This window comes from Patella vulgata, chromosome 2, assembly GCF_932274485.2.
Source record: "Patella vulgata chromosome 2, xgPatVulg1.2, whole genome shotgun sequence".
NCBI classification, from domain to species: domain Eukaryota; kingdom Metazoa; phylum Mollusca; class Gastropoda; family Patellidae; genus Patella; species Patella vulgata.
The window spans coordinates 81,332,621-81,404,709 of NC_065880.2; the positions used below are offsets into that span (position 1 = coordinate 81,332,621).

Here is a 72,089-nt window from a genome sequence, read left to right on the forward strand (position 1 = left end):
GAGTAAATTCTTAACTTAAGTCTGAGAATCCTTTGGGAACCCGGGGTCTGGAGTTCCAGACATAGGAAAAAAAAACGCAATTCTCATATTATATTACAGGAGGTTTATAAATAACTCATAGGAAAAAAACCCTCAATTCTCATATTATATTACCGGAGGTTTATAAATAACTTATGGGCGTGGCAGTGTGGGATGGGGGATGGGGCTGTCTTTTAATAAATATAAAAACATGGAGTTTTGCATGAATTATTATGTTTATTTATGCTGATAATATTCGGTTGGTTTTTATATTATCCTGATGAATATTACCACCTGTCACCCAATATTCGTCACACAGGATGACCATCTAGGAGCTGAAACAAGATCATCATAAAGTTAGGTCGTGATTACGGTATATACCAGGTCTAGACTTAAAATGGCGTCTGAATCAAGTTAGATTTATATTTTCTATACTTGCAATGACTAAACTTCTACTTGCAATGTGGTACTTGAGGTGGCAAACAACAAATATTATACAACGGATATTTTCAAGTCCAAATCTGGTATTTACGGTAAATACGACATATTTATTCATATTATAAAGCCAGCACCCCTCTCATGTCAGTTAAAGACTAAAGATATGTTGGTACTCGAGATGGCAAACAGAACAAATATGATATAACGGATATTTACGGTAAATACGACCTGTATATTTATTCATATTATAAAGCCAATGCCCCTCTCATGCTAGCCATAGTTATCGAATAGGAGAGCGAAATTAAATGGGGTATAATGTCGAACTGCTCTGCACCAATAGAACTAATGAAAACGGGCTTACCGCCATGCTAGGCGCCACGAGGGAAACTTTGTTTCTGAAATCCGCGCCATAAGGCTTATCGTTATTTCTATTTCCTTCAGGGAATGCTTTAAGGCGCTGGCACTGGTTTACACTTAATCTATGGGATGACGTATTATGGACACTGGGAAATAAATCACTGCCAACATTGGCCTTGGGTCCACACAAAAACAAAATGTAGGTTTTCCTCTGTTATCTTCAATGACAATTTGATAACTATGGAGGGGATTATTGAGGATTTAATAGTTAATCAACAATCTAACCTATTGCAGCATTTAGTACAGACATCACAGACGGTGGATTCTTTCAATCGTCTTGGTTCGTAAGATACAGTAGTAGATTTAGCTGGAATAAACAGACATCGGGATATAGTAAAAAAAACAGTTAATGATTGGTACAGCGTGGTTTGGGGCGGAACGATTCACACCAGTCCACATTTTTAGAAGTCCACATTTCTGGTAATCGGGAGGTGTTCTGGCGCAGGTTCGTTATTTAGTCGATGTTCCGATTACAGCTTGTACGTGATAATGAGTAGGCTCCCCTGCCTAACCCCGAGGAATGAAGGACAGATTGTCCGGTTGGGTGACGTATAACGGTTCTAGGTTTATTAGGGTTGGTGCTAAATGATAAGGCCTGCTCACATTTTCGTCATAGGTCACGAGATGTAAACAGAGCTAGTGCTAATCCCAACACTAATCGTAACACTAGACCTAGCCCCAATGCTTACCCTAACTCTAACCTACAACCTCGCCAACAATGACGTGCCCTAACCTTGTTTACATCTCAGCGACCTTGACAGGGGTGCGTCGTAGAGGGATCGCAGGCTAATTAGTCTGCTCGAGAAAATCAGTAGGCCGATAAGTCATGTTTGCTACCAGAGAACCACAACCATTATTAAATCCAAGAAATGTTTAACTAACAAAATACACAACTACTGTAAGTGGTTTACAACGTTCCATAAAGATATCTTGAACGATTTTTAAGATAAGCTACAGAAACAAAGACAAAAGAGCGGACGGGGCACACTTCTAAATTGTGACCTGTATATTCCAGTTCAATTACTTAATATCACTGAGACATTTTAATTACATGTACGTTGTCGTAAATATTTACAGCTACTTCATAAACACTTACAGGAACGTCACAAACAATTACTTAGCTCTGAGCAACGAGTGACGGGAAGTGTTCTCAGGGGTGCTGTAAAATTGACGGGGGGGGGGGACTTTTTGCAGGGGGCCTGCTTACATGCAAGGTACATTTTTTATGAATGCACAATTACTGAGCTTGATACAAAGCAAGTGTACCTTGTGTTAATATGTTCAATTACTAAATGCCAATCAAATTACTTACATGGTTTATAATAATCTGTAAATTTGATAAAACACTTTTGGGTACTGGACACCATACTTCTTCTAGATGCTTGTAAATTAAAACATGTTGACGTTTTCCCTATCTGTAAATAAAAAAACTCTGGTGTATACAACCAAATATAGACTTTCGCTACACACAATATAACACAGTGTAACCAAATATAGACTTTCACAACACACAACACACAACATAACATAGTGTAACCAGATATAGACTTTCACTACACACAATATAACATAGTGTAACCAAATATAGACTTTTACTACACACAATAAAATACAGTGTAACCAGATATAGACTCTCACAATACACAATATATCATAGTGTAACTAGATATAGACTTTTACTATACACAATATAACATAGTGTAACCAGATATAGACTTTCACAATACACAATATAACACAGTGTAACCAGATATAGACTTTCATAACATAGTGTAACCAAATATAGACTTTCACTACACACAATATAACACAATGTAACCAGATATAGACTTTCACTACACACAATATATCATAGTGTAACCAAATATAGACTCTCACAATACACAATATATCATAGTGTAACTAGATATAGACTTTTACTAGACACAATATAACATAGTGTAACCAGATATAGACTTTCACTACACACAATATAACACAATGTAACCAGATATAGACTTTCCTACACACAATATATCATAGTGTAACCAAATATAGACTCTCACAATACACATTATATCATAGTGTAACTAGATATAGACTTTTACTATACACAATATAACATAGTGTAACCAGATATAGACTTTCACTACACACAATATAACACAATGTAACTAGATATAGACTTTCACTACACACAATATAACATAGTGTAACTAGATATAGACTTTCACTACACACAATATAACATAGTGTAACTAGATATAGACTTTCACTACACACAATATAACACAATGTAACCAGATATAGACTTCCACTACACACAATATAACATAGTGAAACCAAATATAGACTTTCACAATACATAATATAACATAGTGAAACCAAATATAGACTTTTACTATACACAATATCACACAATGTTACCAGATATAGACTTTTGCTATACACAATAAAATACAATGTTACCAAATATAGAAAAGCATATTGATCCAGCGAATGAGAATTCTTGTCGTCTGAAGTTACCGCTACTTCTATTCTTGTCGAAATATTTTTTCTCTTAAGATAGATAAAGTTTCATTTCTATCCATCTAGGCCAAACTGAGGCCTAACCTACATTAAAACAATTTTTGTTAAAGTGACATTTTGACAAATGTTATTTAGTAAATCTCTGAGATCGTGGTGTAAGTTGTTATTGAACCTCACCTATGAATCACCACCAAGAAATTAATAAAATTATCCCTGAACGTCTGATGACAGTTAGAAGTTAGAAAACGCATATCCAATAATAATTGGGTATTTGTAATTCCGTACCTGATCAAAGTAGACATTGACATTATCTCCGATCCCTTCTACTCTTCTTACACCTGCCACATTGATACTGGATAAATCGGGACTAAAGCCAGCTGGAATCTGTATAGTCGCCGTTGTCATGCCAGTTGGTTCGTCATCTAAAACCCTGGAAGTTAATGTTATTTAATATGAAATATAAGAAAACTAGAGGAAGTCCTAAAATACAAATCATTCGATACTGGGATATAATTGTCAACGTGGGTATAAACAACTAGTTGTGTTAACTGGCCTTTATTTCTATTTGTTTATCATCTAACGTATAAACATTAATATATCGTTTTGAATGAAATAGTTGTATTTACAAAATGTGAACAATATAACAATAGCGCCATTAAATTATGGTAATTATGAAGTCATAAAGGAATATCTTACTAGCCACACATGGATGATAAGAGGGAAATGAAATGAAATGGGGGTATAACGTCCTACTGTTCTGCTCTGACTGGGCTAATGAAGACGGGCATCCGCCATGCAGTGTGCTATGAGGGAAATTTTGCCCGGGCAGCGGCACTCTGGCCTACTCTTATATCGAATTCAAACTGCCAAGGGATCTTTTACGTGCACGCCAATGTGTACACGGTACCTTGGTTTTTCGTGTTGCGAATTGTGCGTTTGAAGCTACTTTTACTTGCACAGAGCCGCTTGGACGGTATCAATTGTAGCGGTGATACAAATATTACAGCTAATTAAAGATATGAAGAAGTAAATAACAAGTGAATGATGCGATGGGGTAAACAGGTAAACAGGGAAAAGGTTGGTAGCTGGAGTTGACAGAAATGCGGGAGTTGACAGAAATGAATAACCAGAAGAAGTATAAAGGGAACTGGTTACAATTAACACACATGAATGATAAGAGGGGAGTGTAAAGGAACATCTTACTTAGAAATGAATGTAAGTATAATGGAAGATTTTGTTGGCTGCGAATAAACAGAAAATAATAATAATATGAGGGAGTATAAAGGAAGAGCTTACTTGCAGCACGTCATGAGTGTAAACCCATTGATATTATCATCTAATAAAACTGTACTGACATCAAAATTTTCATTAACATCCTGTACTGTTACATAATATTCTACATTTATCTGTTAAAATAAAATGATTCATGAAACAGATTTATCCATGTAACGTGACATGTTAGATTGGTTTTTCACAAATATTCAAAGTTGGAATTTTCCAAATACGTTAGAATTTCACAAATACGTTAGAATTTCACAAATACGTTAGAATTTCACAAATTTTGAATAATTAGCCAGAAGATACCGGGTTTGATCCCGGTGTTGGCCAGGAATATTCCAGCCCGGTTTCCTTTGTTTGTGGTGCAGAAAATTCGTGTAGTCGGTGGGATGGAAAGAAAAATCGACGAATACAATGGACAACGTGTTAAAGATTGTTTCAATATAAGAGTAGGCGTCTTTATTAAATCCCATATCATTAGTTTGATTGACTTGGGTTATGAATATCTATGAGGAATAACTTACATCTAGATATCCTACACCAGATCCAGACGCTACAACGTTTAAATAATCATCCGCCCATTTGACCTGCAAAATATAAATATATACACGTGATAATCTTATACCGTGACCCATCATAAGATTGTGAAAACAAATATTCTTGTGTCGTGGTTGGTTTTACGGCTAGTGTATGTTTTACGAAGCGTCCATATTGAATTTAAGAATAGTCAATGGGGCCGTATGACGTCATCGCAGCCATCTTTAAATGGTGACATCACGTCTAAAATAGACAAACGATGTACGTGGAGTTTAATGTTGGCTGTACTCGATATAGGAGAGCCATAGGTTTTTGTAGAAGCACTTCACCCAACATCAAGACAGAAAGCAAGAGAGTGAGAGAGTGAGAGAGAGAGAGAGAGAGAGAGAGAGTCATTTCGTGACTTAGACATGGTTCAATTTTATTTCAATAATTCGCTTGGGCGTAGGGGTCTTTATCAGTAGGAGGAAACCGGAAGACCCGGAGAAAACTCACGAGGTTGGACAGACACCCCTACTCCTTGTCACGTTTAACCGAGGAATCGAAACGGAAAGCAAGGATTCTCACATGAATGGCACCAATTCCTGATTAACAAATGAATATTTTACCTGTGTGCTTTGAATAACTAGGGCGTTATTGTTGTTGATATTGAGCTGTACCTGGTCTGTGCCCTGATTGTTAGTAACGGTGATATCCAGGTTAAGATCTGCAGGTCGAGATATGGTGGCATATCGACTCAGAGCTTCAAGAGCTACAACAGTATCCTAGAAATATACCAACACCGTGTCTAAAACTTAAACATACATTATGCAAGAGGTAAATCTGCCTATTGCAAGTCTTTCGTCGTTAGGCCTGAAATGTTTTCTAAATTATTAATTAGACATTAATTAACTTATCCAGGCCATAATCAACTCTCGGTGGCATTGGATTTCTCCGATATTAAATAGATGAGAATAGTTCAGCCATACATTGATTTAAGCTAAAAATGGAGGAGCGAGACTTAGCTTCGAACAACCAGTACGGTGGCTGAAATTATTGCAGGCGTCTTGCCAAACCGTCAAATGCTAATATCATCGCTCGCAATAGAGTAATTTGAATGAAATTTTCAAATTATTCATTTTACATTATCTATTTTCGAACTATTATAACAAGAATGGCTAGCTCTTTAAATTAAATGTATCTTTAAATTAAATGTTCCTTTATTGGCCGATATTGTTTTATTATTAAACCACCAGATAAGTCCAATTTATTTCCCGAATGTCTGACATTTAAAATCATGAAACTAGACACGGCGGCCATTTTGAATACCAGTCGCTTTCAGGCTAAATCTATTTGTTATGGTCAGCTCACTTTTTGTCAAGGTCGCTGAGATGTAAATAAGGTTAGGGCACGTGATTGCTGGCGAGATTGTAGGTTAGGATTAAGAATTTGGGGGAGAGGTTAAATCTCCACATAAGCACTAACATAATTTTCTAATCCGTTGAATCTACGACAAAAATCATGGCTTAGTGATTTCGAATTATAATGATTCGATGACAAACAAAACATCGATCGATCAAGTACGGCATTGTTCAGGTGAAATCAGCTGGTGGATTTGCAGAATGCATCATACCGTACCTGCGAAGACTGGAAACCACCTTGTCCATTTCTGCGTGATACGACAGCCTTCATGACCGCATATCCCGTCTCTATCTCACGTCTTTCAACATAGGTCAACAGAAGATATGACGTAGCTATGATGTCATGTGAATCTATTACGTGCTTATAGTATGGAATTGCCGATTCTTTTTCCTCGTCCACGTCCAGATATTTCATATTACCTACATAAACAAAACAAAAATTATATTAGATTATATTACCTACATAAACAAGATATTTTAAATTACCTACATAAACAAAAAATATATTAGATTATATTACCTACTTAAACAAGTTATATTATATTATATTACCTTCATAAACAAATGATATATTATATTATATTACCTACATAAACAAAGATATATTATATTATATTACCTACATAAACAAGTTATATTATATTATATTACCTTCATAAACAAATGATATATTATATTATATTACCTACATAAACAAAGATATATTATATTATATTACCTACATAAACAAAGATATATTAGATTAAATTACCTACATAAACAAAGATATATTATATTATATTACCTTCATAAACAAATGATATATTATATTATATTACCTACATAAACAAAGATATATTATATTATATTACCTACTTAAACAAGTTATATTATATTATATTACCTTCATAAACAAATGATATATTATATTATATTACCTACATAAACAAGTTATATTATATTATATTACCTTCATAAACAAAGATATATTATATTATATTACCTTCATAAACAAATGATATATTATATTATATTACCTACATAAACAAAGATATATTATATTATATTACCTACATAAACAAGTTATATTATATTATATTACCTTCATAAACAAATGATATATTATATTATATTACCTACATAAACAAAGATATATTAGATTATATTACCTACATAAACAAAAGATAAATTAAACTATCTACATAATCAGAAGATATATAAGATTATATTACCTACATAAACAAAAGATAAATTAAACTATCTACATAAACAGAAGATATATAAGATTATATTACCTACATAAACAAAAGATAAATTAAACTATCTACATAAACAGAAGATATATAATAGTGGGGCGGTGTATTACCAAACCAAAGAGATAATGAAGACGCGCATCATCATAAGCTACAGTGTGCTATGCGGGAAATTCTGCTCAGGCAGCAACGTTTCTGCCTACCCTTTCGTCGAATTCCACAGGTTCTTTTACGTGCACACTGAACGGCCAGACACTGTTCGTTGCCAGGCTTTCCACCCTGCACCATTGACAAGGAGGAAGCCACGTGGGAAAATACCGAAGAGTCTGCTCCTGCCTACATCGTTACTGAACCGCATTAATCAGTCTGTCTTACTCACTGGGCCAGTGTGGCTCTAATATTCGAATCAGATTTACTGTAATAATAGCTAGACAGATGATGGTATTAGATAGATATCAATAGTTAACTAGACAGATGATGGTACTAATCAGATATCAATAGTTTACTAGACAGATGATTGTATTAGACAGATATCATCTGTTAATTAGACAGATGATAGGTAACCAGACTGATGATAGTATTCGACAGATATCCTCTGTTAACCAGACATATGATTGTATTAGACAGATATCATCTGTTAACTAGACGGATGATTGTATTAGACAGATATGATAGTCGAGCTTGACGGATGCTGGATATAAGTTATACAAACCATCTGATTCTAACTCGTTGGCTACACGAATCAAAGCGTCATCAGCTTGTTCACTTTTAGCTTTAGTTAACGCTAGAGCTAATATCGCCATATTGTAAACATCTTTTTCCCGCCTAGCATGGTCCTCGAGATATTGTGTCGCTTTCTGCGTTGCATTACCTAGCTTGTAGACATGCCTCTGAAATAAAAAAAAGAGCCGTATGTAATTAAAAAATTTGCTTGTGTGTAAGGGTCTTTAGCAATGGGAAGAATCCAGATACCCACAATGTTGGGCTGGTTACCATACTCCTTGTCTCGAAACGACGCTATATTTGACCCAGTGACAGACCTAATGCCGGACCCTCCTTTAGATTAGAGTATAACGCATTATGTTCGAGAGTAGTAGACATTATATAGATTAGAGTATAGCGCATTATGCTCGAGAGTAGTAGACATTATATAGATTAGTTTTTAACGCATTATGTTCGAGTGTAGTAGACATTATATAGATTAGAGTATAGCGCATTATGTTCGAGAGTAGTAGACATTATATAGATTAGAGTATAGCGCATTATGCTCGAGAGTAGTAGACATTATATAGATTAGTTTTTAACGCATTATATTCGAGAGTAGTAGACATTATATAGATTAGAGTTTAGCGCATTATGTTCGAGAGTAGTAGACATTACATAGTTAAAGGTACATAATACGATTAGTCATATATAAACCATATCTTACCATATCGGTGTAGCCGGGATTATGTGTTTCTAGAAGATATGACTCAACATCTAACAGAGCTATTAATACATACGATGTTAAACTAACAGGATTGCCCTACAAACAAACAACATATCATGATACAAAAATATCATTTTCTAATTTTAATTCAACATAAATATGGGATACAAGTGTTATAAAACCAAAGAAATCAGGTCGAGGACAAGAAGCTGTGATGGTTGTCGTCTATGAAGCAGTGTATGCTGCGTTCTTCTGGTTAACACACATCCCCATCCTAGTACATCCTAGTTCGACCAGGAAACCAAAAAGATGTCAAACCAGAGAAAAAAGCAACGGTTTGAATATTCTGATTCTTTGAACATGACGTTAACTTTGTATTCTATCTCCTACGGGATCACTTAACTTAACTTCTTAATTTGTTTTAGTAAAAGGAATTGAAATATGATGTTTCACGTCCCACTTTTCTGCACAAACCGGGAAAATGAAGACGAACATACGACATTCACCAAATTTTCGTTCCATGCAAACAACTAGACACTGTTCCTTGTCAGCCCCCCACCCCTCACCACTTCAACAAATGGAAACCAGACTGGAAAATTCCAAAGAACTTTCTCGACCAACACCAGGACCATCTGGTTAGTAAGCCAGCTCAGACTCACCGGGATCATCCGGTTAGTGAGCCAACTCAGAATCACTGGGGTCAGCTGGTTGGTGAGCCAGCTTAAAATCACCGGGGTCAGCTGGTTGGTGAGCCAGCTCAGACTCACCAGGGTCAGCTGGTTGGTGAGCCAGCTCAGACTCAGCTTAATAAGAAACTAGACACTATATTCCTTGTCAACTCCCTTCTCCCGCCCAACATCACTGAACAGCAGCCATGTTTACCATTCATAACGAGACCTAACTCCGGAGGACTCGGAGAAAACCTACGAGGCTGGACAGGCGACCCTACCCTAAATAGGAGTATATAATCAGTATCCAAGTGACGGGTAGTAACAGGTGTTCTGTGATTTTAGTGGGTGAATTTACCTGTAATTTCTTGTCTATAATGGTACCTTGTTCTGTAAAAGAACCGTCTAGGTTCTGCCGATCTAGAATCCATCTAACAGAATCCGCTGTGGTCGTATCGTCTATATAAATATACTCTTTAGCTTGTTGAAAACTTCGTACAACAGACGCTGTCAACCTAAACAAAATAAATTAATTAATTCTTCTTTCAACTGAGAACAGCAGCTGTTTTTACCATTCATAACAAGACGTTACAACACTATGTCTCAAAAACAATTTAGTCAAAGACGGCAGCGTTTCCGAAAGGAACACGTGGATGTTAACCAAATTAAATAAGGATTGATTATGTCCAGATTTTATGGACACGTAATATATCTCGTGAACAGACAGTCCAAGAATTCTGAAATTAACTAAGTTTGAAAATCAATCGGGTTTATCCTGCGGAAAATTGAACGTATTTATCCTAAACATAACTCCATTGATTCACACAAAATGTCGTTAAACACTGTAGCCCGTATCGCGTTCACATGTCAATTTTTGACGCACGTACAGTCGAACGGATGGACGGATGCAATACATGGACATATAAAATGAAATGCAATAAATGAAATGAAATGAAATGGGCTTTAAAACGTCCTACTGTTCTGCTCCTGAAGGCGGACATACAGTGTGCTATGAGGGAAATTTTGCCCGGGTAGCGGCACTATGGCCTACTCTTATATCGAATTCAAACTGCCAAGGGATCTTTTAAGTGCACGCCAATGTATACACGCGACCTCGGTTTTTCGTCTAATCCGAATGACTAGACAGCTTTCCTTGTCCGGCCCTCCGTCCTGCACTACTGTCAAGGGGAAACCACGTCTGAAAATCCCCATGAACTTTCTCGGTTAATACAGAGATCGAACACGAGACCTCTAAGCTGCGATGCAGTAAATCATTAGTGTATAGTATACCAGATGCTTCCAGCACCGTCCGAATCTCCAAATGGACCATAGGATTTATCATAGCGTTGATATGAAAGCTGTTTCTGGTAACCTGAAATTAACAGACACACGTGTAGAATAAAATACAAAGATCTGAAAAATGAAATAGGGTTTAAGGTTGAGTCTAATATAATACGGTAATATTCAAGTCATATTCAAGGGAGTGGGTGGGTGTTTTTTTTCGGATTCCAACAGCTAGGGGTTGCATGACAATGTCTATACGGCCAATGAATTGTTCTGGGTTCAAATCTACGCGTGAATCTTTAAAGCCCGGATGTGGCTTGACAGTTTGCGGGACTGAGGTAGAAATTGATTCCGGTCGTTCAAGTGGTATAGAAGCCGAGATCTTTCCCATGCACGTACAAGAAGCTTGGTAGTTGACGGAAACGACACATTTTTCTCTGATAATTACCCAACCTTGTCATGCACACACTTAGAAACAACAATTGCTATGTTAGCCTCTATTAACAGGCTCAATATTTACCTAGTTCAAGAGTTTCAATTATTTTTGCCTTGATGTTATCTTCCATCTGGTTGGATGCTTTCAGGTAATCCGCAATAAAAACTACTGGAGCAAATTTCATCAGATTTTGTTCACCACAGCCAGTAGGAAGCTGGATCAGATTGTCAAAATTATCTAAACTTAATCCCATTAAATCTCCTGAAATACAATATTTATTGATATATAAAATCATGGATAATAATCTAGGAAGTTATGGCCCGATATGCGCGAATATCGACAGGAACCGAGATCTGTCGGTTATAAACATACATTTCAAGTTTCATTAAAATCGGATAAGCATTGTGACTTCTAGAGGGTCCACAACCTTGGTATTACATACTTTTACACTATTTCAGGCAGTTTCAGTCGGATTTTCACAAAATTCTAACTCAACCATCATTAAAGTATAACGGTGATATATTTCCAAACTTGAATAACAATTTCATACATTGTCAGCTTTGTAATGTCGGGTATAATGCTGCAAAGATTACCTTTTGTTGTCGATAAGGTTTTCCGTGGGACGTGTTTGCACACGGGTTAACCTGAGGCGAAAATGCTGATCATCCAACTCAGTCAAGGAATTGTTTGAATGATCATCGAACCTAGTCAAGACATTCACCCAACGAACATTTACATCGAGTTGCAAGATGCTACTAAGCCTAAGAATAATGCCCATCACTAAAAACCATCAAGTCACTCTCCTAATCAAGTTCACTCATAACATCTTAGTTCAATTTTAGATGGTCCGAGCGTTAGATTGACACGAGGTGTGACCGTACTTACTTCCCTCCAGTTTTTGTCTTTCATATGTTTTAGAAAATTTGCCTGAGGTCTTACATTCTGATCAATTGGGGATACTGTAAGTATCAAAATATCATTATTGGATATTTTTATATAAAAATAATCTGTATTTGTCTTGAAAATCTTTCTGTAATATAACAAGCTAACAGCGTGGGATACATGACTGGGGCTGGATGTATACAATCATATAAAGAAATCTACCTGTGGCAGTGATTCTGATCTTCATGGTATCAGGAACGACGTCTCGTGGTCTGTCTAATGAAAGACGTCCCTGGTAACTGCCAGAACGTGTTGATTTTATCAATAAATTGTGGTTAGTTTCTCGTCGAATTCCTTCAGGCTAAAAATAATCAATGTATTTATGTAAACTGTTTAACTCGTACAATCTCCAATTGCTAATCGATGGAAAGAAATTTCGATTTTAGTTTCATGGCGGAAAAACGATCAATGTTATGATTTTGTCTGTTTCGCTAATATCGGGTTACGGTCAATGTTGCATCAATTCCAACAAATGAAGTAGGTTGGATGGCTGAATGGTTAGCACGTGCGCGCTGTATCATAAGGTCTCTCATCGAGTCAACTGGCGTGGTTTCGATTCCCCGGTTGTACGTGTCAAGGAGTAGGGTCGCCTGTCCAAACCTCGTGGGTTTTCTCCAAATTCTCCGGTATGCTCCCACTACTAAGGACACCTAGGCGCAAGCGAATTAATGAAAAAAAATTGAACCATGTGTTAGTCCCGAAATGACCTTAATGAATTAAACCGGTCAATCAGTCACCGGGGCACCAGATCTAGATCCAAACTGGTGCTTTGTTGTGTCTGTCTATTCATCGTTTAACGTCTGCCTGCACAATAGTGATATCACAGACTATAAGTTGCTGTGTTGTCGGTTATCAGGACTAAGACTAGTAATTATTTCCCCTTATTTCACGATGGACGCATGTAGTGCGAGTTTTTAATAGATAATTTTCCCTTATTTTTTTCTCCCCTCTTCTTACATTTTTTGGTTGACATTTTGGTCTAGAATTGGACACAAGGGATCAAATTTGCAATTTCACAAGTTTTGGGTAATACTGATGATATTACAGTGGAGGGATAGGTGGTGTAAAGTGTCTCTCTGCAGAGCAATCATTGTGGCGGAAGTGAGATTTTGACCCCAGTGAACATCAAATCCCCGCAGCAAAAAATCTAAATGGTCAACCCCCTACAATATTATTAAAGTCAATGGACAAATAATTGCTAGTCTGAGATCATCATGATTTATCAAGGGAGACAATTCAGCTTACCGTAACTTTAAGTTGTCTTCTCACAGCGTCGGCGGCAATAAACGAACTTGCTGTTACCTTGATATCTATCATACCACGTGTTTTAGGTCGGATTGGGAAATAGACTGATGTTGTTGAATCCTTCTCCACCTGCGATACAGAGTGTATGAATCATATTAGTTCAAATGTTTAGCTATTCACGTTGTTAAATATTGCGATGGTCTTTGAAAGCAGATAATACTTTCAGTTATTTTAAATCAATCAACCATTTGATTAAATAAATGTGTACTACATACAAGTAATGTTGAAGATTGTTCCTCTGATGTATCCGACTCCTCGCCATTTCTAGATATTTCTATGTTCGTATAATCTGCTGACTTAGGTAGAGTTACTTTCACCTGTTAAATAAATAAACAGGTAGTGTCACTTTCACCTGTTAAAATAAGTAATATAAATACGCCATACATTACTTCCATATGGGACACCGAGAGAATGCTGTATGTGACGCCGAGAACATCCTCTCGATGTCACATGTACCTCCCCTCGGTGTCACATGTTCCCTCGTCTCAATGTCACATTTATCCTCATCCTCTAAATGGCGCACGTACTCCCCCTCCCACCGAAGTGTGTCACGTGTACCCTTTTCTCGATGTCACATGTACCCCCCCCCCCCAATGTTACATGCACCCTCCTCTCGAGGTCCCACGTAACCTCATCTCGATGCCAAATGTGTATATGGGGCACCACAGGGATGGTACATGGGGCACCTCAGGGATGTTACATGAGGCACCACAGGGATGGTACATGGGGCACCACAGGGATGGTAAATGGGGAACCACAGGGATGGTACATGGGGTACCACAGGGATGGTACATGGGGCACCTCAGGGATGTTACATGAGGCACCACAGGGATGGTAAATGGGGCACCACAGGGATGGTACATGGGGCACCACAGGGATGGTACATGGGGCACCACAGGGATGGTACATGGGGCACCACAGGGATGGTACATGGGACACTTCAGGGATGTTACATGAGGCACCACAGGGATGGTACATGGGGCACCACAGGGATGGTACATGGGATACGCTAGGAATGGCACATGGGACCCCGAGGGGATGGCACATGCACAAGAACCTTTGTATAACTTCATGCCAGGAATGACAGGATTAAGGGTTAGGGTTAGGGTTATGTTATACAGTGTAATACCTTACCGGTACATCTTGATCTAAATAGTTAAACACAATAGCTTGTATAGTTACAACTTCTCCATATTTGACTGATGGCGGAAGATTTAGGCTAACAAAAAAACTTTTCTCGACCAAAACCTGTAAAACATACAAACTTAAATATTATCATATGGTGTCTAAATAAATATGGAAGTAAATGAGAAATATAAGAGACGTTTGGCAAGCGTAAATAGAGACTTTTGGCAAACGGAATTTTTCCCATCCGTATCACGTATACGTTGCGTCAATGTAGTTTTAGAGTTTTGGCAAATTTTTGCGTCTTATACGTATGCGGAATTTAAACTAAGATTAGGGAAAAGGAATGCGAAGCCGTCTTTAGGGCAGACAGTTGTTAATTTAAGCGACAGACTTCTCAGTCCCCTCGAAATGAATATTCTTAACAAAGGCCTTAAATTCATCCCACCCCCCACAATAACATCCATAGACCCCATCACCCAGGTAACCGATCGCTTCCAAAGAACTCTTTTGTTGACTTATTTTTTTCGGAACAAACCCGGCAGAGTTAAAAAAATTATTCACAGAAAAAGTCTTATTTTCAATAAGATTCGACATTAATATTTTTTTTAATAGCCCAGCGACTGTCGGGCGACTTCACTCCCTCCGTGAAACTGTAGGCTATAATAGGCGCTTGACTAGTATACGAACGCGACGCGAAAATCTGCCAAAAATCTAAAGCTACATTGACGCAACGTATCATTTATACGATACCGGTACGTGATACGTATGGGATAATTCCGCTTGCCAAACGTCTCTAGTGAAGGGTATTTTGTGCGTATGAAGATTATTTTATTATATTTCATACGCATCTCGTATGTTTCTCTCATGCACAATTAGCTAATTAGAAAGATGAGGATTTCGAAATAAACTCAATAATAACGTTTGGATTTTTTTTTATTAAAATAGACTCGGAAGAAGATAATTTAGAGTACAGGTAAGCTTTTTAAAAAAGTTCAAAACACAGATTAGAAACCGTGTAAATGGTAACATTTAAACACCTGACCGCCATTCAATAGATTTTGAATCTTTAAAAGGAATATAAACCTAAACATTGTTCATTTCCTTTCAGTATATACAAAGATAGATGGATTGAAATTTCACATCATCCTAACCCTAACTCAACCCGATAAACAAACCAGTGTCACCTAAAATATTGAATCCAAGTCGGAAAATACAACCAGTGATATTTTGGTTTTATTTTATTACTAAGTCAATTTGAGTTACGATTGAAACCGTGAAAAAATGTTCAAAAAATGCAGATACCGATCAGCGTCTTTAAAATTACACGACCTTTCAACAAAATTGCTAATGATATTTCTTTGTCGGAGTTTGAAATAATAATTATAATTTATACCTTGCTGGTGGCATCCGCTACACCCAAACCCAGTTTATTGTGGACTCCAAAACCACTGGCTACCCACGACGTGATTGTATCAGGCGCAGTAGCTTCTATAGACACTCGTCCATCAGCTCTGTTAAATATAACAAATTAAAATTATTATAACATTGATACTGGCAATGACGAAATACAATTTTGAAGAAGTTTTTAAACGTCTCACTTATTTGGGATATTTAAAGTCCTGTGAGAGACATTTTGCCTGGACAGCCGTGCTACTTTTATTACAATTTCCAACTGTCAAGGAGTCTTTAACGTGTTAACAATGTTTTACACGGGATATGGGTTTGTCGACCCATCCAAACGACTAGACACTCTTGCCTTGCGCACCGTCCTGATCATGCCTTGCCTATATGACTGCTGGAAGGAGAACCTGAGCTTGTCTTGCTCACCGTCCTGTATAACTGCTGGAAGGAGAACCTGATCATGCCTTGCCCTCCGTCCTATATGACTGCTGGAAGGAGAACCTGATCTTGTCTTGCTCACCGTCCTGTATGACTGCTGGAAGGAGAACCTGACCCTACCTTGCCCTCCGTCCTATATGACTGCTGGAAGGAGAACCTGATCTTGCCTTGCTCACCGTCCTGTATGACTGCTGTAAGGAGAAACTGGCCTTGCCTTGCCCTCCGTCCTATATGATTGCTGGAAGGAGAACCTGATCGTGGCTTGCCCTTCGTCCTGTATAACTGTTGGCAGGAGAACATGACAAAGTAAAGCGCCCAGTCACTTGAATGGGACGATAAACCGGGTTCATGTGTACACCACAGATGGATGGATTTTGATAAGATTAGGCGGAGGAAACGCCGCTCTCAGAGCGAAATGTTCCTTATAGTACATTGCATGGCAAATATTCATTGGCCCGGTTATTTCAGAAAAGTACTACAGAGTTTTTATTGAAACAAAATTGAACCACATCGACGTACCATAAACTGTCACTTACCCGACAGTCTCATTGGTCCACAGCCATGTCTCTGGGAAAATATTTCTAACTCGTTCAGGCTCTACTAGACCTTCTGTAAATGCTGTACTTTCAAGTGAAATAGACACGGGCCCCCGCCCGGGTGGTCCGGGATAACCGGCCTCTCCACCATACGAGTCATAGGCTAAAATTAGATATAAAAACAACATTATATAGCGTGATATTTTCACAGCTTGACAAAAATGAAATGAAATGACATGAAATGGGGTTTAACGTCCTACTGTTCTGCTCCGAACTGGGCTAATGAAGACGGGCATACGCCATACAGTGTGCTATGAGGGACATTTTGCCTGGACAGCGGCACTACGGCCTACTCTTATATCGAATTCCAACCTCGGTTTTTCGTCCCATTCGAACGACTAGACAGTTGTCCTTGTCAGGCCCTCCGTCCTGCATCACTGACAAGGGGGAACAACGCCGGAAAATCTGAATGAACTTTCTCGGCCAATGCAGTGATCGAACACCCGACCTCCAGGCTAGCGAGCCAGCGTCTTACCCACTTAGCCACCGTGGCCCCATCAGCTTGACATTCTAAACAATCATATATAGTGTGATATATCAACACATTGAAATTTTAACTTCGTTTATCCGGACAGACTCGACATTCATAATATCGTGGGTATATTTGCCATGATCGTTCGTGATCTTATTACTGTTAAGCCCAATCATATATTTTGTTGTCAAGAATTCAGTAACAGAAACTGGTCGATACAGTTTAAATGCATTAAAATAGTTCTATCAGTAATAAAAACACGGGAAAAAAATTAACTTGCTAAATTAACATTCTCGATGTCTATCAACAAACCCCTGTGAAGGAGTCACTTTGGTTCATTGCGTATGGCGCAGACTCAATGACCATCATGCTAAAAGTTTGTCAGTGGCGAAGGACAGAGAAGTGTCCCCTTATCAGCGGTATAGGACAGAGTGGTGCCCCCTTGCCAGTGGTAGGGGACAGTCTGACAAATAAAAGAGCCTTTGTATACATTAGCGGGCACGTAAAAGAACCCTTGACAGTTGACATACGAGGGAGCAGTCTCGCACACCGCATGACAATTAGCTCGATTGGTGCCGACAAAATCATTACTATGGCGCAGGACGGACTGGTAGTGATAAAGGACGTCCCTTGTCATTGGCGCAGGACGGCGTGGTGTCACCTTTATAATGGAAAAGGCCAGAGTGATGTCCCTTTGTTAGTTGTGCTGGGCGGAGTGGTGTCCCCTTGGTAGTGGTGGAGAACAGACAATCAGACAAGGAAAATCGTTCCGGAGGGAGGGGGGGGGGGGTATTGAAAAGGAGAGATTCGCCCTTGGCGTGCAATTAACAGAACCCTTGACAGCTGGCATTCGATGAAGCAGTCTCGAAAACATTTCACACAAAGCACGCACGTTTTTATTAAGTCGATTGGTTGAGAAGTGAAAATACGTCATTTCATTTCATGTACATACTGTTAGATGGTTTTCATTGTGTAGAGAATGTTTGACAGCTGTTGTAGAGTGAGAAGATCGTATTTTGGGAAGGAATATGACACTGGTTGTAGAGTGAGAAGGGTGTATTATGGAAAGGAATGTGACGCTGGTTATAGAGCGGGAAGAGTGTATTATTGGAAGGAATATGACAGTGGTTGTACAGTTAGAAGAGCGTATTATGGGCAGGAATATGACAGTGGCTGTAAAGACTCACGGGGTGAATCATATTGTCGTCTTGATTCACGTTGTTGATACTCTTTTAAAAATTGAATATCTGTCATAAGTAACACACCAGCTTCCTGTAGGTAAAAATAAACATCGAACAATCTGCAGACAAACACTTCCTGTTTCGATATTTTTCAGAGGAAATTGCGCTACAATAATATTTAAGGGAGCTGAATCTCTTTAATTCACGTAAATAATAAAGTATAAAATCCATACGGATAAGCGGAAGTCAGTTATTTTCACAAAACAAACCTACACGTCACAAATCGACTGTTTCATGATTTTTGCCGATAAACGATGTCTTGCGGATATATTAAGTCCTACAGAAAATTTAAATTAATTATTAATCATCAACCTCTTGCAAGTCATTATTACGTCTATTTCAGAGTTGTTTTTTCCAAACTTTAAGACAGGGTGCATATTGTTTTAATGCGGCATTCGGATTAGAGAAATATAATTCAATATGTCATACATTACCTTGAAAAATTCTTTGGCATTTTTAGCTGATGATTGTCGACCATAATGCCAGACAGGTTCATCTATAGGGTTAGGAACATTACTAAAACTTGATAGAGCTGACTTCACCTGCAAACATCAAACATCTCATTAGCACAATCGTAAAGCTGCATTACTTTGTTTCACGGTAAACGATGTAAAGATAAAGGTATGCCGACACAAACTGATTTCAACACTGGTTTAATAACATTTTAACATTATTAAGTACTTTTCGTACGGAGCCCGATAAGGGACGCCAAAAAAAAATATATAATAATAATAACCGGCGCGCGCCGGATAAATATTATATTTCTTTTTTGCGTCCCTTATCGGGCTCCGTATTTTCGTCTGTCTTGGGACTATTCATAAATAATGTCATTGTATGTCACAAGCCGCTCGTATGACCTCTGACGCGACCTTCCACTACAACCGGTCAGATCTTTATGTAGTGTAGGCCATTGAAAGTAAAAACAAACGAAACGAAATAAAGATCTGTATTTTAATCAGATTACGTACAAGCAACCATGCAACGTGACTTAATAACAGACCTTTTGACCTACCATGGAACAGTGCATACTGTGCCTATGACACTATTACATGAAATTATTTGCATGTTCTTACTGATATTGATAAATGCCCACAGGGCACCAGGCGTTTTATATCGACTATAAATGAGCGTATTTTACAAACCTTTTGAGGAGTCAGATCATTGCCTGATTTTACCAATAAAACACTCTGATCTACTGCCAGGAGGTATACTTGAGATTTGGGTTCAGCTGATACGATGAGGCTGATGCGGTCTTGAGGTGATACTGCTTCCTTATTAAAATCTACAGATACCTACGGGTAGAAAAACGACATTGTGCTGATAACAAGGCAAATGAAATGAAAAGGGGTTTTACGTCCCACTTTTCTGCACCGACTGGGATAATAAAGATGGGCATACGCCATGACAGTGGGGTATTCACCTTCTCCGAGCTGAATTCCATCTACCAAGTTTTTTTCTGAATGTACGCCAACGTGTAGCCAGTTTTTCCAGGGCCCACGTCCTGCACCACTCTAAAATATTCCCAGGGACTTTTACGGCGAACACCAGGAGCGCACCCTTGACCCCTGGTTACCGAGGCAGCGATATCCCCACTCAGCCACCTCGGTCCCAAGAAACAGTTGAAAACTAACTTGATCTTAGAGGCTTTTCCTCGGAAAAACATCAGCCATTTTATTCTTTTATTTATCTATTTAAAATACAGATGTGACGTCATCCTTTGATGTTGGCGTACCATTATTTCTAATAATGTACGGGAAACCTGCCAATCCTACATTATCTATACTAGATGAAATATTGGACTCGCGTGACGTATCTCATTGTTTAAGTTGTTTAATGGTAGCGAGCTAAAGACATTGCGTAATATATTGTAACAACACTCCGCTAACGCCTCGTGCAGTCAATATATTACTTAATGTCTCGCTCTTCACCATTAAACCATAATTAATGTGTTAGATTATTTTAAGGCTCACGCTGTCCTCAATCATGAAGCTGTTTGGGCTATAAAAATGTACAATAATAAGGATACAGGGCGTTCACGGCAAATTAAGATTTAAATCCGAATTTTAAGCAAAATATATTTATAGAAATATTACTTACTTTATTTTTAAATAACCTGTCTGTATTGAACGTTAAGCCATCGGCAACAACTTCGCCATTTTTTCTCATGTAATAAACCAAGATATAAGCCGAGGGCGACATACTGGGTGTAACAGGTAGGTTCAAAATAGCATTCGTTGTGTTCTGCATATCGTATTGTTCTGATTTCTGAACAGAGCCCCTTGCTTTAATCTGTGACAAAAAATACATCAATATATGTGCATAGTATTTTCTAAAGAGAGAGACACACAAACTAGGTCATTTCGGGACTAACACATGGTTCACTTTTATTTCAATAATTCGCCTGCGCGTCGGGGTCTTTAGCAGTGGGAGGAAACAGGAGGACCAGGAGAAAACCTACGAGGTTGGACAGACAACCCTACGCCTTATCACATACAACTGGGGAATCTAAACCACTTCAGTTGACTCAATGACAGCCCACATGATACAACCCACACGTGCTAACCATTTGGCCATCCAACCCCACCCCCACTCCCCTAGCTATTTTCTAAAAAATATATTCTGTGTGAAAAGTTGCTATATAATACTGTAGAGGATAATAATGGTATTTTTACCAGATAATATACCAACAAAAAATTATATTCCAGATAACTTTACTAGATGATAACTAAAGAGACGCTTATGTCGCCCTTACGATTCGATGCGATTGTGGGCAACCGGGGCTGTCTACGAATTATCTTGCCGGCCGCGCACGTTCGGGTGCAACTAGGTGCAACTACACGTACTTGCATGTGGACTCTTAGAGAACTTATGTCGACTGCTATCGTGTGCGGCTGACTCCGTGACCACCAAACTGGCGACACTATCGCCTAAGGTTAGCAATAAAGTTTCAAAAACCTTACTCTGCGCGTATTTCTGTAAATAACAATTCTGTTGTCCGAACGCTTTTGAATAATGACCTCAACTATGTAGCTACATGACGTAATAGGGTCCCGGGGAAAGCTACGAAATACACCGAATACCTAAACATTCCCTCAAAACTAACTGCATTCTGGTGAAAAACCACTTATGTCGCTGCAGCATGTGCAACTATTTATTTTTCTCGGTCACATCGGATGTTAACACCACTTATGTCGCTTTTTTCATGCAGCTCTCAGTCGCATCCAGTTGCATCAAACTCAATCTTACATAGCTCAATCCAATCCAAGCCCCCACCCCCACCAAAACACGCCGGAACCCCATAGTACAACACACCATGCACAGGCTAATAAAAACTATAACATAATATACATGTTGCCATGTATATGTAGTGTATCACTAACTTACTATAATACAATGTACCAATAACTTACTATATAATATAATGAAACAATAACTTACTATATAATATAATGTGCCAATGACTTAGTATATAATATAATGGACCAATAACTTACTATATAATATAATGTACCAATGGCTTCTGTAGATCGTATTTCAAATTTCACTGTTCTATCAATCTGAAACAAAAGTCAATCACCCGATCAACAACATTTTCATTTGACAATCCACTATACCTTTCTATGGCTATCATGTATTGCAGCTTGCCCTGACATAATCTCATTTTAGTTCAATCATGTATTTCAGCTTGCACTGACATAATCTCAGTTCAATTCTATCATGTATTTCTGCTTGCCCTATCATAATCTCAGTCCAGTTCTATCATGTATTCCTGCTTGCCCTGGCATAATCTCAGTCCGGTTCTATCATGTATTCCTGTTTGCCCTGACATAATCTCAGCCAAGTTCTATCATGTATTTCTGCTTGCCCTGACATAATATCAGTTCAATTCTATCATGTATTCCTGTTTGCCCTGACATAATCTCAGCCTAGTTCTATCATGTATTTCTGCTTGCCCTGACATAATATCAGTTCAATTCTATCATGTATTCCTGTTTGCCCTGACATAATCTCAGCCTAGTTCTATCACGTATTTCTGCTTGCCCTGACATAATCTCAGCCAACTTCTATCACGTATTGCTGTTTGCCCTGACATAATCTCAGTTCAGTTCTATAAAGTATTCCTGCCTTGCAATGCCCGCAACTAAGCCGGGGGGGGGGGGGGCTGCAAAAATTTTCGCCTCCTCTGTGAAAAAATTTTCAACCATAAAAAAATAGATATACATTGTCCATCAATTTCACAGCACCCCTGAGAACACTTCCTGCCCCCTCCACCATGCCCCCTCCCGCCCCACCCCCTCGTTGCTCTGGCCTAGTTACGGCCCTGATGCTTGCCCTGACATAGTCTCAGCCTAGTTCTATCACGTATTCCTGCTTGACCTGACATAATCTCAGCCTAGTTCTATCTAAATATTCACACATAATGAAAAGTGTCGTCATGGTCGGTGCTGAAGGTCAATTACTTGCAACTCCCACCCCATTCTCACACCTATTCCCTTACCCACAACTCTGGCCAGTCTACGCAGCAAATTAGTACGTTAAAACCCATTTCATTTCATGTCCATTTGCCGATGTTTTGTTTAAAAATATAAACCTCAAAAGATTTGTTTTAAATTTCAATAATACGTACTACACCAATCTTCTGTTTTCATTCTAAATTAGAAACAAACATTGTTTAAAACTGTGCTGGTCTGTCACCCTGATGACAGCCCTATGGAAGCATTCTCCCCAGGTTGTTGTGTAATCAAGGATACTACTTGTGCCATAATTTAATCATGACACCGACGACGAAATACTGTAATGTATGATATTAGGGCGTAAACTATTAATATAATCGAAGGGGTTTTAATTACTTTTCATATGAAATGTCTTGAAAATATTCTTAGTTCTGCTACCTTTAATACCACCCCAACTTACCTTTGATACAGATCCATCGACAAATGTTGAAATCTGAAGAAAGTTTTTACTTGGGGATGAAGCCGCATAAATAAATAGGTCTACACTTATATCATTATACCACGCCTACAATACACAATATATAAACTATTATATCACGCATGTAATACATGATATATAATATGATATACAATATTTATAAACACATGTAATACATAATGTATAATATCCTGTAGTACATAATATATAAAAACCTGTAATACACAAGATATAAACACCTGTTATACATAATATATAATATCCTGTAATACATAATATATAAACACCAATAATACACAAGATATAAACACCTGTTATACATAATATATATTATCCTGTAATACATAATATATAAACACCAATAATACACAATATATAAACACCTGTAATACACAACATATAAACACCTGTTATACACAATATAACAATTAGTAAATAGAACAAATAGTAAAAATAACAATTAGTAAATAGAACAAACTATCATTTTGTAAAATGACATTGATCGTAACACAAGTTAAATAGTACGATTACACAAGGCCCCTCATTTAACAATGTAGGGTAAACGAATGCCATACTTCGTCGATCATTTTGAGACTATCTTTTTCTATGGTTACATGTAAAGGGGGGGGGGGGGGGTCAAACGCAAATCGTTGTCCTTCCTACCCTTCTTCTTCTTTCAATTCCAAATACCTCGTGAAGTTTTATGTACAGCCTGATCAAATAAACCGGTTCTATTGCTGGGGCAGCATCAACACCCAAACCTCATTAAAGGTGTTATATCACACATATTTGAAATACCTATTATCACTCGGCAAACCTCGGCAGATTCCGTTACTATACATCTATCCTCGGCTGTATGACGGTAAGTGATATGTACCTACGCATATACAATTGCGATGTGGCACCGGTTTACTTATTAGGAAAACGTACCGCTTTTAAAAAGAAGTTATCAAAGTTGTCCTTGTTTGAAGAAAATCGGATAAACTTGAAAGAAAAACAGCTTCAGACTTTGAAATATTTGTATGATAAAACATTCTTCAAAGGTGTCATTATGGGCAACGCCGTTGGTAATCCGGAAACTTGAAAGTAGTTCCAATGGCGGACTTCGTCATACAGCCGAGGCTAGATGTAGGGTACTGGAATCTGCTGAGGTTTACCGAGTGGGCCTATTATAAGAGAGCTTTAATAATAAGACTTTAAAGCTTGAAATTATGATATATACCAACACGTCGCTGTGTGTTGTCATGGATCAAAAAAATAAATCAAATTAAATAAAAAAAAATATATTACTCTCATTTTGATCTGTGTGGTATTCCTGGGAACTTCTTCAATAGCAATCTTGGCCACACCGTCATTGGATGGGATCAAAGATTGGGTTGGTAAGTTGTACGTTCCTTGAAACTGTGAACATGCATAACGATCCTGATTCGACACTGTGCGTGTAAAATCGACGCACGTGAATACTTCAATACCGCGTGTGCTATTCATGACGGGGACATCATCTTGGGTGGTTAGTTTTACCTGTCGATAAATTAGTATTTCATAAAAGCATTTTATTTAATTCTACTCTATTGGAATTCACATAGCTAACAATTATGTACTTTTAAATATCTAGTGATGGTTTCGTATACATATGTGGCTGATATCTAGTGATAGTTTCGTATACACATGTCGCCAATATCTAGTGATAGTTTCGTATATATATGTGGCTGATATCTAGTGATAGTTTCGTATGCATATGTGGCTAATATCTAGTGATAGTTTCGTAAACACATGTGACTAATGCCTGAAAGTAAGGATGAAATCCAAGTGCTAGACTTTTAAGGTTTCATATCATACTGCAATTTATGCGTGTAATATCAGTGTTATTACACCACATTTATTGTCAAAACTGACATAACTAATTCACTATCACCCAATTACGATTCTCTCAGCGGTAAATAATCAAAAGCCTCTACATGTTCAGCCCATGTCTCACTGTATTTGGTGGGACGTTTTGCTTTTCTCTATATCTTTGGTAGGGTGTTTCGTTCATGTCTCTATATGTTTCGTTGAATGTTTCGCTCATGTTCCTATGTATTTGGTTTATATGTGTGCAACATTTCGTTCATGCCTTTAAATGTTTGGTTCGACATAACACTGATGTCTCTAAATGTATGGCGGGGCGTGTGGTTCACGTCTCTAAATGTTGGATGTGACGTGTGGTTCATGTCTCTAAATGTTGGATGTGACGTGTGGTTCATGTCTCCAAATGTTTGATTGGAAGTTTCTCTCATGTCTCTAAATGTATGATTGGACGTTAAGCATGGTCTATACTTACATATGCCGTATAAGGTAGTCCCGGTTTAAAGGTATTAGCACTGGTTGATAAAAACGATAGTTTGTACGGCTTAGAATGAAACGTGATAGATTCAGTCCCGTTCAGAACCTTTCCTGTGTTTTCCTCAGTTACCCTAGCAACGATATTGACGCTGTACAAATCCGACCATTGACTGGAAATTTTCTTCAAATCCGCAGTAGAAAGCGTAAATTTGGCTTCACCATTTATCTTGAAAATAGAAAAAAAAGCAGGGATAAAAAAAAACGAGAATTCCTATATTTGACTGACCAGGACGAATTCGAAAGCAAATCTTGAGAGCAAACAAAGATAACGTTCTATTTTGCAGTGGGTATAATATCTGGGTAAACACAGGCAATAATTATTAGGGGGCACAGTGCTTTTTTTTAATATAATTTTCGTTGTATTTGACAACGTACCGGGAAAACCTGCTGCAAATATCTCTCCTCCCGACCACAAGAATTTCTAATACTGCCTTTATAAGCTCTTAGATCTACCATTCCTTCAACATCTTTACCAAATGTATATCTGAAATAAAACAAACAATCAACCCATCAACATCTTTATCAATTGTGTATTTGAAATAAAACAAACAATCATTCCTTCAACATCTTTATCTATTGTATATCTGAAATAAACCAATCAATCATCTTTATCTAGTGTATATCTGAAATAAAACAAATAATCATTCCTTCAACATCTTTATTAATTGTATACCTGAAATAAAACAATCAATCATTCCTTCAATTTATCAATTGTATATCTGAAAAAAAAAAACAATCAGTCATTCCTTCAACATCTTTATCAAATGTGTATCTGAAATAAAACAATCACTCCAATTGTGTTTAAACAGTGAAATCGTAAATCATCTGAACAAAGAAATGAAATGAAATGAAATGGGGTTTAACGTCCTACTGTTCTGCTCCTAAACGAGGCTAATGAAGACGGACTGAACAAAGAGAGTTTGCTGTTGCCGACGCAGAAATATGAAGATCACTTCCAGCTGAACCGTGGTTTTTTTTTTACTCCTTTATCAATCGGGGAGGGGGGGGGATTAGATGGCCGAATGGTTAGAGTATGTGCGCTGTCATTGAGTCAACTGGCGTGGTTTCCATTCCCCGGTTGTACGTGACAAGGAGTAAGGTCGGCTGTCCAACCTCGTGGGTCTTCTTCGTGTCCTCCGGTTTCCTCCCACTGCTAAAGACCCATACACCCCAGCGAATTATTGAAATGAAATTGAACCATTTGTTAGTCCCGAAATGACTTAGTTTGTGTTGAGTTGAAGTTACCCCCCCCCTCTCCCTCTCTCTCTCTCTCTCACTCTCTCTCGCTCTCTCTCTCAAAAACTCACCCTTTCAAATTTGTATACAAATATTAACAAAAGCCTACTAAGCCTTATATACTAGTATAGTAAGCCTACTAAGTCCATTATAGCCTACAAAGTCTGATATACTTATAGTATAGTTATCCTACTAAGCCCGGCCCTGAGTTCACAAAACATTCTCAGACTTAAGTTAAGAAATATCTTTGATCTAAAACACAAAACTTTGCACATAGTTTCTTATAAGTGTATTGAGTGAATTTAAACAAAAACATTTTTATATTGGTTCAATGAATGTGAACAGTTTTGAGTAAATTGTTAACTAAAGTGTGAGAATGTTTTGTGAACCCAGGGTCTAGTATTCTGGTAAGCCTATACTTACTTAGCTTTCACCGTGCCATGTAATTCCGTTTCTGTTCTCAAACCATATGGAGGCAATTCAACTATTACTTCAAACTTGGGCAATTCTTAAAATGAATTATACACACATCACAACGTTGTACTTAGGTGAACATGGAATTATCTTTTTTTAATTTGTTTTTCAGTTAAAAACTAAAATAAGAGTATAACCTAGCTCACAACTCGCAGTGCGTGTTTTGGGCACGCACGGGTTGTAGGGTTTGGCAGGTTGCAAACCGGCAGCAAGAAACCAGATGCAAGTTTTGTAAATAATACGGGCACATTACTTATTGAAAGCGCGGGAAAGCGTTAGTCTGACAAACGTGCTCAGTGCGTCAGTAGTGCCTATGGAGTACGTCATTCTCCAATGCAGACCCCACAGTCCGACGCCGACTCATTGGCATCAATACTCGTTCACAAGAACTTGTATTGGGCATCTACAAGGATCAATAGTATTATTGTAATTGTATTACCCTCACCCACTCGTCTCAGATATCTTAATACGGATGAGTTTTCCGTCAATTGCTCGTACACAACAGTGATAGTTACAGCGTGTGGAAAACTTGACTGCCACCTCGAGCCATACGTCGGCAGTCTCAGAAATGCAAAATAGTTCATCTCTGTATTCCTGGTATATATAGCACGGCACACCTCAGGTACAACCATGCAAATGGTATTTGATACCACACGGAATGAAAAAAAACTCAAGTGACTTGTAACATTCACTGTAGCCAGGATGGCACCGTAGAAGATCGCAGACTGGCCGCAGAGACATTTGCTCGGCACATACAAAATTGTCACCCGGTTGCTTACAAATGGTTTCCGAGCTACCAAAAACCTTCGAGCAGTACGTGTCAAAACACGTACGGCGGTTTGAGAGCTAGGCTTTAGATCCGTCGATCAAAACAAGTATTGACGTTTAACACACTTCTTTGAAATTGAGTACATTTCATATTTCTGTTCTCTCTAACCTATTAGACACAGTTTATCGTCCTCTAAACTTAGGACCCCAAGAATAACGGACCATTACCGTCTTAATATTGCCAGCCCAACACGCGAACAAAACTCGCCGTCACTGTGTCAGGAAACCCTAATGGTTGTTCTCAGTTCATGAGTCAGATAATGAGGCTACTAATAAAAGAAAATTTGCCTTGTGGTTCGCATGGGACAAACATCCGAAACAAAGTTGTGTACACGTTTAAATGTACGTAAAGGACAGATAACACTTGGAAATCGAAGAAGACTAGCCAGAAACGTCGCTGTCGCACCTTGCACGGCTCACGTAGCTATAGGAATAACAATTAACATGTTTGTCTAATAGGTTCTCACTGGCGTGCGACGCGTTACGATAGGCTTGTCTCTATTAAGTCCACAACCTGGTACGTGCAGATGCTACAACTGACTTCAATATATGATAAGACCTGATAGGATCACCACGATTACTCCACGATTAATACCACGAATTCAGTCGTAGAACGAATCGTGATAGTATGAACCTAGCATTAAAAGAACCGTAGTTGTGTGCTAGACATATACTATGCCACTCTATATCCGGTCCAAATTGTTACGTACCGTATTCCTGTACTGTGAAATGTTGGCTCGTGGTGTAAGCATCCTAAAATAAATAAATAAATTGTACTGATGACGTAATTCTTCCCATGACATGTGCACTGTTAAATCACTTCAAACAATAAAAAACTTTGAATAAAATCAAATTAGTTTGACGCAAATAGATATAACGCAGAGGGTTTCCTTGACGTGGTGTGTCCTATACCACTGGTCTTATTGACCAAACAATGTGACTGCTGTGGTATACGGACACAGATCACCAAATATTCCTACGTCGAAACAAGGGCCAGAGCTATTTTTAGTCTTCCTCTTGTTTACTTGTCTCTACTTCCAGCTTGTGTATCTCAAGTTTTTCATGAAGAACCTCATACGTGCTTTTGGGCAAGAGGTTGCCACATGTTGCCCCATCTGTGGTAGAAAGCGTTCTACCCAACGAAAATTTGGGAAAAAGTTAGAGCCGGTCTAAGAGACGAGAATAAACATTAAAGTCAGTGGGGAAATAATTAGTGATCTGTGGCCATACAAGGCTATGTGGATATTTTAACAGGTCGGTGTATACAAGCGATCATGGAATGTTTATAGTTGGTGCGAAAAAAAAGTAGATTCCCATTTCAGGAAATATAACTTACTAAATCTGGAATGGTGACTTTGATTGACCACTCCCCTGATTGAGGTTGATCACTGAGTTGAAAATCTTTCGATACAACACCAAATTGATCATGTTCATTCAGCCATTGTTTAACTCGATTACCTCGTGCATCCTGGAAAAATAAATTCATTCAGATATTTATTAGAATGAATATGGTGTATCGTGGATCTATGGGGTGTGTGTGTGTTCGGTGTGGGGAGGTACATTTCTTCATCGAAAATACAGAACAAAGAGAAAATTCTAAAAAACAACAACCCCGAAAACTGATAAAAATAAATCTTCATTGTCTTGTGAATATTGTACAGTCTAAGGATGATACCACATACCTCGTAACATTTTGTTCATGATTCTCTCGAAAACTACATCCGAATCAACCCACTTATTGTGCGTAGTTTCTCTAATTTATTCAGACCTTTTCAAATTCAACAAAGAAATGTCTGGGACTTTTTTACTTAAACATAATGATAAATAATGTCAGATTCTAAATGTAGTTAGGGGGGTGGATGGCCGAATGGTTAGCACGTGCTGCGCGCTGTATCATAAGGTCTGTCATTGAGTCAACTGGCGTGGTTTCGATTCCCCGGCTGTACGTGACAAGGCGAAGGGTCGCCTGTCCAACCTCGTGGGTTTTTTCCGGATCCTCCGTATTCCTCCCATTGTGTTAGTCACGATCTCTCTCTCTCCCTCTCTCCCTCTCTCTCTCTCTCTTTGAATTAATAAATAATGACTTACTATAACATCGATATTGAGCTTGCCTTTATAGGGCTTCAGGTCGGGGAAAATAGTCAAAACACGGAATTGCACTAAACAGAAAATAAACAAACAAAAACTACATAATATTATTAATATTATGGTTAGGTACATGTTTAGCGATAGAAGTTGAAACTTACTTCCGTACATCATGTACATCTATGTTATGAGAATTTTAAAATTCCTATTCTATATAATTATGTCCTGTGTATTACATATAATTATTACTGTATATTCCATATTATTATTACCGTGTATTTCATATTATTATATCCCATGTATTCCGTATAATTATGTCCTGCCTGTGTGATCCATATTATCGTGTCCCGTGTATTCCATATTATTGTGTCCCGTGTATTCTATATAAATATGTTTCGTGTATTCCATATTATATTTACCGTGTATTTAACATCTGTAAAATGTGTATAATACTTCAATATAATACATTCTCCCGTGTATTCCATAGAACTGTGCCCCGAGCCCCATGTATTCCATATAATTATGTCACGTATATTCCATATAGTTATGTTCCGTGTATTCTATATAATTGTGTCCTGTGTATTCCATATCACTATGTCCCGTATATTCCATATAATTATGTCCCGTGTAATTATGCCATATAATTATCTCCCGTGTATTGAAAATAATTGTGTCCCGAGTAGTCCATATTATTGTGTCCTGTGAGTTCCATATAATTGGGTCCCGTGTATTCCATATAATTATGTCCGTATATTCCATATAAATATTCCAGTTTATTTCAAGGAATTGTGTCCCGTGTACCCACCTGTTTGTCTGCCTTTATACATTGCTTTATCTGTTTGTACCAGTGTGGACACCTGTTGATTATGAACTCTGATATTCTGCTCCATCTCCAACTGGAGTCCCTTAGTTGCTCTGATCTTTAAACGATATGTTCTGGCCGCCACAGCATTACGAGGAAGCTATTTATATAATAAATATACATTCACATATGTTAAAAATTAACACACTTATATGGACAGCTGTCTAGTCGTTCGAATGGGACAAAAAAAACGAGGTCCCGTGTACATATTGGCGTGTACGTAAAAGATCCCTTGGCATTGGAATTCGATATAAGAGTCGGCCGTAGCGCCGCTGCCCTGGCAAAATTTCCCTCATAGCACACTGTATGGCGTATGCCCGTCTTCATTAGCCCAGTTTAGGAGCAGAACAGTAGGACGTTAAACCCCATTTCATTTCATTTCATTTCTGAATTTTATTAACATGCTACGCTTCAATACACATACAGGTATCGAAACATATATATTGACACCAAAAACAACTACTTAATCGAAATCAGCCCATCGTCCATTTTTTGCCACAAGTAGAAGCAATATTGGAAATATGCTAAATATGTAAACATGTGATCATTTTACAAGGTTGTAATAATTGTTTGCTTGATAACGATACCTGTATGTGTATTGAAATGTAACATGTTAATAATAAAATTCAGAACTAGTATATCCATATAAGTGTGTTTATTTTAGTATAATATATTTCTATATATATAACATATGTTAGTTAGAAGGTCATTAAACGTTATTTCCAGACCGTGGCATTTCCAACGGCTCTTTATCGATTTACAACTGCCAAGGGTTCTTTCGTGTGCACCGCATTACATTATATTATATATCAATATGGCCTGAAGAGGTGTAAGAGAACGGAAAACGTTAGCCATAAACATGTGTTTATTTCTTTTTTTCAACGTAATTCTATATATATTGCTCTGGAGGGTAGTTAAAAAAAACTTATATAGATATATATATATATATATATATATATATATATATATATATATATATATATATATATATATGTCTCACCTTTAGAGTTAAGCTTCCGGGTACTCCTGAAATTCAAAGATGGCGGTAAATAAAACTATTCTACTTGGTGCAAGGCAGTCGTAACTATGTAAACTGTCACACCATTCTAAATTGTGACAGATTTCCACATGATGACTAAGCCGAGTAATACCGGTGTTTGGTAATGAAATAACAAAAACTCTTGATCCAAACTGATGAGCTACCCTGAATTTCTATTGAGTGAGCATCTTTGAATTAATTTCGATCGGTCTACTCTCATTCCACTGGTGCATTTACAAGGTTCCAAACTGATGTGCTGCTCTGAATTTCGATCGCGTTGCCCTCCTTTCTCTAACTCATTGCGTCAACTGCCGTGGTTTCGATTCCCCGGTTGTACGTGATGGTCGCCTGTCCAATCTCGTGGAGTTTTTTCCGGGTCCTCCAGTTTCCTCTCACTGCTAAAGACCCCTACGCGCGACCGAAATATTGAAATAAAATATGACCATATGTTAGTCCCGAAATGACCTAGTTTGTGTCGAGTGGACGTTAAACCCCCTCTTTTTTCAACATAATACGTCGATCATTTTGAGACAAACATATGGCAATTGCCATTTCAATGTTGATGCGTGTAATAGCTCTCTCTCTCTTTCTCTCTCTCTCTCTCTCCCCCCATTTCTCTAACTCCCCAGGGCGTTTGCAAGTTTTGAAACTGAGGTGCAACTCCGAATTTCGAGATATGTTACCTCTCCGTCCTCTGACCTGTAGAGTGTTTACAAGCTTTCAAACTGACTCTGCATTGCTCTCCGTTCTCTGTAGAGTGTTTACAAGAATAAAGTAGATTTACCTGAACGTTGACATTACACCTTACCTTGCTTGAACATCTGTCTGTTTCCATTTCGTACATTACGCGTCTGTTTAGTACCATTGTATACAATTTCTACTATTTGTGCTCGAACCTGAACTGGTGCCGATGCATTTAATATATGTACACCAACATTATATTCTTCTCCACGTACAATAACACTTGGTGCTGTTATAAGATACGTACTGAAATAAACACATCGTTATAACATTATAATCTTCTCACCCGTATTGAAATAAACACATCGTTATAACATTATATTCTTCTCCCGTGCTGAACTAAACACATATGTATAACATTATAATCTTCTCGCGTGCTGAACTAAACACATATGTATAACATTATAATCTTCTCACCCGTACTGAAATAAACACATCATTATAACATTATACTCTTCTCTCCAGTGCTGAAATAAACACATCGTTATAGCATTATAATCTCTTCTCCAGTACTCAAATAAACACATCGTTATAACATTATAAGCTTCTCTCCAGTACTGAAACAAACACATCGTTATAACATTATAATCTTCTCTCCAGTACTGAAATAAACACATCGTTATAACAATATAAACTTCTCGTAGAATAACATCGTTAATATTAAGAAATAGGGAGACAAGACTGTCACAGGATCTCTGATATACATGGGAGCTCGGCCGTTTATCCCATTCGAACGACTAGACGATTTTCTTTTTTAAGCACTGTACCACTAACAGACTAGCAATTCCCTAGGATCGAACCTTGGAACAAACAACGCAATAAGACACGCCGAGAGGACATCGTGTAACTATGTATTAATGATAACAAACACCAAACCAGGGTTAGGGTTACGGTCATTTAGAGACTAACAAGTTGAAGGAAGCTGTAATACGTAGGGGGCATCAAACGCCATTCCAAACCTGTAAGTAGAACAACTCAACAATACGTACAATAAATACAAGTGTTAGATTAAAGCGAAAATTTCATATTTTCTAAGAAAGTCAAAACATAATTATTTCTATGTCTTTTGCTCAATAGGTTGTCAACTCACTATCATACGCTCATAGGTATCATTCTCACACTTAAAAATCATTCACACCGGAAATAATAACACAATTACCTCCCTTGTTTTTCTATATCCCCCCCCCCCCCCCATATAAGACCTATCTTCAAACGTTTGAATTTGAAGTTGAAAATGGTATTTTTGCCAATTTCTCAACTGGCAATAGTGAATTATAGGATTAATAGGGTTATACTTTAACAAGGTAGGACTATTTATAGATACTATCTATTTTAAGGCTTTATTTTAATACATTTTAAAAATATAACTTAAAAATATGAAATTCTCGCTTTAATGTAATCCCCAGTAGGTGACTTACTTCCTAGTAGCACCCAGAACACCACATAACCCAAGTATTACCATAAGCCGTAACATGGTAACAATCTAAACTATCTGAAAATATAATCTCATCAACAGATGACCACTTCCAATATAATGATGTTTCCTCGGATTTGATTGATTTACAATCTGATTAAAGCACATATCCTATTTCGTTTCGTTTTTTATTGTTCAAAATTTCGATTTACTTGTCTTTACTACACTAGGATCTGGAAGAGTTGTAAAATAACCAGCGTGGGTAAATCACTAGATACGTCAATGCTGATTGATTAATCAATGTCTGACGTCATAGGTCAAAAGCCATTTGTAAGACCACTGACGCGACCTTCCATTATAACCGGTCAGATCTTCCTGTAGTGTAGGCCACTATAGTGTAGTATAAAAAACGAAACGAAATATAGCAGTACACTTTAAAACCTATTTCATTAATGAATAAATACCAATATAGAGCGAAGCTCTAACGCATCGAGCGAAATGCGCTGCTTCAGCAGAGCACCGTTCTGGTATCTTAGGGGTGTAACTACAATTCTTACAGTGATGGCTTAAAAATAATTCAGACCAGTATGGTGGCCTATCGCTATCATTCATTATTTTGTGAAAAAAAATATGTTAAACTTGAAAATGAAATGAAATTAAAATAAAAATTAATCTGAAAATAAAACTAAACTAAAATTACAAGCAAAAGTTAAATCAAATTGAAAATTAAAATCAAAATCAAAATCAAAATAAATGAAAATCAAAATTAATTTTATATCAAAAATGAAATGAACTAAAAGTTAAAATCAAAATCAAATAAAAAGTAAAATGAAAATTGTTCGTAACCTATCGCTATCATAGTACCCCATAATGCTTTGCGGCTTGACAGAAGTGACCTAGTTGAACCATGACCCGTTTTGGCACACGGATAGGTCACTCTTGATGAAATTAACGCTGTTGTCATTTGTCTGATGAGAAAGTTCATCGGTACTTTCCGGCGTGGTTCCCCTGGGTCAGTGGTGGGACAGGAAACGTGGCAAGGGACAACGTTTGGATGTGAAGAAAAACCGCGGTCTCGTGTACACATTGGCGTGCACGTAAAATTGTCCCACATAGCACACTGTATGACGTATGCCCATCTTCATTAGCCCATTCGGAGCAGAATAGTAGGGAGAGAGAGAGAGAGAAAAATGGGGTTTAACGTCCACTCGACACAAACTAGGTCATTTCGGGACTAACATATGGTTTAATTTTATTTCAATAATTCGCTTGCGCGTAGGGGTCTTTAGCAGTGGGAGGAAATCGGAGGACACGGAGAAAACCCACGAGGCTGGACAGGCGACCCTACTCCTTGCCACGTACAACCGGGGATTCGAAACCACGCCAGTCGACTCAATGACAGACTTTATGATACAGCGCGCGCACGCTAACCATTCAGCCATCCAACCCCCCCCCCCCCCCCAGAATAGTAGGACTTTAAAAACCCATTTTATTTCAATTATTTTTGACTGGCGTACAATCTTGGTTATGAAACGCAGTTTCCATATTGTATCTACTTACAATTCCAGGTTTGGCTTTCGTATTAGATACACGACTCAAAAACTGTTCACGTAAACTGACCTACTTCCACTTTATATTGTAAACAAGGTAAATAAACAAATACATATTGAATATTGACATATCAATTCCATAGGCTTAAGAGCCGGGGGGGGGGGCAGCTGCGCCCTTAACTGTCGGGCAATCTGACTTTTCAGGCAGACGTGTAAAGTGGGAAAAAAAATTAATATATCATCTAGTTGGCAAAATAAACTACCCGAAATCTAATAAAACACTAATTTTACTTTTCTTTTAATTGAATACCGTGAATTGACTATTAGTAGAGTCAAATTGCAGAATAACCCTAAAAAAATTGCAAGAAAACGTTCTATTGCATTTTCTTATAGTATTTGGTCAAGAGAATAAGATATTAAAAGTTCTATGAAATTGAGATATCGCAAAGGGTCTAAATATGACGTCAAACAAAATGGCCGCCACTGGACAAAAGTCCATTTGTCTGGAGCCACTATGCTTTATGCGGCATTTTTCGAGCATCGGGTAATTGTGGCGGTTAAATTATTCAAAATTTTCTCGGGGAGGGCAAGGCCCCCATACAGCGCGACGGCAGCCCTGTAAACTAAACGATTGATTGATTGGTTGTTTGGAATTCAGGTCAACCACCAAACTGGGCAATATTGGACCACTTTGAAGTTGCTGTATTCACGTCCGTTGGCGGCCGTTAAATTTTCAAAATTTTCTCCCGATGGTCGCGGCTAGTATGTGGACTGTAAACGATTGATTGGTTGATTGGAATTCAAATCAGCCACTAAAGTTAGGCTATATTGGACCACATTGAAGTTGCTGTATTAACGGATTGGAATAGCAGGCAAACGCTTATACTGTAAGCTCCGCGTATTCGGCTCTCGCTGACGACCGGCGCCACCGTCTATAAATGGGAATGTTTTCGGGCATTTCACGCCTGCGCCCCCCCCCCCGCCACCGCCTATAACATTCATTGGACCCGTACGCCTATGACCAATTCGTTGTTCAGAAGGAACCATTTGTGGAGGGAGGATTTCCTGATGCCTATAACGCCAGGAGTAACTATGGTGTGTTTCAAAGAAAGACTTAGTTTGTGGGAATATACTCTCAATCCATTAAAGGGCGCATAGTTCTATTCGTTGGAACTTTTAAAAAGACGAAAATGGGTCTAAGAAGCAAAATATTAATGTAATACTAGTGTAAAAAAGCAATTTGAATTTAATTTATTTTTAAAATGTTTGTTTTAATATATAATCAATTGTGTTTTACATTGAACGGAAATCGTTTGCGCCTTCTTATTTTATTCTATACGGTATTTTAGAATTATCATTCTGTCGTTTGTGAATCAGCCATTTTTATTTACTCCCGCATTCATTTTCTTCTGAGATTTGATTTTCCGAGTCCATTACAAATGTCGCTCGAAACAATTATTTCCATAGTACACTGCGTCGTGAATGGATTTTAAAATGTTCACCGTGTCTTAAATATTGGATAGTAGTATCCCATATTATCACGGCAAGATAACAACATCTATAATGATTGAAATGGACCAATATTCTAATTCGTGTATATAATTTCGAATATTATGGATATGAGTTAAAGGTCTAGCTCCTTTAAACTCATTGAAGCTACTGGTCAAACTGAAGAGTGTCATACGGAAAAGATTGTTTTTTTAATAGTAGACATATATCCATTTTTGATATCGATAATTTTGAGTACTTTTTCACAAACCAAGTCTTTCTTTGGAACTCACGGTAGAGTCTTGTGGCTTTATAATAGCGTTCTCGCATTACTTCGCTTACCCAACTAATCTGAACTGTCCGAACAGTGGGGTTTTGTTCAAATTTAAGGGGTTTCAATTACGATTCAAAAACGGCTGGGTGCATGGAGCGATCATTTGGAAAATTAAAATTTTACTACTGTTTAAAAAGAAAATAGTTTCGCATCGCTAACCTCGGCTGTTCTTTCACATATAAACATTCAGTGTGCTTTTATATACTAACTTTGCTTCACCTGTTGGGTCACATAAATATGAAAATAACTTGCTACAGATTTGCTAATATATTATATTATATAAAATGTTATATAGCCTGAAAAGGCACAACCAACATGTAATTTATTATATAAAAACCTAGAAGTACATGTGTATATATCATGATTCAAAGAGCTAAAAAAAATTGATTTGGCTCTGTCCGCTAAAAGGTTCTTTCTTTTCTAATATCTCTTTGCCTCGAATGATAGGTGGTTCCACATATCGGTAAGAAATCAAAACGGACAATATTGCGGAAACATACGGAAATAAGAATCTCACAAACTGTTTATATGTAACAGGCAACAAACTGCACTTTTTTTCGTCCACTTTGCGATGGGCTTTTTTCTCTGAAAAATCACAAGAAAAGATTCCAGAGATTGTGCCAATTTACTTGTTTTAGGCCATGATTTACGAAGGTCAAGGTCATGCATAGATCTTGGGTTCCGGGCGAAACCGGGTATCCTGCTAGTATTATATAAAATGTTATAAAATCTGAAAAGGCACAGTTAAGATAAAAATGTAAAAAGTATATTCATATATATCAAGCCGCAAAGAGCTAGAATGAATTTATTTCAGAATGGTCGGAAATAAGAATTTAACCAATTACACTTTTCTGTTCACTTGCCGTGGGTTATTCCTAGAAAATGGTCCATTGGTTTAGCATCGCTTCGCTCGGCAACAACCTCGTTTGCACCCCCCCCCCCTCCTTTTCAAAATTTCCAGTTAAAATACGGTAGCCTAAAACTGTGGCAATCTGTTCAGAGAATGTCCTAATCAAAGTTTTAAAGTCAAGCTCGGAATTGCAAGTAGATAAGATATGGAAACCTGCTGCGTTTCATAACCAAGATAATACGCCAGCCGAAGATAAATGCAATGTAATGAAATGGGGTTTAACGTCCCACTGTTCTGCCCCGAGTAGGTTAATGAAGACGGGCATATGTCATACTGTGTGCTATTTGGGAAATTTTACGTGCACGCTAATGTGCACTACTGTCGTACTGACAGGGGAACCACGCAGGAAAATTCCGATGAACTTTCTTGGCCAACGCAGGGATCGAGCAAGGAACCTCCATCGTTTTCCTCAATGATCCACTGTGGCTCCCTTTAAAAATAAAAAAGTACATTCGGAGGTTGAACTAAATGGTAATGTCTACATGTAGCCTACTTGGAGTATTAAATAATACGGGTTCTCTTTACAGCCGAAGATTCCGTTCATATCAGACAAATGACAACAGCGCATCAAGAGTAACCTCACAGAGTAAAAATACACATTTATTTTTACTATGTGAGTTACGAACAATTTTCATTTTACTTTTCATTTGATTTTGAGTTTAACTTTTATTTCATTTCATTTTTGATATGAAATTAATTTTGATTTTGATTTAATTTTGATTTTGATTTTGATTTTACTTTTCAATTTGATTTAGCTTTTGCTTGTAATTTTACTTTAGTTTTATTTTCAGATTAATTTTTATTTCAATTTCATTTCATTTTCAAGTTTAACATATTTTTTTTTATTTTATTATTTTTTTTTTCACAAAATAATGAATGATAGCGATAGGCCACCAAATAGACCAGTGCCAAATGATTGAACTTTTCATCTTGCCGGGCGGATAGCAGGTAATGCTTAAAATGCGTTTTAGAGTTAAAAATAAACACCTCTCTCCAGAACAGTTTACGACGAGAAGTGGCACGTGACAAAAACCGTTGCATGGACCTTTGCTCTTGGGGCCCCCCTACGTAGGATATCACGGCAGTAGTTAGAGCGAATGAAAGCTTTTTTTTGCCCTCAGTAAACATGTAAAGTAATACATTTCCTTTTCATGAGAAACTTCAAGCTATCGTAATTATTAATATTTTACAAAAGCTATTTAACCATTAATCTTTAATTGGTGTTATAAAATATTAATTTTTCCAGTCAAAGTAAAATCTATCTTAAAATATTTAGAATAATGTTACAAAATATTAAAATTTAGACACTTTACCCTTTTTTCTTCAGTGCACTTCACCCAACAACCTTGTCGTATACAACCCGTTTCCTATCACCGTTGTTTAAATACAGAATCTTATCTTAATTAAACAATTACATCTTATCACTAGGAACCTTAATGCGTAATGAGTTTTGAAAGTATCACGTGGTATATACAGCAGAGTATCAAGGTCATCTTTTAAAGGGCATACCTCATCTCTAATAGTATGGCTTTAAAGGGAATTTCACATCTCTAATATTATGGTTTTAAATGAAATGAAATGGGGTTTAACATCCCACTGTTCTGCACCAACTTGGCTGATGATGCATATACGTCACAGTATCAAGGTTATCTTTAAAGGGCGTATCACATCTTTAATAGCATGGCTTTAAAGGGACTTTCACATCTCTAATAGATTATCTTTAAAGGTGAATTTCACATCTCTAAGATTATGGATTTAAATGAAATGAAATGGGGTTTAACGTCCCACCGTTCTGCACCGACTAAGCTAATGGTGCAGGGTATAAGGAAAAGTGTGCTATGTAAAAGATGCCCAGGATTATTTATTGCCATAATATAACTTATATTAAAAGCTAACATGACCATATCCTCAAAAGTGAAATATGATATATGCGTTACAGTTGACTCTGAATGCATTTTGCTGTTAGGAGAATTAGTTGACCAAGCGGCTATTTTAATCTATAAACAAAATAATAATTGTGGTTTAAAAATATTCTTTCTTTGTAATTACAGACATGCGAAGACACTTTTCTCACTTGGAATTTAAGAAGGGTAAAGGTCGTAAACCCCTATTACACACATAAACATTGAGAGAGAGAGAGAGAGAGAGAGAGAGAGAGAGAGGTTTAACGTCCACTCGAGAGCTATTACACACATCAACATTGAAATGGCTATGGCAATTACCATATGTTTGTCTCAAAATGATCGACGTATTATGTTGAATACAATGACTACCCGGGGTTAACGTCCACTTCCATCTAGAGTAATATCGCAAACTGTTAACCATCCCTTGAAGTTATCATGTCGGAGATAATGTAGCGTGTAAATTACGTCTATTTTGTTTCGAATGTATTCGGGTTACCCAATGTAGAGTAAATAAACAAACAACCGTAAAGTCGATCCTGTTTGTTGGCGTGTGACATTATAACGCCAAACTAACATACATGTGATCACTTAAAAAAGTTACGGCTAGATTAACTGAATATTTGTTGATGGTATTCCCCCACCCGGCCCACATACACATACACACAAACTCAGGTCATTAATTGTTGAATCATTCATTTACAGGTATATATACTCTTCAAAAAAGAAACACAGTCCATTTTTCATCTTTTTTTATTTGAACGGGATCGTTGTTTCCATAAATCTTACTTGTTTTGAATGGCATTATGTAAGGATAAAAGAAATTCATTATTGGTTTTAAATGTAGGGTCACTAATTGTGACTGGTGATTCTTTTTTCATTAATTTGTTTTCGCTTGATTGCACCAAGACACATGAGTTTAACAACTTCGCAAGCTTTTCGCATGAAACCCAAATCTTATGCCTTTAAAATCTCGGGGTTCTCGGTTTCAAAATATATTGCACATGTAAACACCCAAGGAGCCAAGTGATGCCATATCTGAACGAAGACCAACGCATCAACGTTATCGGGCAGAAACAAGTTGCTGAATCCCAGGCAAATGTAGCCAGGCTACTGAATGTTTCCCAGAGTACCATTTCTCGCCATTGGGATAGGTGAGGACAGCGAAGTTCAACACGTGACCACCCAAGCTCAGGCCAAACAAGAGTCTCCTTATCTACCCTGGATCGTCACATCCGTTTACATCATTTGCGGATATGGTTCACAACAGCAACCTCTACTAGCAGCAATTCCAGGACGGCGTAGGACCTACGTGAAACCGGATTACGAGCCAGACGTCCCCGTTAGAGCTGTTGTTTTGAAATACTCCGACACCGTGAAATCCAACTTCAATGAGTTCAGACACACAGGACATGGCCACAGCAACGTTGGAGAACAGCTTGTTGAGCGACGAGTCGCGGTTCCTGTTGCAACGAGGGGATGGTAGAGCAAGGATATACCGACGACGAAATGTCACTATGCTTTTCTTTTTTTGGCAGAGTATATTATATATACATGGGGGGGGGGGGCGATGGCCGAATGGTTAGCGCATGCGCATTGTATCATAAGGTCTGTCACTTAGTCAACTGGTGTGGTTTCGATTCCCCTGTAGTACGTGACAAAGAGTAGGGTCACCTGTCCAACCTCGTAGGTTTTCTCCGGGTCCTCCAGTTTCCTCCCACTGCTAAAGAATAATTTTAAAAAATTGAACCATTATTTTAGTTTGTGTCGAGTGGACGTTAAACCCCATTTCTCTCTCTCCCGAAGCTAAAGTACAAACCATGATGACCATAGTATAAGTCGCGTTTATATGCGTGTGGAGGCGGTGGACTTTTAGAGCGGTCTGTCTGTGGGGGAAAGTCCATCAATTTTGGATTGATTCTGAAACCATGGATCTTTATTTCCGCCTAATTGTAACTGATGACAAGATTGCAAGTAAAAACGTTTAAGACGGTTTTGTTCGTTTGTGGGACTTGTGATGTTACAGACACATTACTGGGGCGTGGTCGGGTGAACTTTAGGCAAATCTGACTTCCGGGTAATCTGACTTGGGAAAACCCCAACGTTTTTATAGATTATATATTATTTACTGGAGTGAAACTTTGTATTAAAGTTCGACCAAGTAGTTGAAAAGCATATTAAAAGCCTCGTGTGGAGGGATAGGACATGGTCTAACATGAATGAGAGAGAGAGAGAAATGGGGTTTAACGTCCACTCGACACAAACTAGGTTATTTCGGGACTAACATATGGTTTAATTTTATTTCATTAATAATTCGCTTGCGCGCAAGGGTCTTTAGCAGTGGGAGGAAACCGGAGGACCCGGAGAAAACCCACGAGGTTAGATAGGCGACCCTACTCCTTGTCACGTACAACCGGGGATTCGAAACCACGTCAGTTGACTCAATGACAGGCCGTATGATACAGCACGCATGTGCTAACCATTAGGCCACCCAACCCCCCCTAATATGGATGAAATCTCGACAATGTTCGTTAGATTTGTAGAATATTTACTTCAGCTATAGAGATTATTCTATCTAGAAATTTTCAGTTAATAAACTGATGACCATTTCTTAGAACCGTCAGGGTGCTGCCCTGGTTATATACGTTAGAAGTTGAACGCACGACCAGTCGTATTAAAGGCCACCTCGAATTGAAATTTTTGTGGTCAACCTCGTACAAATTTAGTACTTTGATGATCACCCAATTTCATGTTTGCTGCGCTGTAAAGGAAAACTATCACGACGTTTAAAGGGATGGACTACAGATCACCACGGATTTAACATTAACGAGTCAGTGGAGAAACAAATCGTGGTCTCCATACGGAGACAAACCACCATTAATTTTCACCCTCTCGGTATTAAATTGTAGTTCGTCAATTTATAGCTATTCACTCTCTCCTGGCAAGGAGTAGAAGGAGTTGGCTCGCCTGTTCAACCCCGTAGGTTTCCTCCCACTGTGTTAGTCCCGAAATGACCTGGTTTGTGTTATGAAGACGTTAAATAAATCCATCTCTCTCTCTCTTTTTTTTTAGTGGTCAACCCCACTTGACCATTTGTCTGTAGTAAAAAAAAAGCCTTCAGCCCTACGAAAATTTGGGGAAAAGTTGGAGCCGGGCAAAGAGACCAGAATTAACATTAAAGTTAATGGGGAAATTAATGGTGGTCTGAATCCATAATCCATAATATAAATAGTTACCTCCCTTTAAACGCAATAATAACATTATTGTAGTTTGTTGCTTGCTTGGACCACGTATACGTAAAATACAGTTCTGTTTATCTTCAGTTCCCTTTGTTTGAAATGCATTCTATCTAACGAAAATGGTCATTTACAGAAAAAGTTAGGTTTGTTTCAAATTCTGCATCTGCTAAGACAATTTTGTGCTAAATTTGAAATTTTATACTTGACTGTTTAGCATACGAGGATAAATAGAGAATCTCTTACTCTTCTTTTTTGATATCAAAAAAATATCAACACAAGTCGATAAAGTATAGATTTAATTTTACTGAACCAAGGCTCTGTTTCCCAAAAACTTAAATCTCCTTAACGCCCCTCTCAAGGATGGTTTGTAAATTACACTTCTATTTTAATTATTACACCAACGCGGGTGTAATTTGTTTTGTTGGCTATTTATTTCAAGCCAACCATTTCTAAGTTCAGAAAACTTGAAATTGGCTATCGGTCTCTATGATAATTAGTATAGGGCGTTTAGCCCGACTCAGATTACATATAGACCGTCTCGCTTACATCGCTTCGTTTTACAAAGAAATTAAATTGACAAATTCCCATCCGAGTGATTCAAATTCCATTGCTCTTGGACAATTAGACAATCTATATCAATTTACAATGAATATAAATCATGAGGAAAAATCAAAACACATGCTTACAACTGAGCAATCTGATTAAAATACAGATCTATATTTCGTTTCGTTTTTTATACCTCTGATGGCCTACACTACATGAAGATCTGACAAGTTATAGCGATAGGTCACGCTAGGGGTCAAAAGACCGACTAATGACCCCATGACGTCAGACATTTGATTAACCAATCAGCATTGGTGTTACTAGTGGATTACCCACAGTTCCGTGAAAAACACGCCTAAAGCTCGCCGGAACAGACCGTTTCATTGGCTTATTCCCGACACCATTCAAAACAAGAGTTAAATAACAACTCTTCCAGATCCAAGTGTAGTAAAGACAATCAAAACGAAATTTTGAACTATATAAAAACGAAACGAAATAGGATCTGTGTTTTAACCAGATTGACAACTTAGCTGAATAATGTGGTTTATTCATTTATGCACCTCACATGAATTAAGAATAATTAATGAGGATATTGTACTTGGTAATATTTTGGAACATTTACGCGTCTTTAAGTGTATACACGCTAAAATAATCTATACTTTCCTCGTTATGATTAAACACTCTAAAATGAGTTAAAGTTGAGTTACTAGTGCAATCAACGCAATATTTTACAAAAAAAAAAACAACAAAAACACTCTAATTGGACTACACAAATACTTTTGTATCGCAAGATACGATGTAAAATTGACACCTTATTCGGAGGAATGTTTCCCTAAAATAATTACACCTGTTGGTGTAAATGCAATAAACGCTTGAAGAGGGGTAGCCCGTCCCATACAGCCTTTGCTACAATTACACCTATCCCGGTGTTTTTTGAAACTCAATAAACGCTGTAAAGTTAACACTGTTCTATGATTTATTCCCCAATAACAGTTACACCCTTTGGTGTAAATGCGGTATAACACTGGTAGTGGTGTAGTTTATCCAAAACACCCTACAATTACAGGTGCGTTTACATTATCTAGTTTTTAACTATTATAGTGCGAACTGCCAAATCGTTATCGAATCTCCCATAATGTAACTCTAATAAAGGCGTTCGTTAATAACAAAGCGTAAATCAAATGAGTTTTATATAGGAGCCAAGGGAAATTTATATTGGGGGAAAAATCATTTTAATTTAGGAAGATTGATAGGCATTATCCAATAAGGAGTGTGGCACTTTGGTGTTTTTAAAGTAATATTATAAAAGTCCATGGGACTTGCATTTCAAATCTAGGCATCCGAACAATGGCTATTTCGTGTATTAATTTAAAAGTTGTTAAATACGACAATAATTTACAGTCTAGATTAATCGTTTTAGTCAAAAATATCACATGTTTGCAGGGTCACCCGATGCAAAGTCCTATATATTGACACGGTGTTTCCTTTAAGGTTATGGGGACTATTGTAATTGTTTAACGTAATTGAGAACTTTTCGTCAAGAATATTACTGGATCCAAAAAGTAGTTCCTTTTTAATACAAAGGTAGTTCCTAATTAATAACCAATCAAATTCATGTAAAGCGATATCGCTCAGTAGATTATGAAAGTTATTATAAAAATAATATCTTCTGTAGAATGTGTTCTTGAGTGATAAACAATCCCAACAAACATCTGAAATGTAAGGCATTTTGATAAAAAGTATGGATTGAGGCTTTTGAAATTTGGAAGCCCCACTTGTCAGAAACTATTTAGCATGACTAAATCTGTGGCCACTTAATATATATATAAACAAGGAAATGTTCGGACTATTTCTATTTTTCTCGTGTTCTCTTATCTAATGACATTCAATTACTTGAATTTATTGAATTGTGAGGTATCCTCTTACAGTCCCACATAACAACTTTTGATCTTGGAAGGAATTATTAGTGACCAGAAATTCGGCCGTGTATCTGTTATCCACTCGTAACATCAGTCAGTTATATAGAGGTATGACTCGTGTTTTCCTTTGGCGTTCGTAACTTCCGATTCAGGAAACCTGTATTACTCAGCTATCGTAGCAATGATCTCTGTGTTAAAATTATATTTGGAATGTGTTTAACCAGCTCTATCACATATGTGATAATGACTGGCACCAATATTGTCCTTTAGAACACGTGCAGCGACAGTCAGCTCACCGTGACCCACGAGGTCTCACTGTTGGTGTGTTAGGTTGTTAATGAAATTAAAATTATCAACAAAATCAATTATTTTTAGAAATATGTGAATATCGATAATATTGGAAGGTCCAGACATATTTATGGTTGGAACAATAGTCGTTTACAATATAAAACATGTCCACTCGACACAAACTAGGTCATTTCGGAACCAACATATGGTTCAATTTTATTTCAATAATTCGCTTGCTCGTAGGGGTCTTTAGCAGTGGGAGGAAACCGGAAGGCCCGTAAAAACCCCACGAGGTTGGACAGGCGACCCTACTAATTGTCACGTACAACATGAGAATCGAAACCGACAGACCTTATGATACAACGTGCACGCGCTAACCATTCGCCCCCCCCCCATGGGCTTATATCCGGGTGGGAAGAAAACCGAGGTATCGTGGACACATTAACCCTAACTCCAACCTAACTTCATAGCGGTTTCTAACCCTGTGTACGTACAAGAACCCTTGGCAGTTGGAATTTGAAATAAGAGTAGGCCGTAGTGTTGGGCAAAATATCCCTCATAGCAAACGTATGGACGTCTTCACTAGCGAAGTCGGCACAGAAACGTACGACGTAAAACCCCATTTCATTTAATTTTCTGTATCACTACTCACTAGCTATATAGACCAACACGATGTACTAGACTTTAACACAGCTTCAATACTGAAGCTGAAATAGCAGGGTCCAGGTAAACGCTATAAAGTCATATATTAAACCTGAAATAGTGAAGTCCAAATAAATATCATACATGGTCATAGCGTCTCGTCTATTATTTTCTGCCGTGACGAAGGACTGCTGTCACATTTGTCTGTTTGGAAACCTGTGGCCAGAATGGTTTTCCATAGACGATAATTTATCGGATATGTCACATTCGTTAATTATTTGACGCCGTATCACATGTACAAGATTGCAATTTATAAGATTTGTAATGTTGCCTACTTCAAAGCGTGAACGTTGGTTCTGAGTAGCGCGCGCGAAAGAGTTGCTGCATCTTCATCTAAAGATGATTGACACACGACAAATGAGATAATAACTATGTAAATTTTTGAATAATCTCGGAAGGGGTTTTCATGAAAGGGAATGATCAACCACAACGTAAGTCAATTATTTTGTGGCTTATCTAAGATTACATCCTTGAATTGACAATCTGCTGTATATGATAGAATCGCGTGCAACTAAAATATTAGCGAGGTGGCTTTAATTAAATAGATATTGAGACAAGAAGAAGGTTAGGGTAGATATTATACCTAAGATGTGATAATATGTTTGAGATCACTGATACAGAAGGAAATGAAATGAAATGGGGTTTAATGTCCTACTGTTCTGGGCCCTGTTTCACGAAATTGTAACAAAAGATAAAGTCCAAGGCTAAGCACTAAAATTAATCTAATACTGTCCAATCAAATTACTAAAATTTGGATTTTATCTTAGTTAAAATTTCGTGAAACAGGCCCCAGCTCCTAAACTGGGCTAATGAAGACGGGCATACGCCATACAGTGTGTGCTATGAGGGAAATTGTGCCAGGGCAGCGGCACTATCGCCTACTCTTATATCGAATTCCAACTGCCAAGGGATCTTTTACGTGCATTCCGATGTATACACGGGACCTCGGTTTTTCGTCTCATCCGAAGGACTAGACAGCTGTCCTTGTCAGGCCCTCCGTCCTGCATCACTGAAAAGGGGGAACCACGCCGGAAAATCCGGATGAACTTTCTCGGCCAATGCAGGGATCGAACACCCAACCTCCAGGCTAGCGAGCCAGTGTCTTACCCACTTAGCCACGTGATCCCCTGATACAGAAGGACAATCTGTTTCAAATTAGTAATGCGAAAGCTCTCTTTGAATAAGGAGACTGACTTTAAAGTACACGTTCATTATATTATAGGGTTACGCGTGACGTCACATCATACGGTGTCGATAACACGTGCACTGTTTACACAGGTATTGTGCCCCGTGCAGCGAAAATTTTCCCTGCTGAAAGTTAAACTCGAAACGGCGAATGTACACGCTGCAGTAGCTTGTCTCGGAGTGATTTCTGGCTAGTCACGCGGTACGATAACACTCAACGCAAGAGTCTACAAGTCTATAAATAGCCATCTCACGTGAAATTCTCCACACATCTATCAACTATTACAGCCGTAAAAAATCTATTATTGACGATTCTGAATAGCAGTAATATTTAAATTTTTGGTTATTACAACAGTTTTAGAAATTACGTTCTTTTTAATTTTTTAAAATTGCTTTACCATTAACTATAACGTTAGGAGAGGCATTTTTGGTTGATTACAAATAATATCTGTGAAACACTGAGTAAGGCAAAAACATGCTACTAGGAGTAGTTTCATTTTACTTTTACCAGGTTCTCAAAATTTATTGTTGAGTTGCCTAATGTGCGTATTTCTAAATTCAATTTCAAACATAATTTGAAAATAAAATTATTGATAAAGTTTCCTCACACTGCCACCTGGGATTAACATTTCATCTAAACGGAATATGGGCAGAACATATTTCTAAAATTCACAAAAAAGCTTGCAGTAGATTCAACATACTACGCCAATTAAAATTTAAATTAAATAGGTCTACGTTATGTACGATATTTATGTCCTTTATACGTCCTCTTATGGAGTATGGGGATAGTATATGGGATAATTGTAGTATTAAAGATCCGGAATTACTTGGGAATATCCAACTTGAAGCAGAGAGAATCATCACTGGTCTGCGCCGGAATTCCCACAGAAAATATGTTGATAACGAATAAGGGTGGGAACCACTGTTCAAACGCCGTCAAAAGCATAACCTCGTCTACTTTTATGAATTCCTTAATTGCGATAGTCCCCAGTATTTGTCCGATATTTTAATGAAAATACAATCCGAAACAAATTATTACAATCTTAGACACCACAAACTGAAAATAAAACAATGTAAAACGTCTTCTTATATAAAAAGTTTTTTCCCAAATACAATAAAACTATGGAATAGTCTTCCTGCGCACGTGCAGTTATCGCCATCTCTCAATACTTTTAAGTCCAGTCTCCTAATCGAGTCAGTATCCAATACATAAAAAAACCTAGTTACTTTCATTATGGAAACCGTAAGGAAAATATCATTCACTTCTAACTAAGAAATAAATCTACTAATCTCAATAATCATCTTTTCCACCACTACCTATCTGAATCAAAAATATGTCCAAAATGCACTTCTTCTTCTCTTGCCCATCTTATTCAGCTATCAGAATCGAACTATTAAATTCATTAAAGGTATTCACAGAAACTATTAATCTAGATCTAATTTTAAATGGCTCTACAGATCTTTCGAACACCTCTAATATCTTCATTTTTGAAGCAGTCCATTATTTTATTAAAAGTACCCAAAGGTTTTGATTCGCTTTTACATATTGTTGTATAATATATTATTTCCTCATGAAACTGTATATATATTCGGTTTTATAATTTATTATATTTAATCTTATTTTTATGTGTATGTTTATATTTATCGTTTATTATTTTCTGTATCCCTGGGAAAGAACTTATATAGGCTTTGCCTGTTGTTCAATCCTTTTCAAATGAATAAAATATTGTTTAAACTAAATTCAATTTCTTGTTCCAGCTATCTGTTATGTTGAAACAACATCAATCAAGAAGCACAGACATGAACACCTGCAACTGAACAAACGCCACCAAGTCAACTATTCTGAAGTCCAAGTATTAAACAAACATCTTCATAATAAGAAATCCAGAAAACTACAAGAAGCCATCCAAATCAAAAGATTTAAACCTGAACTGAATAGAGACGAGGGATTATATATTCCAAGGAGTTAGATATCTTAATCAATCCTTAATCAATATCTTTGATGTCCATTTTGTAATGTTATTATTGTAATGTTATTATAGCACTTAGATGGATTCATATCTTAATAAATCCCTAATTAATATCTTTGATGTTCATTCTGTAATGTTATTATTGTTCTTTTTTATTAGCCCTTTGATGGTTTCATAATAGTTATTATTTTTGTTACCTTGTTGTATATAATTTGATTTCTTGCTATTATACTGTCATTACTTGTTGAAACGTAGTATCAAATAAACTCGGTGATTGTTTTCCATATAAATTTGTGTTTTATATCACTGTTATGTTTCGTAAAAATTGATCGGTAGATTGGTTAAGCGAGACTTATTTCAAAACAAGGGCACGTAACCTATGTTTTACTCAAAAGTGTTATGACAGACACTCGTAGTCATTTTTCATTCTATTATTTATGGTTGGTTAAATGATGATAGCTTATTAAGTACAACATGACCGTTTATTTAGTGACTATAAATGTGCGAAACTGATTTAAGGCTTGATATATATACATTTACACTAAAAAGGAAATAGAGAATCTCCTACGAGTCTTTTTTGATGACAAAAAATATAAACGCAAGTCTTTATCGACTTGACGAGTAGGAGATTCTATTTATCACCCAATTCTTTGCTATATATCTCACTTTTACTGAACCTGATTACATTACGGCGTAGTGATACATCATTTTTGACAGCAATTCAACCATTACAAAGTCCTTAATATTTACCCAGTGTTTCCATCAAGGCAATTAAATAAAAATAGTTCCTTTTTAACAAGAAAGAAGTTACTTTTAATAAAAAAAAATGAACTGTTCTTTGAAAATAAAAAAAGTAGTACCTTTTTTATTGACCAACCAAATTCATGTAAAGCGATATCTCCTATTAGCCCTGCAGCCAAAATTTCTAGCGTGAATTTCCGCTACATGGTCCTCCCAAATAAACAAACTATACATTTTTGGAAAGCTTATAACACCAGAAACACAAATCCAGAGAGTTCCAAGCAAAAAGTCTGCACTAACTCGATTTAGAGCCAGATGAAAATTGTGATAATTGTCAAGTAAATGCAATATTTATACTAATAATTGTGAAGTTGACATAAAATTTAATATTGGCAAAAACACCCGATGCCTTCATCCTATGCAAAGAATATGGTGTTGATGAAATTTTGATTGAAAGCAAAATGCAGAAAACATAATAGACAGGGAAACATACAGAATTTCGGAAATCCATTTATGATCTCCCTTTATGGAAAATATCAATAATTATTGTTAACAGTAACAGGATTTAACTACAGACAAGGGCCTATATAAGTTCAACCTTTTTTTAGATAGGATTTGAGGCTAAAGGTCTAACAAATATTTAACCTGAAGCATAGCATCTACAGATATTTAGTTTTCTCACTAAAATATATATGGCCAAAACTAAATAATACTGTATTGGGAGTGACAATATTGTAATGAAGAGAAAAAAATATCAAATGGAGTTTAATGTCTTACTGTTCTGTACCAACCCGTATAATGAAGATGGGCGTACATCATAAATTATTGTTTGAGTGAGGGGGGGGGGGGCATTGTGCATGTACAGCTAGTATGCAAGTGTCATCATCAGTGTGCAAGGGAGCCGCGGTGACTCAGTAAAGGGCTGGCTCACTTACCGGGCGGCCCAGGGATTGATCCTAGTCCGGTGTAGTTTCTCCTTGTCTGTGGCTCACTAATCAAGACGTCCGGGGTTTGATCCCCTGTGTTGACCTAGACAGTTCCCCAAACTTTCCAGCGTTGTTTCCCCTTGTCAGTGGAGCAGTAAGAGGGGGGGGGGGACTGTGAGGGGCAGCGTCTAGTTATTCGGATGGAATATAAAACTGAGGTCCCGTGCACACGTTGACATGCACGTAAAAGAACTTTAAATTCGAAATAAAGAGTAGACTGTAACGTTGCTGTTTGGACCAAATCCCCCCCCCCCCCCGATAGCATAATGTATGGCGGGTGTATGTAATCTTCCTTATGACGGTTGATTTTTTTTCTCTTCATGACAATTGCCACTGCCTTACAGTATTATTTAGGTTTTGCCATATATCTATTTTAGTGAGAAAATTACATATAGATGCTTTGTTTCAATTCAAATATTTGTTCGGAATTTGGCCCCAAATCTAATCTGAACTAAAAGTTTACATTTTTCGGGCAATGTATTTCAGTTTTTCAGGCATAAGCTTCAAATTCATTTTAGTTAATGATTGATTCATTCAGAATATTTGGGTGACAAATTTTTCAGGCAAATAGGCTCAGCCCCCCCCCCCCCCCAACACACCCAACTGAGATTAGCCCCCTACACCCATGCAGCCCCTTACCTGTTGTTTAATCCGATTCAGTTTGTTGAATCAAATATTGTTTCAACCATTGTTTTCCCTCCCATCCAAACGACTGGGCATTGTCCTTCCAGCCAACTCCCATCCCGTACCACTGACAGGGGGATACATGTACATATCTAATCTATGTAAATGTAGTAAATGTGAAAATGAGACAAAAAGACTGTTAAAGAAAACCAACTTGATGTTTATACATGTAGTGAGAGTGATGATGATAACGACTAACTTTGATGACATTTAACGTGCAAGGTAGCTGCATAATTTTGATTTTCAATGACTGTTTTACTTCAATAAATATTTTTTTCTTAAATCTATATTTGTTAGCAAATTAAACAATTATAGATATTGTTTCAGTTTAAGTGTTTGTAATTCGACCTTAAATATCTGAACTAGAGGTTTACAGCTACCTGTAGTAAAAATAACGTAGGGTCTAAATGAAAGGGTATGTTGGTGTGGGTTTATGTTTTAGTGGATAAAATCACGTGGTTTGAATGCGATTTACAAAACTACCGACATAGTCTAGTCTCCATTACTTCATAGACATATTGCTCAACCAATATCAAACATATCTCCTTGCTCATCTGATTAGGCGCTCCTCCCATAATTTCTGGGTAAACACCCGCTCACCAACCCTTGCAGTCCCCTGTGACCCCATTAATGATATAAATAATGGGCTTGTGTGCTGACACATGGTCTTGTGCGTCATACAAAATTTAGCAGTCAACGCGCACCTGAAATACTGTTACCAATTGCAGACATTTGACAGAAAGGGAGATAACTCTCTATTACCGTTAATGGATATCCCAAATTCTGTATGTTCCCTTGTCCATTATGTGTTGTGCATTTTGGTTTAAATCAAAATTTAACCAATAGCATATTCTTTGTACGCGATGAAAGCATCGGGTGTTTTCACCAATATTTAATTTTATGTCATCTTCACAATTATTAGAATAAATATAGCATTTACTTGACAATTATTACAATTTTCATCTGGTCCTAAATCGAGTTAGTGCAGCCTTTTTGCTTGGAACTCTCTGGATTTGAGTTCCTGGTGTTATAAGCTTTCCAAAAATGTACAGTTTGTTTATTTGGGAGGACCATGTAGCGGAATTGTGTTTCTAAGCAAGCTAGAAATTTTGGCTGCAGGCCTATATCTCCTAAGCGATATTGACTGTAGAATGTATTATTGGGTGATAAATATTTGTATCCAGATATACTTCAAACACATTTATTTTTTCTTAATAATTTAAACCGTTTTAGAATTTAATTTGAAGAAGATTGAATCCAGAGCCACATGTACAGGTAATTATTTCATACAGTTTTATAAAGTCTGGGGAGATCTCCTTGAGATATATCTAAGCCAGTCTGCTTCTGTGGAGTGACGTTATCATACATCTATATTGTACGTCATGTGATGAGATGTTAAAATACGTTTTTAATAATGACACCTTAAATAGTGTACTCCGATATATTAAATCAAACGACTCTAAATCAGTCTTGTCTTGGCAGTAAGATAGTTTGGGTTGGTTTCCAACTTGGGAGGAGAAAGTTGGATTCCACGAGTTCCGCCATCTTTCACCATTGCAACCTAGCTCTCTAGCCGAGTTAGTCGTGGGTCTTTTCGAAAAGGCAAGGTCATAGCCGAATGGGCGTAAAAAGCGTGGTCCGACCGTCGACTCGTTCCCGTGCACGTAAATAAAACTTTGACAGTTGTAATCCAACGACGAAAAGGCCGTAGCGCTGCTGGTCAAGGAGAATTTCCCTCGTAGCCCGCTGACGAAGGAGAATTGCTCTCGTAACACTCTGCATTGCGTATACCCGCTTTTGTTAACACGACGTATGCCCGTCTTCGTTAGCATCGTTGGTGCAGAACAGTAAAACGTTAAACTTTATTTCATTTCATTCCATTTCCAACATGGCTTATTTACAATGACACACGCTTTAGGTAAATAATATCGCCATTAACTAATCGCCAGAGATCGCTGGTATAAGTAATTGAAAATATGAAATACATTCAACATCGTGACTAATCATCTTGTTTTTAACAACCAATAACACCATGAGTCAAGGCAATGACGTTGACAAACCCCTCAAGTAATATTTAATCGCAATGATCTCAAATTTGACAAAGATTCCATTATACCGAGAGATTATTAATGAGAGCTGGACGACAAACTGACAAATTAATTATCCGCCCCAGAGAGAGTGTTATTGAGATACGAACAGAATAAAATATTTATAATTCGTTTCGCTATAATTGTTTATAATTTTTTATGGAGCTGTTAGGGGTATTAGGTGAATGAACACAGTCGAGACGAAACTGATTTAATAACTCCCCATTGTTGATCTTCCCTGTACGTGTAATAAACGTGAATAATATATCGTTGCAATTGAACTTTATTATTATCCAGTGCCATATGAAATGAATTCACTGTCCAACTGTGACATCGATGTCATTATTTAAGAATGAAAGATTACAATAATAGCCACTGCTGTGATAAATATAAAAATTTATTTAATCATACGCTTTATTTTCAGTGTTATAAATATGTTTCGTCCTTCAAGTTAATTTCTTGTGGTGTATAACCATCAGTTAGTTTTGAAGTATTATTGTCTATTGTTTTGATAATCGACATATTTTTCTAATATTTTTAAAGGTCGAACTTTCCCTTTCTGAATAAAGGATGTGATAATCACAGTCAGTGGGTACACTTATTATGCTCATAAAGACTCTGATAACGTTGCTCCAAGACCAACATTAAACACTTATATAAGCCAAAAAGCGTTAAATGCTGAGGAATATCACCTTTTGTATCTAAACCAAGTTCGTTAAACAAGTTGGAAAGAATACAGATACGCATTCAATGAACATTTGTCCATCTTTGTCAAGTCAAAATCGAAATGTACTGGATTGGTTCTTGTTTAATGGCTAGCATCACCTGTGTCAATAGTTTGTTCGAAAGTCAAATCTAAAGGCATTCTTGAAAAAAGGGCTTCCCATGTCTCTTCAGTGCAAATAGCCCTTCCCAGATCGGGATGGGTTTCCTTAAACTTCATTAAGTTGCCATGAAACCGAATGAATCATCGAGCATAGTTTGACTGGTTTAAGAAAAAAAAAATAATTGGTTAAGTTTGGCAAACAATACATCTATAATTCGTTATCTCCAGTTCGATTACTTTGAGGGTTATGTGGACAAAAATAATTTAGTACTGGAACGGAATGATAACTAAAGTTTTATTATAATTATATTGTATTAAGACCATGTAAGTGAATAGTTTTCATATATTCAAGATAAGATATTGAATACCAGTCTGAATTATTGTTGAATAGATATGGATAGATTTTTTAAAAGTATATTTTCCAAGTAGGGATCTTTGTTTCTGGAAATTTTCAACCATGTAACTTATGACCTCACCAGTAGCCCTATTTTTAGGCCGTTATCGGACAGACTTTAGACTGATCTGACCTGAGGAAAGGCCCAGAATTTTTGGTTAGATCTTTGAAAATTGTCAAAGTATTGATCTTTGTTTCTGTTAAGTTTCAGCCATGTAACTTATAACCGTATTATTAATAGCCCCACGAGGAGATATTGGGCATCGTCTGACTTGGGGAAAGCTCCGGAAATATCTACCATGATAATACATAGGCAATTGGTATAAAAACCTAAAGACAATTACACGACAAGAGTGGATCTGTGATATCACCTCAGTGGAAACGGATGCTAAATCTCCATATATCAGCCTTACAGTATCTCTAGTGATACTGTGTAATATCCAACTACCGTTAGATGTTGCTGTGAATTACCAATTGACTACATGCTGTGGACTATCAACCTGGCATCTATCTAATGCACCTGGTTTCCTCGACAGTTTCTTATCACTTGAGTAAGTCAATAACCTCATTGGTGAGAAGGGACAAATCTACTTTGAACAAATTAAATTTGTGATATAAAAAAATAAGAGAGGAACCATTTAACGCCAGCTACAAATAAACCAGACAAAGACTGACGTCACCAATATCACAACCCAGAAGACCTACTTCATGATTGCAAATCACCCTTTCTTCGCTCCATTATAACAATAGTTATTTTTAAGCGATATACAGGCATATTTACAAAATGGTACACGCATCATTCTATTTATATGATTCTCTAAACAGATGAGTCTTTAGATTTAAATTGAGATAGTTGGGCACACACTTACTGGTGTCTCGGTAATTCATTCCAAAGTTTGGCACATCTTACGGGGAAATGAAAACTCGCCCACATGAGGCCGAAAGCGGGGAACAGCTAGTAGGATTTTGTCACGTCCCGACCGAAAAATAGTCCTACCAGTGATGTGAACATTAAACATTTCAACCATGTAATTACGAGCAGTTGTGGTTATTACTTATTTATAGGAGTTGACAAGAACTCTAAATTTTATCCTGGCTCTTACCGTTAGCCAGTGTAGCTGCTTCAGGTGCAGTGAGATGTGATCATATTTTGAGGTTCCCGTGACAAGTCGGGCGGCGTTATTTTGATCGATTTGAAGTCTATCATAGGCTGCTTCTGGTGCTCCAGATAAACGTGAATAGGCATAGTCTAAGTGCGGAATGACCAAGGCGTCCATAACAGTTTTGCGAGCACTCGGGCTTAGATAGTTCGTAATTATAGAGACAGACCTCGTTTGGAAATGCATGTGGCTTATGATGTTGTTTATTTGCGGTATAGAAAACATTAAATTTCCTTCTCGCGCTTTAGTTGATATGACCAGAAATTCAGATTTATCATCGTTTAGTTTTAGTTTGTTGTTCATCATCCATTTACGAATGTCTACGAGACAATTTTCTAGCTTCCTTGGGGATAATGTCAAAGAATCATGGTACCCAAGAGCAAAAACATTCGTATATCTGAGTGTCATCAGCGAATCTGTGTTTTCTTTATAGCTGACCGAATGACAAGATATAGATGAGAAATAGCAAGAAATCTAACATAGACCCTTGAGGAACGCCAATTGTTAATGATTTGGGTTTGCAAACTGATCTGTTACATTGAATTTTCTGTGATCTATTCCGAAGGAAAGATTTGATCCATTGCAATGCATCACCACCTACCCCAATAAAAGTTTCTCAGCGCTTTGGGCAAGATCTCATCACCTAAGGTGCCAAAGGCGGTTCTCAGATCTAAATGGATGAGTCACGTGAACAGCCTGGCTTCTGCCTAATGCCAAGTCAATATCATTCTTTATTTTTTTTTCAATGTACCCTCTGTACTGTGTCCGGCCTTGTAAGCGGATTATAGTGGATCATGTAGACCATATTGATTTGGGCAACTACCTTTTCAATAACTTTCCCAGTAAACGGGAGGTTAAAAACTGACCTATAGTTTTTTTAATAACTCCGGATTTAGATTGGCTTTTGTAGTGGGGATACTAGCGCAAACTTTAGAATACAAGGGGGAATACTGGAGGAAATTAAGATGTTCGCAATTTTTGTGAATAATGGAAGGAGTGATGTAACACTGTGATCAATTATGAATTAACTCCGGAACACGGTGTATTACTATGTTTATATATGAAATACAGGAAATTGCAACATCTATGATAGTACATTAGGAATAATTATAATATCTAGAGTCTGAGTTTAACAAGCCTAGAACTCAGACCTAATGGCTGAAACACTACATGTTATATCTATCCCAATGAAACACTAGATGTTGTCTCTATCTCAGCCCCGAACCAGAGGCTGAGAGAACGTGCTTCGAAGATGAACGCATGCTGTCTGAATCCCGGCCGCTATGCCCAGGAGGCTACACGTCGCTCTAGCACCACCATAATGTCTCTCCTAGAAGCCCTGAATGATGTCTGAAGGGAAATTTAACCCCGCCCTTTTTTTTAGATAAAAAGTATAGGTACGTCAAGATTACTGGTAGAAGATTTACTATATCTGTATATGCTTACACGTCAAGGGATCTTTTACGTGCACGCAAATGTGTACACAGGGCCTCTGGTTTTCGTCCCATCCGAGCGACTAGACAGAATTTAAGTTGTTATCAGATGTAGTAGTGTGGATTTTTGCAGTGTGTAAACCGGTTATTGGGCGATGGTCAGAGAGTATGTCCTCCTTAACCGTTACTGAGTCAATGAGGGCATCACCGCCTCTGCTTATAACCAAATCAAGGATGTGTCCTTGACGGTGAATAGGTTTAGAAACATGATGAATGACATCGAATGACTTCAGTATATCACAAACTTGCGAGCCATAAGAGTCCTAATCATTTTCGAAACCATAAAGAAACCTCTTAACAAGACATGGTTTGAAAGAAACATTTCAAATTCTACAAGATCTCTTCTCCTTCCAAGATAGATTTTAATCTAAAAAAAACACAGAAAGTAAATAGGCCTACTGCCTAATTCGTTTAAACATATTTTACTAAAGACACAAAATGGTATGTATAACAATTTTATTTGAAGTCTCAATTGCATTGTAATTAAACTGAATAACTTAGTACGCTCTTATAGCAATTCTCATCGAACAATTACTGAGGTTTGAAATATCATCATATATCCACCAGCTAACGATGTATCGGTATTTAAAGTGATGCTTAAGCCTAACTAAATGACACAGTCACCTAGTTAAATCAACAATTTAATCATGTCTATCGGGAACCTTTAAAGGACAATATTGGTGTCAGTCATTATCACGTATGTGATAGAACTGGTTCAAAACGTTCCAAATATTATTTTATCACAGAGATCATTGCTACGATAGATGAGCAATGAAGGTTCAACAAACGGAAGTGACGAACGCAAAAAGGAAAACACGAGTTATCCTTCTATATAACTGACTGAAGGGACGGGTGATAACAGATACAGATAAGTTGTTATGTGAGACTGTGAGAGGATATCTGACATTTTAAAAAAAGTAATTGAATGTCACTACGTAAGAGAACACGAGAAAAATAGAAATAGTCCGTACATTTCCTTGTTTTTATTCATTCTATACTTAATAAAAACATGGTAATGCACGGATTTTTCAAATTTGTTTTCGTTTTCTCTTACCTAGTGACAGTCAATTTCTTATTTGAATTATTTGATATTCTTTTACAGTCTGACACAACAACCTTTGGTTTTCGAAGAAATTATTACTGAGATGAAATTCACCCGTGTATCTATTATCACACTTCTACGATAGATGAGCGATGAAGGGTTCAACAAACGGAAGTGACGAACGCAAAAAGGAAAACACGAGTTATCCTTCTATATAACTGACTGAAGGGACGGGTGATAACAGATACAGATAAGTTGTTATGTGAGAGTGTGAGAGGATATCTGACATTTTAAAAAAAGTAATTGAATGTCACTACGTAAGAGAACACGAGAAAAATAGAAATAGTCCGTACATTTCCTTGTTTTTATTCATTCTATACTTAATAAAAACATGGTAATGCACGGATTTTTCAAATTTGTTTTCGTTTTCTCTTACCTAGTGACAGTCAATTTCTTATTTGAATTATTTGATATTCTTTTACAGTTTGACACAACAACCTTTGGTTTTCGAAGAAATTATTAGTGAGAAGAAATTCACCCGTGTATCTATTATCACACTTCAATTAGTTATATAGAAAGATAACTCGTGTTTTCCTTCCCTTGAAATCCTCATAATCTATCGTAGCAATGATCTCTGTGTTAAAATTATATTTTGAACGGGTTTAACCAGTTCTATCACATATGTGATAATGATTGACACCAATATTGTCCTTTAATTTAAAAAAAGAACCACATAATGTTGAATAATCTGAGTACATATTGGCGTGGATCAAATGCAAATCACGCATCGTTACTCTATGTTCTGTACGAGACTAAAACGATGTTTTCATCTAACGTAAGAAAAGTCGCAGGTCTAATTTTTTGCCCTTTTGAAATGAAGTGATTACTGTTATTATTATTATTATTTTTAACATAGCTCTATGCTATTTTTATAGGCCCAGGCACTAAACCTGTCCCATCTATATGGGAATCTCACACAGGAAACCGTGGACCCGCTGACAATATAAATCATGCATCCCGCCCACTGGATTCTGCGTTTCTACAGCACCACAATCCTCTCCGTCGTAGACGTCAGGTTGAGGCAGAGCCCAATTAAATGTAGTAGAGCCATCGATCCATTCCCAATTTCCTTCTACATATATATCAGTACCACCAAAATATGTCAAGCGACTGTACACTGTAATAAAAAAAAATAACACAAAGACATTGAGAGAAATATCGTTTAACGTCCACCCGGGGGTGGAGGGGGGTGGCTGAATGGTTAGCACGTGCGCGCTGTACCATAAAGTCTGTCATTGAGTCAACTGGCGTGGTTTCGAATCCCCGGTTGTTCGTGGCAAGGAGTAGGGTCGCCAGTCCAACTCGTGGGTTTTCTCCGGGTCCTCCGGTTTCCTCCCACTGCTAAAGACCCCTACGCGCAAGCGAATTATTGAAATAAAATTGGACCATGTGTTAGTCCCGAAATGACCTAGTTTGTGTCGAGTGGACGTTAAACCCCATTTCTCTCTCTCTCTCTCTCTCTTTTAACGTCCACCCAAGTCAAACTGGTATATACTTATTTCAGGCTAGAGGAAGCTAGAGTGTCCGGAGACAACCCACAATGTATGATAGACGCGGCGACCATACTACGCCTCCCCCACCCCAATAAAAGGTATAAAATATTAGATATAAACAATATTCAATTCTAGTTACAAAAATGAAATTGGTCAATAAGTACATGTGGAAACATTACGGTACAGTCGAGATCAATGGACACACCCCAACTCTCACCCCAATCCTCACCCGAGCCAAATATGACCTACATAAATTGTCGACCTTTTCAAACGTACATATGGGCGGGAAAAACTTATTAAAATGTATTATTCCATATCGGTATCTACAATTTTATAATAGTATTTTCGTCTTTATCAATGGGAGTAAAAGACATGAAAGTAGGCATCAATCTGATACAAACATGCCACAACCAACACGATTACAATTTGATCTTCAAAAGTTAAAGTGGAGTCGGATAGTTTAATGAATTCAGTTAAATTTGTGGCTTCCCGAGTCGACAGTTGAACATAGAACAAGTTAGTTCTCAAAGATATCTGGTCATTTAAATTGAAATATAACACCTTTCAAAGTCTTGACAAAATCAGCCACCATTTGTAATCTGTTCATAGAATGACCAATAAACAGATATCCGCCATCATCCTCACATCGTGTCATAGCTCGGGACCAAGACGTCTCGTCTCCTATATTAATATAGGCCTTGAAACATATATTGTAAGTTGTATTCAAAATGTATTCTGATGGGCAGCGATCTGAAATATTAATGTAGATGTTGAAACATGCTATTGTGTATCATATGGCAGCTATCATTCTGAAGTATTAACTCGACATGGAAACATGATATCCTGTATTCAGGATAAAAAATAATATAGTTTGAAGAACAGCTATTTGAAATATTAATGAAGCTTTTTATATGTGATCTGATTCAAGCAACTGTACGTGATTTTTATTTTTTGGAAAATATCACATTTCTCACCTCACGGCTTAAATCTGCCTATTGTATGTCACTTTTCTGGATTCAAATGTTATATAAATTATTATTAGACAATAGGTGCAGAACAGTAGGAGATTAAACCCCATCTTATTTCATTTATTCACATGCCAAGCTCAAAATCAACTCTCTAAATCATGGAATGGCTGACATATCGAATCGAATCGAATAAAATTTGGGACCTCCACCGGGTCCACTAGCTATGTACGCGATGTTCGTACAACCAGTGGCCTTAATCCGGGAAGTTGGAGATACAACAATTAAATAACACTTGTGACCTGTAGAATGTCCATAAACAAATGTGAACGGCAGACGTCCGACACTTGAGATAGTCCAGTTGCCAAACCCCATTTTGTGGAAATATAGTCCTCTTAATGTTTTTTGGTGGTTTATATATCTTCAATATGTGTAGATCCAGAATCCGGATGATGCCACCCTGGCACCCTTGGGGAAATTTAAATATTCAAGATCGCCACCATGAAGCATTTACTAGTTATTTAGTAGGGTAAAAAATGTGACAGATTCTCGCGGACTTCGGTTTGAAGATGGTTACTATAATAATTAGACCCGCTGAATCCAATGAGCTTGCGTATTCTTCCTAAATGTGACAGCTAATTCTGCTAGTGGGCCAACTTCAAAATGGTGGCTTATATTGGCAGGAAACATATAAAGGCCCCTACAAAGATGTGTAATATATTGAAATATAGGTTTTCGGTGTATTATATATCTTCAATATGTCTAGTTTCAGAATCCGGATGATGCCACCCTTGGGATCCTTCGGGGAATTAAAATATTCAAGATGGCCGTCAGGAGGCATTTTCCGGTTATTTACTTTAATTTGGTGGGGTAAAATTCGGGACAAATTCCCTCAGACCTCGGTATGAAGGTGCGCTATATTTCCAGGTTTGTCGACCTGCTACCGGACTAAGAAAGCCAACGTGTAATAAAAAGAGTTACCTGCTAATCGCCAATATGTCACCAAGCCTTCTCTATAAACCGCAGGTGTCTGTCCTGCCCAAACTCTCTTCCGATACAAATAACATTCCCCGGGGTTCGTCTTGGGTTGATAAGAAAAGGAGTCACAATTTGACGTTCTGGCACATTGTCCTCCACAATCTTGAACTGATAGATTCAGATGCTGACTTAAATAATTACTCACAAGACGGTTTTTAAACGGAATCATCTGAAATATGCTGGTACATTGACTAGAAACTTCAAACATACCTGAATATACATGTACCGCGAAAACCATTAAATAAAGAATGGACATTATTAACTGGATTACTTCGACCTTTAGTTGCCGATCAGACACACGCTTGTTTTAATATGGGAAATAGAATTGAAATATTCTGATAAACTTATCTTCAATGCTTTTAAATCAATTTAATGATACTAGAATCAAAAGTGTACTTTGCAATCTTTAACGCAGTATTAACAACCTTCTATTGGCTGCGCGAATGGGTTTATTTTGTGAGTTATTCTGCGCATGATACAAGTGCGTTGTCAAATCTGGAATAACTGCTTGATTAAAACCGTGGCTTAGTTCGATCATGATCTGTTCGGGCTAAATATAGCTAAGCAGTTTGATTGTTCTGGACGGTTTACTGACAGGGAATGAATGAATATGGCGAATGAATGAATGAATATGGCGCCAAACCCATGGAGATTTATTGGAGACAAATTAAACAATATCGACAAAAATATATCTATACATAATAGAAACAAGTGTCACAGATATAAAATAAAATAAAAAAGCATGTATATAAACATTTAACTCGAACATACACAGGTTACATAACATATACAGTTGCTTTACAAAAAGGACATGCACTTAATCGATATCCACTATCTATTTATTTTGGGTCAATCTTCGTGGTATACAGTGGTAATCTACATGTATACAAATAGTTGTGTCTTTTTTCATCTGTTTGTTTGTTTGTCTTGTTAGGATTGCTGGCTACACTAAGGCTTCCCGGGACGGAAATTTGGTGTATAGTGTTGGCTCGGATGGGGGAGCAACATAGGCCTGGCGACGTTGGCCTACTGCTACGGCGTTGACCTACTCCTGTTTAGAGAGAGAGAGAGATGCCTTTAACGTTCACGCGACACAAAGTAGGTCATTCGGGACTAACATGGTTTAATAATTTTATTTAGGGGTCTTTAGCAGTGGGAGGAAACCGGAGGACTCGGAGAAAATCCACGAGGTTGGACAGGCCACCCTACTCCTTGTCACGTACAACCGGGCAATCGAAACCCCGCCAGTTGACTCAATGACAGACGTTATAATACAGCGCGCACTTGCTAACCATTCGGCCATCCAACCCTCCTTCCTGCGATAGACAGAAGGTAACAGGTATATTTGGTTGGAGTAATCATTGGGGCCTGGGTCCAGCAAATTGTGATCAATTTTTGTCCTATTATATACTCTGATTAATATTAATATTCTGTAGGCCGTATGTATGTACGTAGGGTTAGGGTTAGGGTTATACATAGATATAGATATACTTCTGTTAAAGGCAGACCTGTTGATATTACTCTATTAGAATTATGGTTTTCCACATTCACCAGTTATTGATTATTGTTTCTTATTTTGTGCCACCCAAAAAGTCAAGAATCTGGGTATGTTTTACGTTGTCACTTGACATTTGATGAAGAGACTATTGGAGTGTTGGTCCAATCAATTAAACCCATCGTGATAATCGAATAAACGCCAAGGGGAGGCTAGATTATCACGCCCGCCTTGACAATTTCACGCCAATTTTCAATATCAGTATTCTTGAAGTAGACGGAGGACCATCTGAGTGGCCCCTGTCTTTAATACAATTACTCAAATAGCGTAAAAAGAACTTCTCAAGCATCGATAAATGAAGTAGAAATCAAAAATCAAAAACAATATATATTACTATAAGTAATTCCAAACGATATTTTTCATGTTCATTTGTGTGATTCCATTTGATTTGATAATCGTGACAATCGCATGTCACCAATTTCAGATATTATATAGACAGGATTATCGAACTCCCGACATCCAGGCTAGCAAGCCAGCGTCTCACCCACTTGGCCACCGTGACCCTTCAATTGGAACGAAGTTCAGTAACCGTGAAATAATATTAATATTTACCGTAAATCCCATTAGCGTGTTATTCTTATGGAAAAAACTGTATTATAATACATGTCATGCCAACTCACAGGGGGGAATCACGTGGCTAAGTGGGTAAGACACTGGTTCGCTAGCCTGGAGGTCGGGTGTTCGTTCCCTGCATTGGCCGAGAAAGTCCATTCTGATTTTCCGGTGTGGTTTCTCCTTGTCAGTGATGCAGGATGGAGGGCCTGACAAGGACAGCTGTCTAGTCATTCGGATGAGACGAAAAACCGAGGTCCCGTGTACACATTGGCGTGCACGTAAAAGATCCCTTGGCAGTTGGAATTCGATACAAGAGTAGGCCGTAGCGCCGCTGCCCAGGCAAAATTTCCCTCATCGCACACTGTACTCGTTCCGTTCTACTCCACTATACCCTGGATTAATCCATAGGGTTTCCACGATTTCAAATTATCTGCCCTGGCCTAGAATGTAGCTACAGTCTACGAACCTATCAAAAAACAGTTTACAAACCTGTCGTTTCGCCTTCGTTTTTATAAGGGTAGATAACCATATTCATGTCCATTTACTGAATGATTTATGTAAGTAATGTATATATTTGTAATTCATTCTGTTTTGTTTATTATTATTAAACTTATTCTTGGCAATTTGATTCACTATAACTTGTCTACGATATCAGGTGGACGTAAAACTCCGCGAACGAACGAACGAACAAACGAACGAACAAATATCAATAAAACTCTTGAACCTACATAAACGCACGGTCTTCATTGATATAATATTATATACTTTGTTGTTGATAAATACCCTGACAAGGTCCCGTGTATACATTGGAATGCACGTAAAAGATCCCTTGGCAGTTGGAATTCGATATAAGAGTAGGCGATAGTGCCGCTGCCCGGGCATTATTTCCCTCATAGCACACTGTATGGCGTATGCCCGTCTTCATTAGCCTAGTATAGGAGCAAAACAGTAGGACGTTAAACCCCATTTCATTTCATTTCATTTGTTGATAAATACGCATAAATTGGACTTCTCGCATTTAAGCTAACTCCTAGCCTTGTCCGTTGAGAGTTAATTCCCTTTGCCAACTTCCTTTCCAATTAACGATTTATGGTATTGGTCGATAAAAATAGCACAACCATCAAGGGCGGATAACTTGAAAACGTGTCTCCCCTATAGATTAACCCAGGGGTTAGTGGAGTAGAATGAAATGAAACCACTGGGGATACCGAAGATGGTTTCGACTGGGCTAATGAAGACGGTAAATTACTGGAAAGTTGACGGAAAAATTGTACGGTAGCCTTCTATTGACATATTACAATAACAAAAATAAATATAATGGAAAACCATTTAATTTTTAAAAGAAATACCTCCATCCACTTAATAGTCAATAAGTAACAATGATCCCTTAATTACCTTAATTATCCCGATATTTATGGACGCCTAGTGCGACCATGTTATAACTGCCAATAGTTCCATTACGACACTAAGCACTGTTCCTGTTCAGCCCAGGGGGGTTGGATGGCTGAATGGTTAGCGTGCGCGCGCTGTATCATAAAGTCTGTCATTGAGTCGACTGGCGTGGTTTCGAATCCCCGGTTGTACGTGACCAGGAGTAGGGTCGCCTGTCCAACCTCGTGGGTTTTCTCCGGGTCCTCCGGTTTCCTCCCACTGCTAAAGACCCCTACGCGCAAGCGAATTATGTAAATAAAATTAAAATATGTTAGTCCCGAAATGACCTAGTTTGTGTCAAGTGGACGTTAAACCCCATTTCTCTCTCTCTCTCTCTCTGTGTTCAGCCCACCCCAACCCTCGAGGTAATTTCTCAGCCAACATTGGGACCTTCTGGTTAGTGAATTGAAACTGGAGTATGACAAAGAAAATGCTTTAGTCAGGAGTTCTATTTTTAGTCCTCGAAAAGCTGTCTGTAAGCACTTTGCTATAAGAGACTATATTTGAAGGATGTTCAAAATAATATCAGAAAGTGAAATTTAGAATGAGTTTTCGTGAAACAATGCTCTAGGAACCCACGTGACTTTAAATTTATACACAGCGTTCAAGGCCATGAGACAAAGAAGCCTTTTGATTTTCAACAATTCTCAATAAGTGTTATAGTCCTTGATCACTTTGAAACTTTTTGTGGACGCTCAGGATACCAAAGCTGTCATCCGTTTGAGTTTAAATTTATACACATTGTTTCAGCTATGTCTTGAGACAGAGAATCCTATTGATGTTCCACGATGTTCGGTAACTTGAAAAGCTATAAGGATCTCCAGGAAACGAACTGGACTTTCACGCTGTGTATAAAACTTCAAGGATCAATAACTCTGAAAGACTGTTTCATTCTATAACTATTTTTACATATCTTTATAACAGCCATAATACAAAGGTTATATACAGGAAACTACAACATCTATATAGTACATTAGGAGTTATCTACAGTCTGAGTTTAACAAGCCTAGAACTCAGACCTAACGGCTGAAACACTACCTATTGTCTTTATCCCGGCCTTTAAGCTGCGGAGGCTATGGGTATGCGTTCTTCTAAGAATCCCGCATGATGTCGGTATCCCGGCCTCTAAGCCAATGATATCTTCCCTATGATGTCTGAATGATGTCTAAGGAAACTTGTGTGTGTTAGTTGTATTTTACGTCCGCTTCCACCGAAAAAAACTTAAAGAAACTTAATCCCCACTCTTTCTTATAGAGGGGATAAGTGCGTGAGTTATAGACTTCCCAGATTCTACCCTGGATTTAACACAGTGTTCACACTGCATTTAAAAACACAATGGTCTAATAAGGGCACCAAGGAGGAGGGGCAGATGACGGGTGTTCACTTGTCTAAAGCATGGGATTACCATATTTGGATTACCAGACTATGATGTCAATTGCCCGATTTTAATCTACAAGGTACATCTTATTAGCCCAGTGCGCGTTGTCACTCGTACTAGCTAACGACTCCAATACAGTAACAGGGTTCCCGCGGTCCTTGAAAGTCCTTGAATATCCTTAAATTTAAAATTTCATTTTCAAGGTCTTGAATATCCTTGAATTTCGCGGAAATAGGAAACTATCCTTGAATTTCAGTTGAGATCCTTAATTTTGTTTCAAATGTCTTCAATTCCTTTTAAATATGAGATTATAACGATAGTTCGTAATGATTGGTTATTTTTAAGATGAAAAATTGTAACTTTAGGCTAAAAAATGTCCTTGAAAATCCTTGAATTTGACGTATATTTATCCTTGAAAAAAAGTCGCGGGAACCCTGAGTAAACAGGACGTCATTTAAAGAAATTAATAACCTGTACTCCTCGTCTTCTAGACCTCGAGTCCTCGCCCTCGAGATTCTAACAGATTCGCAATAGGCTTCCATAGAATAGTATTATTGATGTTCACGGTTTCAAGGTTACAGCCGTCGGGCAATATTCTTTTAATGAATTGTGGACGAGCGGTCGAATCTGGTATGGTTGTATATTTGTTACAGGAGAATATCAAGACAGATTGATTATCAAGGAAGTGTGAATAACGACAGTTGACTTAGTAACAGACTAATTACTTGACCCAGGGGCCCACGGTGTCTGGTAGTAAGTACGGCAATCCCGGTGTTGGTCGAGACAGTTCGTGGGTATTTATAGCATGGTTCGCCTTATTAGGGATCTATTACGGTGCTGACAAGGAAATGTGTCTAATCTCTCGGATGGGGCGATGAACCTCATTTCATTTCAATTGCTTTGCCTGACATAACCCACCACTATACATTTAGTGATTTATCAGTCCTGGTTCCCAATTGTCAGGGGCTGACAAACAAAATGTTGCTTAGCAGATCGGACCTGGCGAAAATCGAGATCCGAGAATGTACATATTGATGTGCATGTGACAGACGCCTTGTAAGTTGTAATTCGATGAGGTATAAGTGCAAACACCGCTGCCCGGGGAAAATTCTCTTCACTAGCATTACACACGTGACCATAGAAAATAAATAAAATAAAATGTTCTTGGGTTTAACGTCCTACTGTTCTGCTCCTATACTGGGTTAATGAAGACGGACATACGCCATTCAGTGTGCTATGAGGGAAATGGCCTACTCTTATATCTACTGTCACGGGATTTTTTACGTGCACGGGACCTCGGTGTTTCGTCCCATCCGAACGACTAGACAGCTGTCCTTGTCAGGCCCTCCGTCCTGCATCGCTGACACGGGGGAACCACGACGGAAAATCGGGATGAACTATCTCGGCCAATGCAGGGATCGAACACCCGACCTCCAAGCTACAGAGAAAAGCTCTCGGTAGGATTAACTGCGGTCTCAAGAGAACATAAAGTATTAGATAAAGTATTAAGTTAATGGATCAACAAATATCAAGTCATAACCCAAGTTTAACAATCTTGACAGCTGAAACCATTGCACGGTCTCCCTGTATCCCGCTCAAGTAATAAAGTTCCACACTTTGCATACTGATTCTTACAAGCATTCCTATTTCGCGAATCTGCCTATTGCAGGTCTTCCCTAACGCCTGAAATGTTATCTAAACTATTAATTAGACATTAATTAACATATCCAGACCATAATCAACTCTCGATGCCATCCCATCGCAAGCCTGCGATATTTAGCTAGCTAATTGGAATACATTTTTTGAAAAATAATTAAACGTAAAAATGGATAATCGAGACTTTGTTTTTTATCGTACCTACTTTAATATCTCGGTTCAGAGTGGAGCAATTTGACTGAAATTTTCAGCATATTCTATTTACGTTATCTATTTTTGACTATTATAGCGGAAACTGTCAGCTCTTATCTAATCTCCAATAATGCCCCTTGAAATTAGTTTGCTACCAAAAGTTTGTTTCCAGAAAATGACGTTTTGGGGAGACATACAATGGGCGTTAATCAATTACCGGATCTTTAACTGTTAAGTCAGTCCATGGGTGTATCGGTAGTTTAGTGATGCAAAGGTAGTCCAGGAGTGTATTGGTAGTACAGAGACGCAAAGGTGGCTCAGTGGTGTATCGGTAGTGCAGAGGGGCAAAGATAGCTCAGGGGTGTATCGGTAGTACAGAGAAGCAAAGGTAGTTCAGGGGTGTATCGGTAGTATAGAAACGCAAAGGTAGCTCAGGGGTCACATATCGGTAGTACAGAGACGCTAAGATAGTTCATGGCTGTATCGGTCGTTTAGTGACGCAAAGGTAGCGGGAGAGAGAGAGAGGGGGGGGGTAACGTCCACTCGACACAAATTAGGTTATTTCGGGACTAATGTATGGTTCAATTTTATTTCATTAATTCGCTTGCGCGTAGGGTTCTTTAACAGTGGCAGGAAACCCGAGGACCCGGAGAAAACCCACGAGATTGGACAGGCGACCCTACTCCTTGTCACGTACAACCGGGAAATCGAATCCACGCCAGTTGACTCAATGCACAAAGGTGGTTCAGGAGTGTATCGGTAGTATAGAGACGCAAAGGTAGCCGATGGGTCTGTCTGTAGTACAGGTAGCTCAGGGGTGTGAGTCACGTATTTTTTGGGGTGTTCTTAATATGGGATACTTTCTAAATTGAAAATGTTAAAAATAGTGCCAAAATCTGTGTTATCGCAAAGGTGTCGCAATTGCAGTGTTGTGAGATGTGACGAATGCGCTACCGCAGTATTTGCGTCAGGTTCAGTAGCCTTTTACGGCAAATGACGGTCAAAAACCAACCCAAGACATTAGCAAATGAACGCATTACATCCTTGGTGTCACCACTGTGTTACTCTGCGCACCTCCGTGTGAATTCCTAAATTAATATGGAAATTCATCACTTAATAGGATTGCTTAAAAGCTGATCATCGCCACGTTAATAAATTTATGA

The 72,089-nt window shown here is 37.7% G+C and overlaps 1 protein-coding gene and 1 long non-coding RNA gene across 2 annotated transcripts; both read right to left on the reverse strand.

Annotated features, from left to right (window-relative positions):
* Positions 1-242: 242 nt before the first annotated feature.
* Positions 243-40,828, reverse strand: LOC126810368 (CD109 antigen). Its single transcript, XM_056098928.1, has 37 exons — positions 40,757-40,828; positions 35,166-35,239; positions 33,815-33,993; positions 32,968-32,993; positions 31,911-32,067; positions 31,109-31,179; positions 30,357-30,488; positions 29,731-29,773; positions 28,142-28,226; positions 26,858-26,966; positions 26,421-26,648; positions 25,391-25,621; positions 24,083-24,187; positions 22,663-22,725; positions 21,266-21,457; positions 20,311-20,460; positions 19,603-19,710; positions 19,115-19,199; positions 17,396-17,558; positions 16,414-16,531; positions 15,027-15,140; positions 14,108-14,209; positions 13,833-13,961; positions 12,750-12,888; positions 11,730-11,906; positions 11,216-11,297; positions 10,284-10,440; positions 9,258-9,353; positions 8,541-8,718; positions 6,814-7,016; positions 5,805-5,960; positions 5,184-5,246; positions 4,678-4,787; positions 3,667-3,811; positions 2,186-2,288; positions 1,099-1,180; positions 243-353 (listed from the first exon to the last, which is right to left on the reverse strand). Exons 2-37 carry the CDS (start codon positions 35,219-35,221, stop codon positions 347-349), a joined length of 4,344 nt encoding a protein of 1,447 aa, XP_055954903.1. The 5' UTR covers positions 35,222-35,239; positions 40,757-40,828; the 3' UTR covers positions 243-346.
* A 20,817-nt stretch (positions 40,829-61,645) lies between these two features.
* On the reverse strand, positions 61,646-64,271 carry LOC126810394 (uncharacterized). Its single transcript, XR_007675207.2, has 3 exons — positions 64,103-64,271; positions 62,718-62,906; positions 61,646-61,780 (listed from the first exon to the last, which is right to left on the reverse strand). It is a non-coding gene; the product is annotated as an uncharacterized LOC126810394 (long non-coding RNA).
* Positions 64,272-72,089: the final 7,818 nt, after the last annotated feature.

Excerpts from the sequence above, each read along its gene's own strand:
- LOC126810368 (XM_056098928.1), bottom strand. The coding sequence starts at position 35,221 with ATGTTACGGCTTATGGTAATACTTGGGTTATGTGGTGTTCTGGGTGCT. Across the intron at positions 30,489-31,108 it reads AGCTCAATATCGATGTTATA|GATGCACGAGGTAATCGAGT; the intron begins GTAAGTCATTAT and ends TTATTTTTCCAG. Across the intron at positions 26,967-28,141 it reads CATGGCACGGTGAAAGCTAA|ATATACATTTGGTAAAGATG; the intron begins GTAAGTATAGGC and ends GTTTTATTTCAG.